The 72089-nt window shown below is 44.5% G+C and overlaps 3 protein-coding genes across 3 annotated transcripts; 2 read left to right on the top strand and 1 right to left on the bottom strand.

The window, feature by feature from the left end:
• Nucleotides 1-11905: 11905 nt before the first annotated feature.
• LOC309546794 (olfactory receptor 4D5-like) lies at nucleotides 11906-12838 on the bottom strand (the record flags this gene model as incomplete). Its single annotated transcript, XM_082246483.1, has 1 exon — nucleotides 11906-12838. One exon carries the CDS (start codon nucleotides 12836-12838, stop codon nucleotides 11906-11908), a length of 933 nt encoding a protein of 310 aa, XP_082102609.1.
• Nucleotides 12839-24106: 11268 nt separating this feature from the next.
• Nucleotides 24107-24955, top strand: LOC309546795 (olfactory receptor 6E1-like; the record flags this gene model as incomplete). Its single annotated transcript, XM_082246484.1, has 1 exon — nucleotides 24107-24955. One exon carries the CDS (start codon nucleotides 24107-24109, stop codon nucleotides 24953-24955), a length of 849 nt encoding a protein of 282 aa, XP_082102610.1.
• Nucleotides 24956-53336: 28381 nt separating this feature from the next.
• LOC309546796 (olfactory receptor 52N1-like) lies at nucleotides 53337-54185 on the top strand (the record flags this gene model as incomplete). The annotated part of the gene is made up of 1 exon (XM_082246485.1): nucleotides 53337-54185. One exon carries the CDS (start codon nucleotides 53337-53339, stop codon nucleotides 54183-54185), a length of 849 nt encoding a protein of 282 aa, XP_082102611.1.
• Between the last annotated feature and the right edge of the window lie 17904 nt (nucleotides 54186-72089).

The following is a 72089-nucleotide window of genomic DNA, read 5'->3' on the forward strand; positions in this document are numbered from 1 at the left end:
AGCTGATGCAGCATATCAAAATGAAAATCTTTACCACATGGTGAGGGCATGGTGGGGTTCTTCCACAATGACCGGTATGATCTCAGGGGTTTGTAAATATCAGAAATACTTGGCTTGCTGAGTTCCATAAATGTATCAAGTAGAAATGGGGAGAAGTGTTTGTTCTTGTCCCGACAAAGGTGTGATGCGAAATTTATCGCTTGTTGTAGATGGAGGAAGTGACTAGGTGGAATTTGGAAATTCAAGCTGATGTCCTGCATCGTAAAAGGGTGGCCGGTTGTAGGGATGAATAATTGCAAAAAGTGCCTTAAGTCCTTGGCTGGCCATGATGTGAAAGCAACATATTGACGAGTATGGGGGAAGGTAGGGTGACCTTTTATCGGCAGATGTCTGGTTATCAAGGGGGATAAGTTCAGTAACTTGCACGTCTCTCGCCACACTATAATGGTGTCTCTCAATAGGTGGTTCAGCTTGAGAGGGGAAGGAACGGATGATAGGCGGCAGTGAAGAAGAGCACCCAAGGAAAGGGGAACTACCAGTTGAAATTCTATATCAAAATTAGAGAAACGTGATAGTCCAGCCACCCAGTCCAAACCAATTCGCAGAAGGCATGCTGGGTTGTAGTGTCTGATGCTGGGTATGTTGGCCCCTCCTTCAGTTTTGGGTAGAAATAATTTTTTGAGCGCTATACGGGGACATTTTTTTCTCCAAAGGAAAGCTTGAAGTGCTTTGTATAACAGCTGAAAATCTTTGTGTTTTAGTAGTAAAGGGGTGGTTTGCAGGGGATACAGAAGTTTGGGGAAACTCATCATTTTAAATAGATGACATCTACCAAGAAATGACAAAGGGAGTTCCGACCACGCATCCAGTTGTTTCACTATTGTTTTGATGACCGGGGAAAATAAATGCGAGTTTTTAAGAACCTGTATGCTTTTATTACATTTTTAACAGTCTGCACTTAGAGGTGCCTCTGTGTTTCTTATTTCTTTGCATATTTTGGGAAAATTGCTTCATTCATTTCCCCCACCCGCTGATGGCTGCCTAGAAGATATGTGGACTCACCTTCTTATGGTGCCCCTTATACTTCAGGACACTGTAAGTTCAGAATAGACTTGATACAGCCCATGAACTAGTGTCGATTAATCCATAATTGTAGTACATACAGGCTGAATCCTGGGGATTTTTGTTTTATAGAACAGATAAATCCATAATACAATATAGGATATCCCTAGTGCCTCATCTTTTAATTGCAGCCAAAGGTTTGATCCCTAGATACTGGCGAACACAAAGAATATCAAGTGTAAAGGAGTGGATATCGAAAATAGATCAGATACATGCAATCGAAGAGACAATATATTCAGGAGAGGACTTTACTGAGAGATATAAGGTCATCTGGGGGAAATGGTTAGAGTTTAAGAAATCTGGGAGGTACATGGAAATGTTGGATATAGATGAATGAGAATGGAAATCAGTGCTAAGATTACAAATATTTAGAGGATTGGCTACCTATGGGAAGGGTTAAGGAGGGAAAGATGGGGTACTAGAGAAGAAGATGGGAGGGAATGTTTTTTTTTTTTTTTAGGGTGTAGGGGGGAGAGAGGGAAGAGATATATGGGAGGATTATAGATTTGGGAATATTACGTAATTGTAATGAATTATGTTGAATCAACTGCGGGTATAGGATTGTGTACATGGAATTGTATGGTTGTTTTTTTTTTTTTTTTTATTGGTTGAACTAGATGGACTTATGTCTTTTTTTGTAACCTGACTAACTATGTAACTTTATATAATTTAATAATGGCATGATTATTATCTTTAACCACTTTAAGACCGGAAGGATTTGCCCCCTTAATGACCAGGCCCCATTTTGCGATTCGGCACTGCGTTACTTTAACAGACAATTGCGTGGTCGTGCGACGCTGTACCCAAACAAATTGACGTCCCTTTTTTCCCACAAACAGAGCTTTCTTTTGGTGGTATTTGATCACCTGTGCGATTTTTATTTTTTGCGCTATAAACAAAAAACGAGCGACAATTTTGAAAAAAAAAAAAAAAAAAAAAACAATATTTTTCACATTCTGCTATATTCTGCGCTAAAAAAAATATAAAAATCAAAATTTTTTAACATTTTAGGCCAATTTGTTTCCTGCTACATATTTTTTGGTAAAAAAAAATCGCAATAAGAGTATTTTGATTGGTTTGCGCAAAAGTTATCGCGTCTACTAACGACGGGAAAGATTTATGTTATTTTTATTTTTTTATATTTTTTTACTAGTAATGGTGATTTGTGATCTGTGATTTTTTGCGGGACTGCGACATTGCGGCGGACAGATCTGACCCCTAACTGACATTTTTGACACTTTTGGGGGTACCAGTGACATTACTAAAGTAATCAGTGCTAAAAATATGCACTGTTACTGTAATAATGACACTGGCAGGGAAGGGGTTAACCCTGTGGGTGATCAAGGGGTTAAATGTGAGCCTAGGGGAGTGATTCTAACTGTGGGGGGTGTGGCTTATGAAATGACCATAGAGACATGTGATCCTATGTAGAAGGATCACATGGGCTCTATGACCATTCCATGGAGAAGACCAGTCGGCTGTGTTTACAACAGCCGACCGTCCTTCTCCCTCAGCGGGGGTCAGGCAGTAATCGGAGCCGCCTGACCCATGCATCGGCTTCAGCGCTGATGATCGGGGGTGGGAGGGCACCCCCTAGCTGCCACCAAGGGACCGATGTACCCATACGTCGGTTTGCCTGGGCGAGCCACCCTCCCAGGTTAATGGGACTTCAGGGCTTTTTTTTAGACATTTGACATCTCATCTGCCCTCCATTAAATGCTCCTTATCTTTAACCCCTTTACGCTGACCAAAGCTTATATACAGATTGCACTTAATTAGATTCTTCTCTGGCCAAAGCAGCCAGGGAAAGTTACACCTGAAACTGGAAGTGACATTATACACATCGCTTCCAGGATCTTAGCAGCTAGGGGGCATCAGCGAACAGACATTCACTGGTCTCTGTCCCTGGCAACACCTGCCATGTGGGTCTCGGGCCCGCATGGTGGGGAGGTTCCACAGGAGGACAACCTTCTCAGGGAAAGCAATTGCCAACTGTACAACTACCCAATTGCTTTCCCCAGAAAGCTGACAGTCAACTTGTGCAATATACCCTCCGCTATCAGAGGTTAAACCTGTGATGGACCCCATACTCAACAAGAATATGTCCACCGTATAAGCTTCCCTTGCCTGGTACCAGCACGATCCAAGAACCCTTAGCCCACCCAGTCACTTGTTGAGACATCAGTGTAGGAATGTTTATTCAAACACAGGCACAAAGAGATATACACTCTGGGAAAATCCCCCTCTCCTTTAGCAGCTAACCCACATACACATATACATCCCATAATATGTTGATCCAAAGGCAGACAGAAACAACAGAACAATGGGATACAGGCACTTAACAATAACAAACCCCAGCGGTGGGGACGTATTTCTATACTATTTGGCAATGTCCGCTCATCCAAGATTTTTGTAAAGCAGTTGTGAGGGACATTAGTGAGGTCACAGATCTTTCTGTGCCATTGGATCCCAAAGTGCTCCTTTTGGGTATCATTGACTCAGTGACACGGGCTATGCATACAAGGCTACTACTATTGTATCTATGTTTCTTTGCCAGGAAAGTTCTTTTACAAAATTGGAAGCTGGCTGCTCCTCCTATGGTTACACAATGGTGCCTATTAGTTGACTCAGTTCTTCCTTTATATAAGCTAACATATATGGGACGTGGATGCTCCCAGAAATTTGGGAAAATCTGGAATGCGTGGGTAACGGCTAGATCTCTGCACCTCTAACTTCGTATCCTAAACGTAGGACTCAGAGAACTAAGGGTCGTGGCTGTCACTGGAATAAAAATAAAATGAACTGTGGAAATATTGCATATTTTGTGTTTAGCAATGCATATATCCTACCACTGATACCTGTGATGGGGCATAATTCCTGCCACTGATACCAAAGATGGGGCACTATTGCTTCCACTGACACCAATGATGGGGCACTATTTCTCCCATTGACACCAATGATGGTACTATTCCTCCCACTAATACCACCAATAGGGGCACTATTCCTCCCACTGACACCAATGATGGGGCACTATTTCTCCCACTGTTACCCTCTATGGGGCACTATTCTTCCCACTGACACCAATGATGGGGCACTATTCCTACCAATGATGGGGCACTATTCCTTCCACTGACTGCAATGATGGAGCACTATTTCTTCCACTGACACCAATGATGGGGCACTATTCCTCCCACTGAAACCAATAATGGGGCACTCTATCCCCTACTGACACCATAATTTTAGCACTATTCCTCCCACTAATACCACCAATAGGGGCACTATTCCTCCCACTGACACCAATGATGGGGCACTATTCCTCCCACTGTTACCAACTATGGGGCACTATTCTTCCCACTGACACCAATGATGGGGCACTATTCCTACCAATGATGGGGCACTATTCCTTCCACTGACTCCAATGATGGGGCACTATTTCTTCACCTGACACCAATAATGGGGCACTATTCCTCCCACTGACACCAATAATGGGGCACTCTATCCCCTACTGACACCATAAATTTGGCACTATTCCTCCCACTAACACCACCAATAGGGGCACTATTCCTCCCACTGACACCAATGATGGGGCACTATTCCTCCCACTGACACCAATGATTGGGCACTATTCCTTTCACTGACTCAAATGATAGCGCACTATTCCCCCCACTGACACAAATTATGGGGCACTATTTCTCCCGATAACACCACCAATATCATTCCCACTGACAACAATGATAGGGCACTATTCCTCCCACTGATACCAATAATGGGGCACTATTCCTCCCACTGACTCAAATGATGGGGCACAATTGTTCTCACTGACATCAATGATGGGGTATTATTTCTTCCTCTAACCCCAGTGATGGGGTGTTATTCCTTCTACTAAAGATGTTGCATTGTCTTCTCCCACTGACACTGGGACATTTATTTTCTACTTCCACTGACCCCAGTCTGGCCCCCCTAAAGTCTGAAGGACAGTAAACTGGCCCCTTGTTTAGAAAGTTTGGAGACCCCCCTATACTAAAAGAATATTAAGTGCTATGAAACATTGTTTACACTGTTTGGCAATTTTTACAAAGTTTAGGGATTTAGCCTTATTTTATATCAAAGTGTAAACCTTTCAATACATTTTAGATAAAAGTCAGCAGCAAAAAATACCTAAAAATATAAGTTACAATTATTCATATAGGGCTCTGCTGCTTGTTATAAGCCAAAGAATAACACAGTGTACAGTGTTATTGAGGCTGTCCCGGAGAATTGTACTGTTCTGCAACTTCACAGATAGCCTAAAGGCATCTCTTAGGCATTTAGGTTGGTAATCAGTGTTTTTCACATGCTGTTCTTAGAGTTGCATTAAAATGGAGGTCCCTCTCTCTAATGAATTGTATTTATCAAAATGTTTTTCTTTTTGCACACACCCCCTGGCAGTGACTGGTCCTCCATGCCTTTTGTTTGTCAATATCTTGATTATTATTCACAAAAATAGGCAGAACATATTTTCAAGCTTTGCCTCACATTGACGTTAATGGGGCTCCCAATACAACTTGTAAAATTTCCCAAACAATTCCACAAATCGAACTTAAACAGCTTTACTCCTCACTAGTCGTCATGATCACATTTGGTTATTAACGTCACCCAGCTTTACCAGATCTTTTTTGTAATTCAGCAGAAAGCCAGGGAGCTGTCATTTAATAATGGTGATACCCGTGAAGAGAATTGCCATATCGGCGAGTCATGATTCACCATGATTGATGTTGGGTTTACACTGCTGGACTATGTGATTGACATTGGATTTACAATGTTGGATTGGATTTCTAATGGGGACAATGAATATTCCAGATTCCAATAAGTAAATCCCCCTGATCCTCAGGACCAGGGCTGTGGAAGTGAGACCCATGCCCCCATCAACATAGGATGAAGGTACCTTGCTAGGATTAGAAGAACTGGCTCACAACTGGCATTCCAAGTCATGCCGAAAGGTAGTAGAGTTGAGATCAGAACATGAGCAAGTCACATGAGTTCTTTTACAGGAGATTCATCAAACCATTACCTTTTTGTACCTAAATTCAATATTTTGGGGGGATAGACACATACAGGGCTGACCCAAGACATTGTGCTGCCTGGTCTCAAGAATGAAATGCTGCCCCCCCCCCCCCTAAAAAAAAAAAAAAAAAAACACACGCCCACCAAAAGGCCCCCACATACATTAATTTATATCATGATAATTAAAACTAAAATTTAATTTATCAGGAAGTCAGATTTACATGCAACATCACCTTGTCTATATGCAAAATTATATGACATACCATTATGTTCCATTCCAAACCACAAACTCCATAACACAGACTCCATTCATCCCAGATCATTCCACCACAGACTCCCCTCATCACAGACTATTCCATCACAGACCCCCCTCATCACAGACCATCCCATCACAGACCCCCCTCATCACAGACCATCCCATCACAGACCCCCCTCATCACAGACCATCCCATCACAGACCCCCCTCATCACAGACCATCCCATCACAGACCCCCCTCATCACAGACCATCCCATCACAGACCCCCCTCATCACAGACCATCCCATCACAGACCCCCCTCATCACAGACCATCCCATCACAGACCCCCCTCATCACAGACCATCCCATCACAGACTCCCCTCATCACAGACTATTCCATCACAGACCCCCCTCATCACAGACCATCCCATCCCATCACAGACCCCCCTCATCACAGACCATCCAATCAAATACTCCCCTTGTCACAGACCATCCCATCACAGATCCGCACATCACAGACTCCTCTCATCACAGACTATTCCATCACAGACCCCCCTCATCACAGACCATCCAATCACATACTCCCCTTGCCACAGACCATCCCATCACAGATCCGCACATCACAGACCATCCAATCACAAACTCCCCTCATCACAGACCATCCCATCACAATCTCTTCTAATCACAGACTATTCGATCACAGACTCCCCTCATCACAGATCATTCCATCACAGATCCCCCCCCCATCACAGACTCCCCTCATCACAGATCATTCCATCACAGATCCCCCCCCCCATCACAGACTCCCCTCATCAAAGACCATCCCATTACAATCCTCCATCGATATCACAGACTGCCCCTTCCATAAGATCACAGCACTCCCCCCTCCTGTACCTTATTTACACAAGATGTGAAGCATGGCAGTTTTGGACAAAGGATGGACATTTTATGTGAAAGGCAGGTGATTGAGTGCTGGGACCGTCCCGCTCTGTAGTAACCAATCACCCGCTTCTTAACTTGAAAAGTCCCACCCTTTGCTTGGACCTACCATGCATCCCATCTTGTGTAAATAAGGTAGGGGAGGGGGACTGCTACGATCTTATGGAAGGGACAAACCTGCCGCGCCTGCTAGGCCAAGTGGAGGAAAGTTGTACATCTGATCTGGTGCCAATGGTGCGCACCAAAATGCTGGGAAAAAAAATCTTCTTGAGCGTCAATTTCCCGCCCTTCTCAAAGTTCCGCCTGGGTCCGATAAACCCAGCAGGACCCATGGTAGGGCCAGCCCTGGACACATACCTTTGGCCATATATTGTATATGTAACATTCAAATCACATATGCTTGCGAAAGAGTGAAACAAGAAAATAACCAACATTAGCAACACAACCTTTACTACCCATCAGTTTACAGTTAGACTAAAACAATGACCATGAATTTATTCTTCTGTCTCTAAAAAACATGTAGAGATGCTCAAAACTTTTAGCATTAGAGAATTTTGTGCACATACTCTAACTTTATTTATGCTTTGTTTTTTTGTACATAGCTGTATGCTTTTGTATAACTTTTCATATTATTTTATTAACCTTTTAAATTACAATTTTTATTTATGAAAAGAAGCTGGATTACAAACATTTAAGGCATTGAGAAATATACAATACAACTTTTTGTTTACAGAAGGGAAGAGGAGTGTAAAGGAAATTTGTACATCCTGTATATTATTGTATTATATTTTACATGTATTGCACACTGCACTCACTGTGCACACGGCACTAATAGTGTTTTCATTACATGTTTGCATTCTTTTGAGTCCTGATTAGAATTAGCCTGCCTATGTTACGCCCCTTTTTACCATAAAAGTACAATTATAATAATAATGTGATACCTACGTAATCATGTGTATAAAAACTTTCAATTGCAACAAATAAAGCAGAACAGTTATTTTGGAAAGATGCGGAGTGTATCTTTTTGTGTCTGTTCCCTACTGCAGTAGTTATTAACCACTTAAGCCCAGGAAGATTTTACCCCCTTCCTGACTAGGCCCTATTTTGCGATCCGGCACTGCGTGACTTTAACGGACAAGTGTGCGGTCGTGCGACGCTGTACCTAAACGAATTTGACGCCCTTTTTCTCCCAGAAATAGAGCTTTCTTTTGGGGGTATTTGATCACCTGTGCGATTTTTTTGATCATGCGATATAAACAAAAAAAGAGCGACAATTTTGCAAAAATAACAATATTTTTCAAATTTTTTATATGCAATTCCCCTAAAAAAATGTAAAAATCAATTTTTTTTAACATTTTAGGCCAATTTGTTTTCTACTACATATGTTTGGTAAAAAAAAATTGCAATAAGCGTATTTTGATTGGTTTGCGCAAAAGTTATTGCGTTTACTAACTAAGGGAAAGATTTCTGTCATTTTTGGTGTTTTTTTTTTAACGAGTAATGGCGGCGATCTGCGATTTTTTTTTGCGGGACTGCGACGTTGCGGCGGACAGATCGGACCCTTAACTGACATTTTTGACACTTTTGGGGGGAACCAGTGACATTACTACAGTAATCAGTGCTATACATATGCACTGTTACTGTAAAAATGACACTGGCAGGGAAGGGGTTAACTTTATTGGAGAAGGAGGGGTTAAGTGTGTCCCTAGGGGCGTGCTTCTAACTGTGAATGGATGTGGCTTGTTGTGTAACTACAGAGATATACGATCCTGCATAGCAGGACCGTATGATCTCTGCACTTACACAGGGGAGAATGACAGGTGGCTTTGTTTACATAAGCCGCCTGCCTTTCTCCCTCTGCAGCTGACGATCGCGGGTGGCTGGAGGACATCGTGTCCGCCGGTCACAAGCGCCGGGATCACAGTGAGAGGAGGTGGGAGCGCGCCTCCGGCGGCACGTGCTTGCCCTCTATTGGCTCGCAGGCAAGTGATGTACCCATACGTCACTTTGCCTGCACGGGGCTGACCGCCGCAGTATATGTACTTGCAGCAGTCGGCAAGTGGTTAATTTGGAACCACTAATCAATATGAGGATAGGAGTTGCCTATCTATAACATGTCCAGAACAAGGAGAAATTACCGCAAAATTGAAATTGTGGTTAAATTGTGATCCCACAATCACATAATCACAGTTAATAGCTCAGATATTGTGCAATACAACAAGCAACAAGGTGACCATGTTCAAGGATTTCCACCTTAAAGTGTAGAAAACAGGAGTCTTACTGCAACAAATTATCGCATTTCCAAAATATCTGAATAAAAATATTTAGTTTAACTTGAACTTTTCTATCCCTTTAACATACAGACATGGTGTTGCCCTCATCATCTGCTCCAACAGGTGTTTAAAATGTATTCCTTCCCCCAAAATGTACTGCCCAAGCCGACTAACAGTGCTGTTACTGGTATGTAAATGTTGACTTTTTGATAAAAGTCAATAAAAAAGCCCTCAAATCTCCCCATTCCCTCTGGCCACAGATAAAATATATTACCAAAAGTATTGGGACGCCTGCCTTTACACACACATGAAGTTTAATGGCATCCCAGTCTTACTCCGTAGGGTTCAATATTGTGTTGGCCCACCCTTTGCAGCTATAACAGCTTCAACTCTTCTGGGATGGCTGTCTGCAAGAATTTAGCAAAGTGTCTATGGGAATGTTTGACCATTCTTCTAGAAGTGCATTTGTGAGGTCAGGCACTGATATGGATGACAAGAAAACAACAAGAGAAGGGCACACCGACCTTGTGCATTACCATTTAAAAGTTTATCAAAATCAAAGAAGGGTAGCGTACAATATACTCACAAATGTAGCATATGAACAAGCATATAGGAAATGGGCACCGCTCGCTTCCAGGACACTTCTCTACTGCTGGATAACGTGATGGCGTCCTCAAAACCTAAAGTGGCTTACGCGTTTCGAGGGAGGACCCTCTTCCTCAGAGCCTAAATCACCACTCAATCGAGCAGATGAGCGGTGCCCATTTCCTATATGCTTGTTCATATGCTACGTTTGTGAGTATATTGTAAGCTACCCTTCTTTGATTTTAATAAACTTTTAAGTGGTAATGCACAAGGTCGATGCGCCCTTCTCTTGTTGTTTTCTTGTAGTGCCTTTTGGATACCCTTGGTCCTGAGGGGGGCAGCAAGACCACTTCTTTTGTGTCATAAAACCGCCTAGAAGATTCACCTTCCCGCATACCACTCGAGCACAGGAGAGATATTGTTGTTTTTTGGAACTGATATGGATGAGAAGGCCTGGCTCACAGTCTCTGCACTAATTTATCCTAAAGGTGTTCTATCGGGTTGAGGCCAGGACTCTGTGCAGGCCAGTCAAGTTCCTCCACCCCAAACTCACTCATCCATGTCTTTATGGACCTTGCTTTGTGCACTGGTGTGCAGTCATGTTGGAACAGGTAAGGATCATCCCCAGACTGTCAGTTGGGAGCATGAAATTGTACAAAATGTCTTGGTATGCTGACGCTTTAAGAGTTCTCTTCACTGGAACTAAGGGGCCAAGCCCAACCTCTAAAAAAGAACCCCATACTCTAATCCCTCCTCAACCAAATCATTTGGACCAGTGCGCAAAGCAAGGTCCATAAAGACATGGATGAGAGAATTTGAGGTGGAAGAACTTGACTGGCCTACACAGAGACCTCAACCCAATAGAATACCTTTGGGATTAATTAGAACGGAAACTGCGAGCCAGGCCTTCTCGTCTACATCAGTGCCTGACCTCACAAATGCATTTCTAGAAGAATTGTCAAACATTCCCTTAGACACACTTCTAAACCTTGTGGACAGCCTTCTCAGAAGAGTTGAAGCTGTTATAGCTGCAAAGGGTGGGCCAACCTAATTTTGATCCCCATGGACTAAGACTGGGAAGCTGCTTGCTTTGGGAGCAGACGTGTGGCCGCACTAAAGAAAGCAGCTTGCTATAGTGGCATACCCAAGAAAAGAGGAGGACCTGAGAGAGCCAACTGGGGACCCCTGAAGAGAAGTTCTGGGGCCACAAAGTGCAATTCCAGTGCACAAAGCAGATCGCCCCCAGTTCCGTCTCCATTTCCCCAAATAGGGTGGCTTCTCAGGGTTCATGACCCTAGTGAGGATCTATAAACCTGGGAGATACCATGTCTGGGTGCCCTCTGTAGAGGAAGAAGCTTTTCAAATGAAATTAAAATAACATTTTTGCCAGATTTTGCCAGATGACCCTTGGTGGTCAGGGATTGGAGGTGAGAGGCAGTAATTCCTATTGGTGGAAGGATTCACAGAATTGGTGTCCTATTTACTGCTTTCCTCACTTTATGGGCATCTTCACTTCAACATCTTTACCTTTGGACTACTGCGGACTTTTATATGTTGTTGGAATGAGGGCAGCTCACCAGTTCAATAAAGTTATCCAATGAGTGATATATTAGTGTGCGGCCTTTCTCTTTTTTTTAGATTTTGCACATAATGTGTAATGGTTACAGTTAAACATTTATTCCAAGTCTTCTTACTAGATGGGCTTTCACAAATCCTGGTGGATCATCTTCTGAAACTTACGTACAATTTTGATTTTCAGGGCTTCTGTCCTTATTCCATAAATGACAGGGTTCACAGTGATTGGAGTCATCAGTCCAATGACAGTGATCAAAACATGAGCAGCCAGGGAAACAGATCCACTGTTTAGCCGGTATCGTAATAAAATAAAGAAACTTGCAATCATAAAAGTTGAGAATGCAGCGAGGTGGGTAACCAGAGTGCTGATGGCTTTCTGACAGGCTTCTTTGGAAATCTTCAAACAGATGATAAATGTTCTTATGTAGCAATAAACGATCATCAGCAGACAGCTGATGTCAATCAAAAATGCCTCAACAGCTCCAAAGATATTATTGACCGAAGCATCTCCGCAAGCTAATTTTATAAGTGACATATTTTCACAGAACACATTATTGAGATGTCTTCCACATAATGGGAGATATGCCGTCATTGTCACAGGGATGAAGACTACTAAGAAGGCAGAAGCCCAGTTTATGATTATAAACTTCATTGCCCTGGTGTTAGGCATCAAAGCTGAGTATCTCAGTGGCTCACCAACAGCTAAATACCGGTCATGGGCCATTATGGTAAAGGTAAATACTTCAACCGCAGCAAAACTATGAAGAAAAAAGGATTGGGCAAGGCAACCGGAAAAGGAGATGGTGAACGACCCAGAAAGCAAGTCAATAATTAGCTTGGGGAGGAAAGTTGAGCTTCCAAACATACCATTGAAGACCAAATTACATATAAAGATGTACATGGGTTCGTGGAGGCTTTCTTCAGTCCAGACAACAAATATGATTGAACAACATATGAACATGGTTGTGATATACACAAACAAAGCTATGGCAGAATATAGGAACTTAAACTTCTCCATCTCCACTACACCAAGGAGAACAAAGCTTGTGCTGGCTTCCGACATGTTTCTTAACATCATTTTAGTGTAGTTATTTAAATGATCTAAGGTATATCCTAAAGGAATATCTTACGCTACAAACACATGAGCATATAAAAAAAAAATATTCTAACTACACAGAATATAAATATATAAAAACACTGTGGTAGATGTGGTAGACACCACCCCTCTACATTGTACTGCATCTAAAAAGTTGGATTTATTTATATGATAAGCGATGTCCATAGAGACTTTGCAATAGAGCACTTATGGGAAACCCATCGAACACCTCCATTAATGAAACACATTTTTCTTTGTTACTAATTGGTCCCTGGGTACCTAAAGCATTGAAATCCTATCAAACAGTACAAGACGTGATCTGAACTCTTTTGGGGGGGTTGTGAGGTAGTTGGCGCTGCCTATATTATGTCAATCCAGATGTAACGAATGATATGTGTACCTCGTAAATACATGATAATAAAAATCACATAAAATAGATAATAACACATGAACCATAAATACAAAAAGCATAAATGAAAGGTGCAAGTAGGTGCAATAAAGTGACAAGTGATTATGCCTAAAAAAAATTATATATGCTGGTATAAAAATATATATATATCAAATAATAAATATCAAGGTGGTTCAAGTGATTATAGGAAGTAGTGCAAAAATTCCTCAAAATGGTATAACCTAAATAAATATTCTGGTTGTGAAATGGGTGAGCTAGATAGAAAATAGAAAAAATAAAAAAGGTAGTGAGTGAATATATATATATTTAAAAGGTAATAAAATGATGAATAAGGTGCAACAGTATCAAATAGGGTATTAAAGTGACTACAGACCCACTGTATCCACTATCTAGTGGGTTAGCCAAAGAGCAAACAAAAGGTAATGGTAAATAATGGTGAATCAATAGTGGCTGAAATAATGATTAAAAGTCCATAAATAATATTCAGTGCAAAGTCCAAAAAATTAAAAAAATTGAATTAGGTGATATCTTGAGGTGATCCGGAGTGCGGGTGAAGAATCTGGTGCTCCCTTCTCAGTTCAGCCCGCACTTACCAGGGCTATGTACCCTACAGGGGTGACCAGCGTGAAATTAATACTGGGGTTCACTCCTGTACGGTAGGGATCCTGGACCCTGATATCACTAGCTGTGGTTCTCCAATCAGATCGTCTCTCAAGGGTAGTATTAGAATCAATGGAATCGGTGGGCATCAGTATCCAAAGTATAATAGAGGGTAGGTCCAGATCACATACAAGGAAAAAATGCCTCATATAGTGATGTATTGTAACTAAATACAGTGCATTGCGAAAGTATTCGGCTCCCTTTAACTTTTCGACCTTTTGATACATTTCAGGCTTCAAACATAAAGATATAAAACTGTAATTTTTTTTTTTGAAGAATCAACAACAAGTGGGACACAATCATGAAGTGGAACAAAATTTATTGGATGTTTCAAACTTTTTTAACAAATAAAAAACTGACAAATTGGGCGTGCAAAATTATTCAGCCCCCTTAATTTCAGTGCAGCAAACTCTCTCCAGAAGTTCAGTGAGGATCTCTGAATGATCCAATGTTGACCTAAATGACTAATGATGATAAATAAATAGAATCCACCTGTGTGTAATCAAGTCTCCGTATAAATGCACCTGCACTGTGATAGTCTCAGAGGTCCGTTTAAAGCGCAGAGAGCATCATGAAGAACAAGGAACACACCAGGCAGGTCCGAGATACTGTTGTGGAGAAGTTTAAAGCCGGATTTGGATACAAAAAGATTTCCCAAGCTTTAAACATCCCAAGGAGCACTGTGCAAGCGATAATATTGAAATGGAAGGAGTATCAGACCAATGCAAATCTACGAAGACCTGGCCGTCCCTCTAAACTTTCAGCTCATACAAGGAGAAGACTGATCAGAGATGCAGCCAAGAGGCCCATGATCACTCTGGATGAACTGCAGAGATCTACAGCTGAGGTGGGAGACTCTGTCCATAGGACAACAATCAGTCGTATACTGCACAAATCTGGCCTTTATGGAAGAGTGGCAAGAAGAAAGCCATTTCTTAAAGATATCCATAAAAAGTGTAGTTTAAAGTTTGCCACAAGCCACCTGGGAGACACCAAACATGTGGAAGAAGGTGCTCTGCTCAGATGAAACCAAAATCAAACTTTTTGCCAAATACAGGACCATTCTGGAAGAAAACCTGATGGAGTCTGCAAAAGACCTGAGACTGGGACGGAGATTTGTCTTCCAACAAGACAATGATCCAAAACATAAAGCAAAATCTACAATGGAATGATTCACAAAAAAAACATATCCAGGTGTTAGAATGGCTAAGTCAAAGTCCAGACCTGAATCCAATCGAGAATCTGTGAAAAGAACTGAAAACTGCTGTTCACAAACGCTCTTCATCCAACCTCACTGAGCTCGAGCTGTTTTGCAAGGAGGAATGGGCAAAAATGTCAGTATCTCGATGTGCAAAACTGATAGAGACATACCCCAAGCGACTTACAGCTGTAATCGCAGCAAAAGGTGGCGCTACAAAGTATTAACTTAAGAGGGCTGAATAATTTTGCACGCCAGATTTTTCAGTTTTTTATTTGTTAAAAAAGTTTGAAATATCCAATAAATTTTGTTCCACTTCATGATTGTGTCCCACTTGTTGTTGATTCTTCAAAAAAAAATACAGGTTTATATCTTTATGTTTGAAGCCTGAAATGTGGCAAAAGGTCAAAAAGTTCAAGGGGGCCGAATACTTTCGCAATGCACTGTATACTGTTTATTATGGTTTAAAAATAGGTACTCACATAACATTAAGGAATACACAGGCATGCATGTCTTAGGAGTCGCAACCTCCTCGTATAGCGCTAGACTTCTGGAACGCCAAATGATCTGAACTCTTTATCGTTAACTTTTTTTTTTTAAATCAGATCATTTTTTATTAGAAAAACTTTTACATTACACACAACAGAAAAAACAAAAAGAAGAAAAAGGAGTCACATCCAGTACCGTGCTCCCCTGCTGGGTATTAATAACACATAACAGTAAACAGTAATAATTGACACTGGTTCAATTTACAGACAAATTGTCCCAACCCCAGAGAAAACACAAATGCACCCCTGAATCGGGATTCCCCCTAGGTTCAAGGAGAACATACCAGTGCACGCATCAGTGCCCTCAATCGGGTCTATGACCAGCAGAGCATCGTTAAAACTGGCCCCATCACATATGGAATACGCAACTGGACAAAAAGGAAGAAAAAAGAGAAAAGAGAAGAAAGAAGAGAAACACAGAGGAAAGAAAATAAGAAAATAGTGATCGATGGTGCAAACTCCGATCAACAGGGGGGGGGGGGGGCAGCAGAGGTATCCCCCCCCCAGCTGACAACCTCCCCGCCCCACCAGGTAGAGAGTAGTATGTAGGCCATTCCTCCCCCACCTGTAACATATCCATCCAGACCCAGCCTAAAATGAAAAAACATAAGATCTACTACAAACTCAAGGGGCCGAAGAAACAACCCCCCCCCCCCCCCAGGAATCTATTCGTGACCAGGTGTGGAGGCGCCAGGCCTGGCACATCCAACCAAGGCCCCCAAATGCGCTCAAACTTCATGGGACTCCCCCTATGCAGATAAGTCAGGTGCTCCCTGGCCAATAGAGATTTGACCTCCTCCGTCCATTCCGCATGAGTAGGAGCAGACGGGGAAATCCACTTCCTCGCTATCAATTTGCAAGCAAGAAATAGTGTCCTAAGAATTGCCTCAAACACCCCCGGGGTATACAATTCTTCGTCTAGCCAGCCCAGTATGCAAAGCTTGGGGTCCTGAGGGAGCTTCAGCCCCCAGATGGTATTAATGGAGCGAAGTACTTCAGTCCAGTAGCGGTGTAGTTTTGGGCATCGCCACAGCATGTAAAGCAATGTGCCCTCATGTATCTTGCAGCGGGGACAGAACGGAGAATCCCTCCTGCCCCAGCTATGCAGACGCTGCGGGGTCCGATAAGTACGATGCAGTATGAATAGTTGCGTGAGGCGTTGTGAGGCTTTATCGTTAACTTTAACTACTTGCCACCCGCCTGCAAATGTACTACTATAATTTTCACGCAAACCAATCAATATACATGTATTTGGATTTTTTTTTTCTTCAAAAGACACCTAGCAAAATACATATTGGCCCCAATTTGGCAACTATGTGGCAAATTAGGTTTAATGTTGATAAATGTAAAATTATGCAATTGGGGGCCAAGAATATGCATGTATCACACAAACTAGGGGGAGAACAACTGGGGGAATCCATGGTGGAGAAGGATCTGGGGGTTTTGGTAGATCATAAGCTTAATAATAGCATGCAATGCCAAGCTGAGATTTCCAAACCTAAGGCTGAGGTTTTGACGCCAAAATTCGGTACTTAAAAATCTCTAAAGGCTACACTTTAAAAATGTTTACAGGTTACTAGTTTAGAGTTACAGTGGAGGTCTTGGGCTAGAATTGTTGCTCTCACTCTAACATTCACGGCTATACCTGTACATGTATGGATTGAACGCTGTTTACATATGAGGTCGAGACGTACGCATGCGTTCGCTTGATAGTCCTGATGAAGGGAACCTTTTGGAACCCCAAAATGCATTCGTCCTATACACCAGCAGTGGCGGCTGGTGCTCAAAATTTTTTGGGGGGCGCAAACAGAAAAATGTAATAGGCATTGCTTTGCGGCAAAAAACACTGTAAAAAATTGCGTGACTTTGAGGTCACAAAAGTGTGAAAGTAATCAAGGTATAGTTTGCCCCTTTCAATGCAGAGAGACCAGCATGCCCCCTTTCAATGCAGAGAGACCAGCGTGCCCCCTTTCAATGCAGAATGACCAGCGTGCCCCCTTTCAATGCAGAGAGATCAGTGTGCCCCTTTCAATGCAGAGAGATCAGCGTGCCCCCTTTCAATGCAGAGTGACCAGCGTGCCCCCTTTCGAAGCAGAATGACCAGCATGCCCCCTTTCAATGCAGAATGACCAGCATCCCCCCTTTCAATGCAGAATGACCAGTGTGCCCCCTTTTGATGCAGAGAGATCATTGTGCCCCCATTCAATGCAGAATGACCAGCGTACCCCCTTTCAATGCAGAATGATCAGCGTGCCCCCTTTCAATGCAGAGAGATCAGTATGCTCCCTTTCAATGCAGAATGGCCAGCATGCCCCCTTTCAATGCAGAGAGATCATTGTGCCCCCATTCAATGCAGAGAGATCAGTGTACCCCCTTCAATGCAGAGAGATCAATGTGCCCCCATTCAATGCAGAGAGATCAATGTGCCCCCTTTCAATGCAGAGAGATCAGCGTGCCCCCATTCAATGCAGAGTGACCAGCGTAGCGTGCCCCCACCCGAGACCAGTGCACTTACCTGCAGTGGCGGCATCTCCTCGAGTCCTCCCGCCTCCTTCTCGGCCAATGGCATGGTGTTGCCTTTCAGCCAATCAGGAAGCGGGTCTCGGACCCGCTTCCTGATTGGCCAGGAGGAGGATCCATGTAACAATAGCAAATTTTCATTCACTATTGTCACACAATGGGTGGGCTCGGGGCGTACTGCTCTGCGCCCCGGGTCCACCCTTTTCTGAAGCCTATTAGAGCCTCTGGCTCTAATCAGGTGACTCAGAAAAAAAAAACTCCATTGAACTCCATGCGTCTGGCGCCTCGCATGTAGATTAGGGGGCCGGACGCATGGATAGGTTGGGGCGGCGCCCTTGCGCCCTCAACGCACCGGCCGCCACTGTACACCAGGTGCATTGATAAATACACTTGGACTACAGTTTTCAAGCTGGTGTTCTCTTCTCTGTCATTCAGTTAGTTGTATATATACTTTAACTAAAGGAAAGGGCAGGCTGGCCATTTCTTGTGCAATGTGCCAGTTCGTTGCACTTTAAACATGGGAACACTTTAAGGCACCTCAACAAAGGCAAGTGCAAATATTAACGCTCCACTCCAAGTTGTCTGTAAGTTCCCTTTCATCTTTTCTCTCTTTATCTCAGCCTTCCTTTTCCCCCCTCTCTTCACCCTCCAACATGCTCTTACTAATCTTTCCTCAAACCCACATTTCTTTACCACTCCTCTTCACCCCACCACCTGTACATATCACTCTCACTTCTGCCCAGGGCTCATAGAAACCACGGGACCCCGTACAGGCTACCTAAAAGGGCCCCTCTCCTCTGAAAATATCAAATTATAGCTATGATAAAATGCAATGGCAGCGATGCTATACTTTGCAGACATGGAAGAAATGATACCCCCATTGAACAAGGCCCATTCAAGTGAATAGTGGAATGGAGGCAATATCTGCATCCAAACAGTGAGCGATCGGTAATGATCTCTCACTGTGTTCATTCAGGATGGTGTGTTCTTTCAGGATGGTGAGCCCCCCATCCAGAAATATCCTTCCTGTGTGCCCTCAGCAGTTACCGGCTGGAGAGGAGTAAAATCTGCATCACTGCAGGGAATGGGGCGCACAGGGGTCCCAGACAACAGGGAGTGCAGATACTAAAACCGATCCCCCTGCAGCGCAGATGGAAAGAAAAGTAGAAGCCGGCAGCACTGCACACGTGTCAGCATTAGGACAATACTGCCAGCCCTTCCGCCCTGCAGCTGCCTGGGCACCCCTTTTGAACTGTTGAGGCCTGGGCCCAGTACAGGACTGGCTATATTGCTTTATTAGTGTCCATGCTTCTGCCCTCTCAATATTGCTGCGCTTATCCTCTCTTGGTCTTTCTGAGCCGATATAGTGTCACCACTTCCAATTCACTGCGGCATTTTCCCTCGTATAAATCTCCTTCCCACCTCACTGCCCTCACCCTCCTGCTACTCCTAACTTCCGGGGATATTGCCCTAAACCCTGGCCCTCACTATTAAACTCTCACCCCAGAACTGGCAGTCTTCCTTCTCTGACAGCAGCCACAACCCTCCCTCTCTTATTTCAATTCCCCTGCTTTTACAAGCCAGTCCCCACACATACATACCCCAGGGCCAGATCCAGCCTGTCCAATGTGGAGGTGCAATAAAATTGTAAGGGGGGAAGAGGATGGGAGAGCAGCAGTGCAGTGTACAGGGGGACATCAGGGCAGAGGATAGGGTCAACAGTCTGTAGAACAGTGTAGAGAGGCCATTAGTTTGCAGTGCAGTGTACAGGGGTCAACAGGGTGAAGGACAGGGGTCAACAGGGTGGAGGACAGGAGTCACTGCGGGCAGGGCACTAAGCAGGGCTCCTTCTCCCATCCCTGCACTGTATACAGCCTGGGCAGAGGCAGCAGAGATCCTCTTCCCCACAAAAAGCATAGCTGAGATCAGTATAGTGTCAGACAAGGACAGTATAGTGTCCGATTGAGGCAGTATAGTGTCTGACTAGGACAGCAAAGTATCAAATTAGGACAGTAAAATAGTGTCATATTAGAGTAGTATAGTGGCAGGTTATCACAGTATAGTGGCAGGTTAGAGCAGTATAGTGGTAGGTTAGGACAGTATAGTGGCAGGTTAGGGTAATATAGTGGCAGGTTAGAGTAGTATAGTGGCAGGTTAGGGCAGTATAGTGGCAGGTTAGGGCAGTATAGTGGCAGGTTAGGGTAATATAGTGACAGGTTAGGGTAATATAGTGGCAGGTTAGGGCAGTATAGTGGCAGGTTAGGGTAATATAGGGACAGATTAGGGTATAGTGGCATATTAGGGTAGTATAGTGGCAGGTAGAGTAGTATAGTGGCAGGTTAGGGCAGTATAGTGGCAGGTTAGGGCAGTATATTGGCAGGTTAGGGTAATATAGTGGCAGGTTAGGGTAGTATAGTGGCAGGTTAGGGCAGTATAGAGGCATGTTAGGGTAATATATGGACAGATTAGGGTATAGTGGCAGATTAGGGTACTATAGTGGCAGGTTAGGAAAGTGTAGTGGCAGATTAGGGTAGTATAGTGTCAGATTGGGGTATTATAGTGGCAGGTTAGGGCAGTACAGTGGCAGGTTAGGGCAGTATAGTGGCAGGGTGGCAGGTTATTGCAGTATAATAGCAGGTTAGGGCAGTATAGTGGCAGGTTAGAGTAGTATAGTGGCAAGTTAGGGCAGTAGAGTGGCAGGTTTTGGGTAGTATAGTGTCAGAATAGGGTAGTATAGTGGCAATATAGTGGCAGGTTAGGGTAGTATAGTGGCAGATTAGGGCAGTATAGTGGCAGGTTAGGGCTGACAGTGACAGTGTGATAGTGACAGTGTCCTCAGTCACTTACCCCATGGCTGCAGATGAAGACTTCACCTGCTGCTGTGTCCACTTCTTCCCTTTGCCCTGAGTACAGAAGGCAGTCACACCCCACACTACGCCCACCAACTCTGGCAATCTCGGGAGATATTTAATATCCTGAGGGACAATTTAAGTTATATAGACAACAGGGGAGTGGTACAGGCAGCCTCCATTGCCTCACTGGGCCCTTTGCTGATCTGATCAATGATGCAGATATGCAGTACATTTACTAGTACATTTACAAAGCTACAAGGAGAGGGAAAATGCAGCTGTATGCAGAGCGTTCATGGTTGTGGGGGGCGTTTGACTTTGTGGGAGCACAACTAAAATCTGCACGCCCCCTAGATCCAGCCATGATGTGACCTCTGAAATGCCCACTCAGTTTCTAACAAACTTGCCTATTAATGAACTTTACCTCTCTAATTCCCCCAATCTACTTGCTATTATTGAATCCTGGCTCAAGGGATCTGACTCCCCAGGTGCCCTCTATCATGGTGGCCTCTACTGGACAAACACACAGCCAAATCCAGCGGACAAAGAGGAGATGAAATTGGACTTCTTTCCCCACAAAACACGTTCCAAGTTTTTCCTGCACCTTCCTCTCTGTTCCTCTGCTCTTTTGAAGTGCACTGTATTTGTCTTTTTTTCTCCAGTTTGTTTGGGGGTTACAGTTATCTACCGGCCTCCTGGGCCAGTGTCACACTTTCTTGATAACTTTTCTGCATGGCTACCTTGCTTTCTCTCTTCTGAAATACCAGCTATCATCCTCAGTGACTTTACCTTCCAGTCAATGTTAAAACAACATACCAGGTCCAACACCACACTCAATACTTTCCTTCTTCGATCCTGTCACCACTGAGGATGTTGACAAACTCCTTTCTGAGGCCCACCTTACCACCTGTTGCCTGGACCTCATCCCCTCACAATTACTAAAAGCCCCTTCCTGCTCTATCCTAAACTGTCTAACCCACATCTTTAACCTCTCCCTTTCCACCACCACCTTTCCCTCCCCGCTCAAACATGCACTGGTTACCCCCATACTTAAAAAACCCTCACTGGACCCCACCTGTTTAAATCACTTAAGATCCATCTCCCTGCTCCTATTTGCCTCCAAGCTTCTTGAACGCCTTGTCCACAACCATATGAGTTGCTACCTGTTAACAACCTTCTCGATCCCCTACAGTCTGACTTTCACTCACAACATTCCACTAAAACTGCCCTACTAAAACTCACTAATGTCCTACTAACTGCTAAAACCAACAGCCATTACCCCCTACTCATACTCTTAGACCTTTCCACTGTCTTTGACACAAATGACCATCCGCTTCGCTCCTCCTCAATATACTCCACTCCCTTGGACTCTGTGATTCTGCTCTTTCCTAGTTCTCCACTTACCCATCTCAGAGTACTTTTAGTGTCACATCCATCACCATCTCCTACTCTCCTCTTTCTGTTAAGAACTTCCTCCTCACTGGTCTACCTTTACACAGACTATCCCATCTTCAGTCTTTTATGAATGCTGCTAGACTTATACACCTTACTAACTGATATGTGACTGCTTCCCCTCTCTGCTAATCCCTACACTGGCTTCCACTAGCCCAACATATAAAATTCAAGATACTAACCACAATATACAAGGCCATCCACAACATCGCCCCCAGCTACCTCACCAACCTCATCTGCAGATATCACCCAAATTGTTCTCTCTGCTCCTCCTAAGACATTTTGCTCTCTAACTTCCTTGTTATCGCCTCCAGGACTTTTCCAGAACCTCACGCATTCACTAGAACTCCCTGCCCCAGTATGTTTGGTTAGCTCCTACCCTGTCTGCATTTAGGCCATGGGTGTCCAACCCTTTTGCTTTTCTGGGCCACATTAAGTGTAGAGAAATTTTCTCGGGCCGCATATAAAATATATACTATAGTTAAGGTATATAAGTAATGAAATGCCGCCGCACCCTTCCCACCCCGCTGCCCCCCCCGTACTAATTTAGCACAACTAGAGGATAATCAAATGAAATGGAATCAGTATAAAGAGGTTTACTTCTTCTGAGAGATATTAAAGGAACACTCTAACCCCCATGACCACTTCAATGATTTGAAGTGGTAATGGTGGTAGGAGTCAGAAACACTGCACATGCTCGCCTCCCCCCCCCTCCCCTCCGAGGCAGCCTCTGCCTACCATTAGTTGGAAGCCACTGTGGCCATGCCCCCAACCCAACTTCCTTCCTCCCTAGCAAAAAAATAATTGTCGGGGGGCAGTGGGCCGCATTGCCTGGGGTTTCCGGGCCGCAGGTTGGACATGCCTGCTTTAGGCGATCCTTGAAAACAAATTTATTCATGTAAGTTTACCCCACCTTCACCCAAAAAAACTGTACTTGAGTCAACTTTATCAGATCATCTTCTCCATCTATTATCTTTTGTACCACCTCTCCCTTCCCTTTAGAGTGTAAGCTTCATAAGCAGGGCCCTCCTATTCCTTTTGTATTGAACTGTATTTTAATTGTACCGTCCCCCTTTATATTGTAATATTATATTATACTGTGTAAAATGTTGACACCATATGAATCCTGTATAATAATAATAATAATAATAATAATAATGTTTTGATTTGTTATTAATACTTCTATTAGTTAGATTTTAATATTCTGTTTAATGTTAATAGAAAAAGTACAATTAATATGATTGTTATCCAGCCAGCTAAACCTAATGTTGAAGATCTTTGGAGATCAAATCCCCTTGGGTTACTTCTTGAAAAACTGCTTATATAAACATCAGGAAGTCGACTCACGGCTATGCGTATCCTGCAATCACAGATGTTCTATAGATTTACTCCAACAGCATGTACTGTATTTCTACCTTCAATAACATGGTACACAATCATTTGTAGAGAAACAGACTTGACTTTGCTGGAACTCACATCAGATTTATGATGGAAAATGTAACTGAACTTACCCCATATTTTGTGTTTCTAGGACTCTTAGAGATGGAGAGATTCCGATTTCTATATGCAATTGTAGCTTTTATCTTTTATTTGATTACTATGTTTTTATGTTGTCTGATTGTGTATGTAATATGGATAGAGGCCAGTCTTCATGAACCCATGTATATCTTCATATTTAACTTGATCATTAATGGTGTATTTGGAAATACAGTCATTTTCCCTCAGTTTATAATTGGCTTGTTGACTGGATCCTCAACCATATCCTTTTATGAATGCCTAGTACAAGTATTCTGTGTGCAAAGTTTTTCTACTGTGGAAATTTTTACTTTTACTGCCATGGCCTATGACCGATACCTGGCTGTAGGCTACCCACTGAGATATGCCACCCTAATGACGAATGGAAAAGCTATGCAATACATAGCATTTATCTGGATCTTAGTCTTCATACTTGTTGTTGTTCCATTGATTATGACAGCCAACCTGAAATTCTGTGGGGTCAATATTAATAATATTTTCTGTGAGAACATGTCCCTTGTTAGGTTGGCTTGTGGGAACTCAGCCATGGTTAATAATATTTTTGGACTTGTCGAAACACTCCTCGTCATTTTTGGAACAATTTTAATTATCGTATATTGCTACATAAGAACATTGTGGATCTGTTTAAAGATCTCCAAAGCAGCTTGCCAAAAAGCCATGCATACTTTGTCCACACACATAATCACTTTTTCCATTTTCTTGATGGCCGCATTGTTTGTTTTTTTAAGATACCGCTTTAATGGTGGGACAATTTCCATCCCTGTTCATGTTTTCCTTTCTATCACTGGACTCCTCACGTCAGTTATTGTAAACCCCATCGTCTATGGTATAAGGACTGAGACTCTGAAAATAAAAATAATCAGAAATGTACATAAACTGAAATTCTGGCAAGGTGTTTCTGATACAAAATAGTGTCATCAACATAATTAAAGTTATATTTTAGGGATGTTTTAAATTACTTTTTATTACTCATGGGTTTTTATTACTCATGGTCTAATGTTTTCACACCACTTGGCAAGACTCTGATTGGATTAACATATTAAGTGTATCTAAAGTAAAAAAATATACACAATATTACCAAAAGTATTGGGACACCTACCTTTTTACATGCACATGAACTAATCCCCCCCCCCCCAATGTAAAGATTAAATGCTTGGACGCATGTTGGTTTTTGAATGGGAGCGCGTCCTCTGTTAACCTCGACTGTGGTGTCATTATGAATGGTAGACAGCATGTATACATTCCTGCTATCCTTCCACCTCAAGGCCAGCACTTTGTTGCTTCTCAGAGTTGCTTTTTCCTCCTCCCCACATTTGTTCACTAAAGATTGTGGAGAAGCCCTTCCTGTTCTTTCTGGAGGTTCCGCAGGCCAGGGTTTTGGCACAGCATAGGTGTTTGAAAAGGGGCAAGCTAGTATAATAATACATTTTTTTCTTCCATAAAGTTTTTATTGATAAGTAATTGTGCAAACAGCAGAAACAATAAACATCCAACAAGTGTTTAGCATTAATGGTAATATATCCAAAGGATAATAATCTCTGCATTACAATCAACAGTATAATTGTACACACTTAGCAATAATAGTGCATATTCAAATATTAGAGGGAGGGGAAACAAAGAAGAAGAAAGGGGGAAAGTTTTGGGATGGAGACGTAATTCCTTAATCTGGTCTATCATAAGTATGCCAAGTTTCAATGTAAAGGTACTCTAGCAGATCCTCATTCTTGGTTGTATACCTTTTAATGAAGGTTATGTGAAAATACTCCTTATATTTGGGCAAGGAATACCTGAGAGCATGAAAATATAGATATAAACATCACTGAAATTATCCCATGTTGTAAACCTAATCTCAAGAATTGCGTTCAGAGTAGGATTATCTGTAGTCTAAGCAACCCCTCACAACCCTGTGTTGGGGGGGGGGGTGCCTCTTGACTAAAACAAGAACTTACAGAGGAAAGAATTAAACAGCTAGTCTTCTACCTTAGAGAATATTCACAACCCTTATTTCATAAGATCGGAATATGTTTTTGTTGTTTGGAAATGAGACCAACACGCCCAAGTGTTTGAGAACTTCTTCTGGGTGTCCCTTGCTATATGAACGAGCTCCTCCATCTCTGAAATTTTGTTGACTCTAATGATCCATTCTTTTATGGATGGAGCCGCTGTGGAATTCCAGTGTACTGGTATACACAATTTGGGTGCATTAAGATGATGCATGGGTAACATTTTACGATAGGAGGTGACTGAGGTGTTAGAATGATGAAGGAGAAATTGGGCAGGGTTGAAGTCTAGAGTATATGTGGATACTTTCATTATTAGTTGGTGGATTTGTGACCAAAAGGGTTTTATTCATGGACAATCCCACCAGATGTGTATCAAGGAGCCTGTGTCTTGAGAGCAACGCCAGCATTTGTTGGGTAAGGTCGAGTTAAAGCGATGGAGGAGCTCTGGAGTTCTATACCATCTTGTAATTAATTTGAAGTTGTTCTCTTGGGTGACCACGTTTACAGAACCCTTGTGGGTCATCGTAAATATACGCTCCCAATCCCCTTCTGACAGATCCATGTGTAGATCACATTCCCATGAATTGCAAGCTTTTCCCGCTTTCGGGGAGAGATTCTCGTGTATCGCTGAAATCACATGTCTTTGGGGGGTGTTTTGCATGCATAGAGTTTCAAACAGTGAGCGGGAGATTTGTTTATCACGGTTGATATCTTTCAAGAAGTGTCTGATCTGTAGGTATAGCCAGAAGGGGAAAAAATTGTTTCTAGACATGGCAGAAACGTCGGCAAATGTGATGATATCATCATTTTGGAAGAAGTGTTGGGCTAGTAAATTGGAGTGAGGCCAAATATTACAGATATGGGGTATATGTGTGCCTGGGAGAAATTCCGGATTGTTGTTGATTGGCGTTAGAGGACCGGGAGAAGAGGAGAGTTTGAATTTTGAGCATGTGGCTTTAAAACATTTGAGTGTTGGGCCAATTAAAGGGTGACTCTTAAGTGAGGGGGGAGTGAGATTTTCTGGTATCCACGGCGTGGAGGCTAGGTTTAGTGAACTAAAGGAGGCTTCTATTGTTATCCAGTCTTTCAGATCCCCATGAATGTTCCAGTCCACTATTCTAGATAAGTGGCATGCCCAATAGTAGTGCTGAACGTCTGGAAGGCCGACACCACCCCTTTGCTTGGGTCTGGTCATTTGTTCATAGCTTATCCTAGGTCTCTTATGATTCCAAAGAAATTTAGTGCAAATTGTTTTAAGATTTTGAAAAAATTGGCGCGGGATAGGAATAGTTTTGGAGGAGAAATAAAATATGCGAAAGGACATTCATTTTGAGCAGAGCAGCTCTGCCAAACCAGGAAAATAACGATTTATCCCATCTACGCAGGTCTTCTGTGATGGATTTCAGTATGGGAGGGAAATTTGTGTTAAACAAATCCGATAGTTTGGAGGGAAGGAAAATACCTAGATATTTGACTGCCTTTAGAAAATTCTTTTTACATTGGGATAGAACCTGGGTTGGCAGGGATACATTCAAGGCCTGGGATTTGCTAAAATGTATTTTAAGATTGGAAATTATTTTGAATAGCTCAAAATCTTTTAATACATTGGGAATGGTAATGAGTGGGTCTTGGAGGAATAATGAAATGTCATCAGCAAAAGCTGCCAATTTGTAGGTGAGTTTTCCTATTGTTACTCCTTTGATATTTTGATTCGCTCTGATAGCATAACAAGGGTTCTAGGGTGAGTATAAATAAGATTGGTGAGAGCGGGCATCCCTGCCTCCTGCCATTTCGCAGGGAGAAGGCGTTCGACAGGTGGCCATTCACCCTCACTCTGGCTGAGGGCGAGTTATAGAGGGACATCACAAAGGTGATGAAGGACCGCAGACAGATAGTCCCAAGCCAACCTGTTGAACGCCTTCTGCGTGTCCAGTGACATAAAGAAGCCTTGTTTATGAGAAGACGTAAGCCAATGATGTAAATTTAATGCCTTAATAGTGTTATCCGTCGCCTTTCTGCCTGGAATGAATCCTACCTCGTCCTTGGCAAAGTGCGAGGTTAGTAGTGGTTGAACGCGGTTGGCTAAGATCTTGCAAAAAATCTTTATATCCACATTCAGTAGGGATATAGGTCTATAGGTAGTGACTGCTGTGTTATCCTTCCCTTCCTTGGGAATGATAGTTATGTGTGCTTCAAGAAGTCTATTCGGCTGTGTAGAAGGGGAGGATAGGGAGGTAAAGGCTTTCAGGAAAGGCCCGCATAATAGATCCAGAAAATTTCTATAATAGGTTGTTGAGAAGCCATCGGGGCCTGGACTTTTCCCTGTTTTCCCTGTTTTCATCTGATTATTATTATTATTATTATTATTATTATTATTATACAGGATTTATATAGCGCCAACAGTTTGCGCAGCGCTTTACAATGTGAAGGAAGACAATACAGTTACAATACAGTTCAAAACAGGAGGAACTAGAGGACCCTGCTCATTAGAGCTTACAATCTAGAAGGGAGGGTCAAGTGAAACAAAAAGGCAATAACCGTGGGGGATGGGTTGATGGAGAAAAAGGAGGTACATTTGTTAGGAGGTACATTTGTTTGTTATCTGTTGTACTGCCAATCTGAATTCTGCTTCTGATATTGGGCTTTCAAGAGACATGGCAGTTTCGTGCGAGATCGCCTTTGGGCAATGTTGCTCAAGAAAAGATTTCAGGATTTGAATCCTTTTGGAAGATAAACTGGGTGTCAGAGGTGTGGGATTTAGATTATATAAGTCTGTATAATATTTTTCGAACTGCGCTGCTATGTCTGGTGTAGCTGTGTATGGATTACCTGAAGAGTCTTTAATACAATGGATGGTGGAATTTGCCTTCTTTAATTGGACACATCTAGCTAAAAATTTTCCGCATTTGTTGCCTTGTTCATAGAATAATTTATGTGACAATGTTATTCTACGTCTGTATTTGGAGTCTAAGAGTTCTTTCAGCTTTGCTCTCTCTGTGGACAGTTCTTGAAAGGTTTGGGTAGCCCTAGATTGTTTGTGTAAAGTTTCTAACTTTTGAATTTGGTCTATTATTGCCGACATCTTGGCCTGTCTCTCCTTGTTTCTAGCTGTTTTCATAGCCATGAAAACACCCCTTATAGTGCATTTGTGTGCTTCCCATTGCGAAATGGCCGTAGCATCTGGAGTATCATTTGTGTTAAAGAAATCTGTGAGATGGGATTCGATATTAAGAATGTCATGTTGCTTAGCTAGTAAAGAAGAGTCTAACCGCCAATTTTTTGTGCTGGGAGATATTCCGGTGATGGCTAACGTCATGGTGATCGGATGGTGATCCGATATTTGCATTGGTTCTATGGTCGATTTGGTCAGGAACGGTAGATCTTTTTGCGATAAAAAAAGGTAATCTATTCTGGTATATTTATTGTGCGCGGGTGAGAAGAAGGTGTAGTCTCGTTCGGAAGGGTGTTGGATCTGCCAGACATCATGTAACATAATAGATTGTAGGGACTTTTTAATTTTGGTAAGCGTACTGTATGTAATGGAAGTGGTGTCTGAGGATGTGTCTATTAGGGGATTAAGAGCCACATTAAAGTAACCTCCTAGAATGGTTGTACCCTTTTGGAAAGTAGCTAGAGCTTGAGTCACTTCGCTAAAGAAGCTTACTTGGTGTTTGTTAGGACTATAAATAGTAGCTAAAGTCACCATGTGTCCTTTTAATCTTCCTTTTGGAAAGATGAAACGTCCTTCCTTATCTAATATAGAATTTAGGGCTTCCCATTGAGCGTTTTTTGAGATTAAGATTGAAACTCATTTGGTCTTGGCCAAAGGGTTAGTGGTGTGATAATTGAAGGTAATAGTGTCTGTCACTTAATTTGAGTACATTGCCTGAACGAAAGTGTGTTTCTTGGATTAGAATTACATCGGCTTTTAATTTGTGGGCCATAGATAACACTTGGGAACGCTTCTCAGGTATATTGAGACCCTTGGCATTCAGGGAAACAATTTTAAGGTTGACCTTGTCTGAGGGTGTGGACCGAGGACGCATGGTGGGAATAGAGAGAGAGAAAAAAAGGGGGGGGGGACACCACACTCCCTCCTCACTCAATACAAAGGGGGAGGTGAGTGGAAGGAGAGCAGTATGAGCTTGTGTTTAAAGGAAGAGGATATGCAATAAGGTGAGCTATACTTGTAGGATGTTACGTGTAAAAACAAAGACCGAGGTGTTACCTTTTCCATAGGGGAAAAAAGGAAATTAACCCTGAAAAAAAAAATCCGGAGGTATCGGTTATTGTGAATAACCGTCCCTTAAAATTACAAACCGGAATATGTCGACAGGGCTCACAAGGATTCCTGTCGTGTGGAGGTGTAACAGGAAAGAACTACAAACTAAGTTGAGACGCCATTATCCAAGGAGCCATATGTAGTTAATTTGTAGGAGGTATGTGTAAATTCAAAGAGCTCACTAACAACTGGGGATCAACTATCACCTGTATCCAGCTTTTAGAGGATGAAGAATGTGTCAGCGGACCTCTAGTCAAGCTGTTCGGAGTGTAGACCGCTGAGTGGGGAGGAGAGCAACTTCATGGCAATACCTAGATGAGCATCTGCCTCAATCATACCTATATCTAAGTTGCATAGTCTCTCTCTTAGCTTACAGAGGGATTTGAGCTGATTGAGTTAAATTAACGTGTTAATCCCACCTAAGGAAGTATTTTGTACTTCAACCAACATTGATAAACCCTCATAAAAATCACCAAAATTCTAATTAAATTTTCACCCCGGCCAGAGACAGGAGGAGGATGGAGCTTATGCGGCTTGAATAAACCAGTCTGCTAGATGTCTTAGATATCAATTGCCACCACGGGGGGAACATCAGCAAGTGCTATTGTGAATGCATGTCGCATGCCTTTCATAGACATATGTTTGTAGAACCTATGTATATGTAAAAATTTATCAGGGAAATGTTTGTAGTGGATAGTAAAGTTCTTTTGCATAAGCTGTCTAAGATATGCTCTATCATTCTATAGATGAAAGACCAATGGTAATGTATGGTAACTTTATGATCTATATCCATCCTCCTCTATCATCTGTCCTGCTTTAGCACCATTGTGCGAGAGTAGCAAACTTAAAAAATGTAATACAAAACTACCACATATTTCTATTCAGAATTGAAATTGGAGGAAAAAATGGGGAAGCCTTAGGACTAGTAAGGGTGTAAGCTGGAGGGTTGGTAGTCCAAAGTAGAAACAATGATCACCTCAAGTTATAGCCTTGGGAGCTGGAGCTTCCTTGTCTCTGCTTTGAAGAATGTTCTCAGGTTGTTGACGAAGTTCACATCAGGAACCTGCACAAAATGGGTGAAGTAAAATCTCATATAGTTAGATGGTGAATCTGAGTTTTGGAGAATGCCCGTATCCATAGCTCATAAAGATATCAACGCAAACACTGGAAAGTTGCTATGCAAACCGGGTATCTAGTGATGGGCTGGATCAAAATAATAACTAGATTGCGTGTAATAGGTAACAGGAATAACACACTATGTTATATAGGGTGAAAAAGAAAAAGGCTGGTATGAGAAGTAACTTCGCCAAGACTGACTATCTGGAGTCATCCTGCCACGGCCTGCGGTGTACAGGGAATGCAGTTGGGCTGTTTCCTCTGCCCGAGTGTTGTGATGGAGCTGTGTTTCTCCTTGGTGAATAGGATCTGCTGCGATGGATACTGAATTCATCCCTTTCAGGAATGGTATCCATGGAAGCAACTCTGCGCAATGAAGAGGTAGAGTATGGGTTCGACCAGTCCGGAAGCTCGATTACAGGTAAATTAAGAATCTCACAAAATGCTCTCATATCATCCGGGGATTTCAGCAAGGCAGTCCGTCCCTGAGAGGAGGCAGAGAGACAGAATGGAAATTTCCATTTATATACAATTGCTCTGGAGTGTAATGCCTCCAAGAGGGGGCGCAGGTCTCTCCTCTTTTGAAGGGTGATGGGGGAGAGGTCTTGGAAAATTTTAACCTCTGACCCCTGATACAGAATCTCCCTCCTGTCTCTTGCCCGTCTAAGGATGTCCTTTTCAGTTTAAAGCTCGCCAGGCAGCAAACAACATCCCTGGGAGGATCTGAATCCCTGCCTCTCGGTCTTAATGCTCTATGGATCCTCTCAAAGTTAATGGCAGTGTCAGAGGGCCTGCCAAGTAGATCGTTCAATAAGGCACCCGTAGCCTGTTGCAATTGAGAGGGTTCGATCATTAGAGGGAGACCTCTAACTCTCAAATTGTGTCTGCGACCGCGGTTATCTAGATCTTCTAGATGCCTTTGCATTTCTCTTAGCTGGGCAGAGTGAGCTGAAGTGGTTCTCATAGTATGTTGAATATCAACCTCATGGCGTGCAGTGGCTCCCTCCATATGCTCCATTCTCAGACCCATAGATTGGAGGTTCTGTTTAAGATCAGCAATTGCTGCAGCAAATGTGTTCTTTATATCAGAAGCTATCAGTCTGAGTGCCCCCATGTTTACTGGCATGTCATTTGGAATGTCAATGTATGCCGGTGGTGTCTGTTCTGAGATTGCGGGGCTGCTGCAAGGAGAGCGTGCAGCTTGTTGTAGGGCTTGTGGCGCTTGTGAGGTGGCCTGTGATTCACACCCCTGCGCACCTCTGAAGAGCTCTGGGATTCTGTGTGACTGAGACGATCCCTGATCCCTCGGGGAGCAGGACCATGATTGGGAATTGTTTCCTGAGTTTTTCCCCATGTTTGTGTAAAAGGGTACCTCCTTTAGGTTGGTTGCACGGCTCCAGTGGAAAATAGCTAGGGATTCAAGCGTCCATTGCCATCTGGCTCTTGGCCACTCCCCTTATATCCTCATATACAGGGCCCAAGAGAGAATAAAAGAAAGCCAGAAAACTAATATGGCCCAGTTCTGCAGAGTGGCAGCGGGGAAGAGGTAGTCTCTGTGGGGTTGGCAGGGGGTTATATGCCAGTGACTGTGAGTCTCCGGGGGGCCCCCGGATATATATGCAGCAATTGCGGCCTAGTCAAGATGGCGGCCCGGGCTGGAGGAGCTGAAATGTGCTGTGAATCTGCTGTGCCAGATGTAGTAAGATGCTGTGGGTGTTCCGGAGGCTAGGTTCAGGATGGCTTACCCTTCCACCGATCGCGAGCCCGGGGATGCAGCGGCGGCAGTTCACGGGTAGGCCGCAGGTCCCGGCTCTCATCCGTCCGGTCAACTAGGCTCAAGATATGGGTTCCTCCAGGTGCCCCGCGGACTACACAGTCTCCTGGTGCTGGATGCGGGAGTTGGGCTGGCTCCGAAAGCCTGGGTGACCCTGGATTGTGCTCCGGTGCTCTGGAGCTCAGGGAGAGAGCATCCAGCGTGGCTGACTTCCGGTTACGCCCCCTATAATAGTTATCCAAGTATATGCAGGCCTTTTATTCAGCGGGGGAAACGCAGGGAAACGTGGGGAAACGCAGTCCTGGCAGTCCTGATTGTTTGTTTGTTTGCAAGGGGTGCTGGGGTGTGCTGCAGGATCTATTGATTGGGGATCCAATCAAGCTGGAGGGGATCTATTTTTGCAGGGGGATCTATTGTTTCTGAGGAGGTCTATTATTGCTGGTGGGGGACCAACTCTTGCTGAGGGTAGGTCTTATATTGCAGATCAGTTGTTGCTGGGAGAGATCTACTTTTGAGAGAGGGGTCTATTGTTGCTGGCTAACAGAGAGTCTGTTGATGCTAGGGGGAAAATATTGTTGTGGGTGGTCCGTTGTTGTTAGGGGATCTATTGTTGCTGGCAGGGGGAGAGGGCCCTATTGTTACTGGCTGCAGGGGATCTATTTTACTGCTTTTCTTGTTATCATTACTTAATTATTTACAAATTACTTAGTACCACAAAATGATACGTAGTTCTGTATTCTCTAAAAGGGCAGTAATGGGATTGGACCCAAGGAATGGTGCTCGGAGGAGGGTGGGGGCAGAGAAAAGGGGTGACTCGGAAAGGGGGAGTTCCTGGACCCATTCTCTGAGAAAAAAAGCCCTGAGTATATGTAATAACCTTGTTTCAGCAGTGGGTATGCCAGGTCCCATACAATTTTTCTGGGAAGCTGGGAATCTCTTCCATTATATATGTGGAATACATACAGATATCCCAAGGCTCTTGTAAAGAATGACTCCATAATTAGGCCCTTTTTGTTAAGAATACACAGCATTGTTTAATTACTAGCCAGCCTGTAAAGTGTATCAGGGACTCATTCACACAAATATTTTAATCAGGGACATAAAGTTCAGCAAATCTTTGTGAAAATTGTTTTAGAAGTGGGCGAATTTTATATAATTTGTCATAGTTTGTGTAGCCTGGTCGCAAGGCTAGTGTTGTTCAGACTTTTGTTCTGTTATTAAGGTTTTAAAGAAGTATTGACTTGTGAATTATGGGAGATATAGTTCTGGGAGGAGCAAGGACCATGGATGGCTAGTGTGGTTGGACTCTTCTCCCAGGGAGCTGTGTGACACTCAGAGCCTGCTGGGAGTGGCTTTATAAAGGGGGAAGGGTCCAACGTTCGCTCTCTTGCCTAGAGGACAGAGCGCTGTGAGATGGGATAGAGCTGCTGCGGATCGCAGAAGGGTAAGCCGGAGGCCTAGCGGAGGACACCGGAGTCAGAGTGAGGGGTGTGCATGAAAGGATCTCGGTAGTGTGACCGAGCGGAAGGACGCCCTGAGAGGCCGTGAGTATTGCCAAGGAGAGCGGGACACCGTCGGAGTGGACTGTGAAACAGAGTTCATCACATTGGGTGAGAGACGTCCAACTTAAAGTATCTACTGTACTTCTAGACTGAGCCAGGGCGGGACTGCATCGCTGTATTAGCAGAAGGCCATATTAATTCTAACGGTCGCCACAGGACACTGTAGCTCCACATAGTGCGTGGTGGATCAGAATAGAGATGACCTTGCGGTTCGCCCAGCAGTCGGTTCGCGGCAAACTTTGCTTGTTCGCTACCCGCCATATTTTGTGACACATGGCGTCGTTCGCGGCGGCCATATTTGTTTACATTGGGGAGAACTTTGACCCATGACACAGCCGTCAGGTGGAACGGGACAGCCGATTGAAACATTCCAGCACATGGACAGTCCCCCTACCCTATAAATAGACCTGACCTGGCGGCCATTTCACATTTCGCTTTCTGCCAGTGTAGAGAGAGGTCTGCTGTGCTCATGAGGGAGAGTTTGCTAGACACAAATAGCGCTGTGAAGATCCACAAAAGTCCTTTCCAGGGCTGGTATTTCGGTATAGGCCTTCTACAGTCTCTTTTCAGGTTAGGAACAGGTATCCTGTGGTTGCTGTAGGGGCAGTTAGAGATCGGCTGCAGTCTCACAGAAATCGCTTTGTCAATGTCTACAAAAGTCATTTAAAATGCTGCAATGTCGTTTTAGGGTCTATTACAGTTTCTTTAATATAGGGCCAGGTATCCTGTGGTTGCTTTAGGGACAGTTAGAGATCGGCTGCAGTCACACAGAAATCGCTTTGTCAATGTCCACAAAAGTAATTTAAAATGCTGCAATGTCATTTTAGGGTCTATTACAGTCTCTTTAACATTAGGGCCAGGTATCTTGTGGTTGCTTTAGGGACAGTTAGATATCGGCTGCAGTCGCACAGAAATCGCTTTGTCAATGTCCACAAAAGTCATGTAAAGGGCTGCAAATTTTTTGGTATTGCTGTGCAGTGCACTAAAAAGGGGGGGGGGAGGGGAATCCACAGTATAATATACTCTGAATACTGTAGAAAGCATATTATAGTGGATTAGTAGTATTATTGTGCACTGTGCAGCATTGTGACAGGTGTGGTGGTGAGACTGAGCGTTTCTGCAGCAACACTACACACAGTGACAAAAGCACTTATAATGTATTATAACTGGTGTGATAGACCAATTGCCCCTCCCCCCAATGCCACATATTGAAGTGGGGTGTTATCTGAGTAAACTTTTCTAAGTGTATTTGTGTCATGCAAAAATATTGCCTAGTTTGCTGAGTGAAGTCTGGTACACACAGCGCCAAATTCACTGGCCAATTTTAACTGGTGTGCTACACCAATGCCACATATTGAAGTGGGGTGTTATTTAGCCACTTCCCGCCCGCCCTATAACAGATTGACGGCGGGAATGTGGTTGTATTATCCTGACCGGACGTCATATGACGGTGGCAGGATAATGCAGCTCTGGGCGCCCCCCGGGGGCGCGCAGAGCGGCGATCGGTGATGCGAGGAGTCAGCCTGACACCCTGCATCTCCGATCTCGGTAAAGAGACTACTGACGTAGCTCTTTACCATGTGATCAGCCATGTCCAATCACGGCTGGTCACATAGTAAACAGGAACAGCCGTTGATCGGCTTTCCTTAGTTCGTGCCTGACATCCACGAGTAAAGGAGCGCCGATCGGCGGCTCCCCTGACGGGGGGGGGGGGGGGGTCAGCACTGGTAATCAGATCATTGATTACCAGTGCAGACCCTCGGGGGGGATGCCACTAGAACTACCAGGGATGCCCACTATGACCCCAGGGATGCCCATTATGGCCACCAGGGATGGCAATCAGGGCTCAGGGAGCCCCCCATTGCCCTCCCCATCAGTGCTGCCCGCCAGTGCCCTCCCTATCAGTGCTGCCCACAAGTGCCCATCATTGCCATCTTTCAGTGTCGCCCACCAGTGCCCATTATTGCCCACCAGTGCCGCCTATCAGCACCCATTAGTGCCCATCAGTGCTGCCCGTCAGTGCCGTTCAGTGCTGCCCATCAGTGCCCATCAGTGCCCACCAGTGCTGCCTATCAGTGCCCATTAGTGCTCATCAGTGCCACCTATCAGTGCCCGCCAGTGCCACCTATCAGTGCCAAATCAATGCCGCCTATCAGTGCCTAGCAGTGCCGCCTATCAGTGCCCACCAATGCTGCATATCTGTGCTACCTATCAGTGCCACATATCAGTGCCTATCAGTGCCGAATATCAGTGCCGCCTATCAGTGCCGCCTATCAGTGCCACCCCATCAGTGTCACCCCATCAGTGCCTCCTCATCAGTGCCTGTCAGTGCAGTCTCATCAGTGCTCATCAGTGCAGGAAAAAACTTATTTATTTACAAAATTGTATAACATAAACAAAAAAACGTTTTTTTTTTTCAAACTTTTCGGTCTTTTTTTATTTGTTTAGCAAAAACGAAAAAACCCAGAGGTGATCAAATACCACCAAAAGAAAGCTCTATTTGTGGGGGGGAAATGACATAAATTTGGTGTAGGTACAGTGTTGCATGACAGCGCAATTGTCATTTAAAATGCAACAGCGCTAAAAGGGGAAAATTGGCCTGGGCCTGAAGGGAGGAAAGTGCCCTGTATTAAAGTGGTTAACAGTATAATTTTCTAAGAGTGTGATTTAGTCCTGCAAAAATTTTGCCTCTCTTGCTGTGTAAACAGTGCTACACACAGTGACAACAGTTACTGGCCAATTATTTGTGGAACTGGTGTAATAAACCTATGGGCCCCCCCAATGCCACATATTGAAGTGGGATGTTATTTAACAGTATAATTTTCTAAGAGTGTATTTTAGTCCTGCAAAAATGTGGCCTCTTGCCTCTTGCTGTGTAAACAGTGCTACACACAGTGACAACAGTTACTGGCCAATTATTTGTAGAACTGGTGTAATAAACCTGTGCCCCCCCCCCCCCCATGCCACATATTGAATTGAGGTGTTATTTAAAGAGTATACTTTTCTAAGATTGTATTTTAGTCCTGCAAACATTTGGCCTCTTTTACTGTGTTAACTCTGCTACACACAGTGACAACAGTTACTGGCCAATTATTTGTAGAAATGGCGGACTGACGGACTGTCAGAAAGGGAGGAGAGGCAGGCAGAACTTGCATTGCAGAAGAGGTAGAAAGCAGACTGCAAATGTATCAGAAGCGAGCCATCAACCATGTACAGTCACATCTGGCGCTCCCAGGACGCTGGCACATGGCTCCGCAGTGTGGGCTTTTCTTAATGTGTCCGTTGCTGACACCAGTGTTGCCATCTGCAGCCTTTGCAGTCAACGCATAAGTCGCGGTAAGCCCAACACTCACCTAGGGACAACTGCCTTAAGAAGGCACCTGAAATCCCATAACCAAGCCCAGTGGGAGCAAAACTGTCAGAACCCACAAAGCCACACTCCATGCTCTCACCGTCCAGCCTCTTCTCTTTCTCCTCCCCCTTCTCCTTCTCCTGTCTCCTCACAGTTGTCTAACACTCCACCTTCCATGATGCCGTCATCACATTTTTCTTGAAAAAGGCAGGCTTCTGTGGCTCAAATGTTGGAGCGTAAAAAAAGGTGTCAGTTCAACCCATGTGAGCTCATGTTTGCGGCCTAAACAGACCGCCACCAACTTGTGTATACTGTGAACGCCTACTGTACCTCTAGCCATCATATACTACGTTCTTGCTGTCAGTTCAACCCATGTGAGCTCATGTTTGCGGCCTAAACAGCCCGCCACCAACTTGTGTATACTGTGAACGCCTACTGTACCTCTAGCCATCATACACTACGTTCTTGCTGTCAGTTCAACCCATGTGAGCTCATGTTTGCGGCCTAAACAGCCCGCCACCAACTTGTGTATACTGTGAACGCCTACTGTACCTCTAGCCATCATATACTACATTCTTTGCTGTCAGTTCAACCCATGTGAGCTCATTTTTGCGGCCTATACAGCCCGCCACCAACTTGGGTATACTGTGAACGCCTACTGTACCTCTAGCAATCATATACTACGTTCTTTGCTGTCAGTTCAACCCATGTGAGCTCATGTTTGTGGCCTAAACAGACCGCCACCAACTTGTGTATACTGTGAACGTCTAGTGTACCTCTAGCCATCATATACTACGTTCTTTGCTGTCAGTTCAACCCATGTGAGCTCATGTTTGCGGCCTAAACAGCCCACCACCAACTTGTGTATACTGTGAACGCCTGCTGTACCTCTAGCAATCATATACTACGTTCTTTGCTGTCAGTTCAAACCATGTGAGCTAATTTTTGGAGCCTATCTGAGTATACTTTTACAAGTGTATTTGTGTCCTGCAACAATATTGACTCTTTTGCTGAGTGAAGTCTGATACACACAGTTCCAAACTCACTGGCCAATTTTTTGAACAACTGGTGTGATAAACCACTGGCCCCCCAATACCACATATTGAAGTGGGGTGTTATCAATCTGAGTATACTTTCATAAGTGTATTTGTGTCCTGAAACAATATTGCCTCCTGTGCTGAGTTAAGTCTGGTACACACAGTGCCAAACTCACTGGTAGGGTTGAGCGGACACCTTGATGTCCGTGTTCGACGGGTTCGGCCGAACTTTAAAAAAAAGTCTGAGTCCGTGTCCCGGACTTTTACCGAACTTTTCCCGGACACCGAACCCCATTGAAGTCAATGGGGACCCGAACTTTAAGGCACTAAAATGGCTCTAAAACACCAAAGGAAAGGGCTAGAGTGCTGCAAATGGCAGCAAAACGTAATTAAGAGCATGGCAAGTGCTCTGCAAACAAATGTGGATAGGGAAATAACTTAAAACAACAAAAAAAAACAGAAAAATAAAACAATGTTCTTCTTCATCTCTGAAGGACGAGGCCCATATGGAGTAGGAGGGAGGTTAAGGTAGTGGTGGATGTGGCGGTGACATAGGCATGCGCACAGGGTGTGCCGGGTGTGCCTGGGCACACCCTAATCACCTAGGGCACATAGCATTGCCAGTGAGGAGATGGGAAAGATCTCCCTCGGACCTGCTCTGCTCTATTTCTCTTTGCCTACAGGTACATGGCCCGATACATTACTCTCCCTGCTGGCAAACACATGCATGTGTATTTCAACTTTGGGGTGCACACCTTAATGCAATAGGCTGCGCACACCTATGGGCGGTGTAGGTGGAAGCGGCGGTGGAGGAGGACCAGGGCCGGATTAACAGCATCATGGGCTTGGTGCTGAGGATTTTGAAGGGCCTTAAGGGCCGTGCCTTGCCATGCACCCAGAGGAGGAAGGGTGCAGCCATGCATGCCTAATTCAACATGGGATGCTGTCTCTGAAGCCCATAAACACATCCATGCATCGGCAACTGTCCCTCCTTGTCCGGCCTTCGCGCTGTGTGGGGAGGTTCTGAGGGTGCTGCCTGGGGAAGCGAGCATAGAAGCCAGACTTCTGTGTTTACAAGTGACAGAAGAGCGGTAACAGTGAATATGGCCAACCCGGGGCCTATATAAAAGGTAGGGGCCTGGAGCTGCAGCTCCAATAGCCCCTACGTTAATCTGGCCCTGAGGAGGAGGATGAGGTAGCCAACACTGCTTCTTTTCACAAATTTTAAATGAGGGTACACCCCAAAAGAGTGAGAAAGAGCAAAAATGGAACAATGGGTGGGTAAGGTCGGTATCCATCGCTATTCTGCATAAGGTACGGAAAAGTCCCGTGGGATCCATGCCTGGTTCATTTTAATGAACGTGAGCTTGTCCACATTGTCTCTGGACAGGCGGCTGCGCTTGTCTGTTATAACGCCCCCAGCCGTGCTAAATACCCGTTCAGATAATACACTGGCTGATGGGCACGCCAGCACCTCCAAGGCGTAAAGGGCAAGCTCAGGCCATGTGCCCAATTTGGAGACCCAGAAGTTGAAGGGGGCAGACCCCTCATTCACTACATGTAGGCGTGTGCACACATACTGCTCCACCATGTTGGTAAAATGCTGCCTCCTGCTAAGACGTTCCATCTGAGCTGCTGGTGCTGCTGTTTGTTGTGGCGTGCTGACAAAGCTTTTCCACATTTCGGCCATGCTAACCCTGCCTTCTGAGGTGCTGGCGGTGCCCTGGTTGCGTTGGCGACCTCCTCCTCCTCCTCCTCTGCCTTGTGCTTCCACTGCGGCCCCGCTGTCAGATGGGAATGCCAGCAGCATGGCGTCTACCAGCGTGCGCTTGTACTCGCGCATCTTGCGATCGCGCTCCAGTGAGTGAATTAAGGACGGTACGTTGTCCTTGTAACGGGGATCCAGCAGCGTGGCCACCCAGTAATCAGCACAAGTTAGAATGTGGGCATCTCGGCGGTCGTTGTGGAGACACTGCAGCATGTAATCGCTCATGTGTGCCAGGCTGCCCAGAGGCAACGAAAGGCTGTCCTCTGTGGGAGGTGTATCGTCCGTGTCCTCTGTATCCCCCCAGCCACGCACCAGTGATGGCCATGAGCTGGCCTGGGTGCCACCCTGCTGTGAACATGGTTCCATCTCCTCCTCCAGCTCCTCCTCCTCCTCATCCTCCTCATCCTCCAGAACTGTGCCCCTGCTGGACAATTGTGTCCCTGGCGTTTGTGTGTGCAGGAACCCACCCTCGGAGCCCCTTGCGAATGACTGCCCTGAAAGCCTTGGAAATGTTACCTCTTCATCCTCCTCCTCCTCCTCATCCTGTGCCACATCCTCTTCCATCATCGCCCAAATTGTTTTTTCAAGGAGGCATAGAAGTGGGATAGTTAAGCTGAGAACGGCGTCATTGCCACTGGCCATGTTGGTGGAGTACTCAAAACAGCGCAACAAGGCACACAGGTCTCGCATGGAGGCCCAGTTATTGGTGGTGAAGTGGTGCTGTTCCGCAGAGCAACTCACGCGTGCGTGCTGCAGCTGAAACTCCACTATGGCCTGCTGCTGCTCGCACAGTCTTTCCAGCATGTGCAAGGTGGAGTTCCACCTTGTGGGCACGTCACATATGAGGCGGTGAGCGGGAAGGCCGAAGTTACGCTGCAGTGCTGCCAGGCGAGCAGCAGCAGGGTGAGAACGCCGAAAGTGCGCACAAACGGCCCGCACTTTCTGCAGCAGCTCTGACATATCGGGGTAGTTTTTAAGGAACCTCTGCACCACCAAATTCAGCACATGCGCCAGGCAAGGGATGTGCGTCAAACCGGCTAGGCCCAGAGCTGCTATGAGATTTCGCCCGTTATCGCACACCACCAGGCCGGGCTTGAGGCTCGCTGGCAGCAACCACTCATTTGTCTGCTGTTCCATGCTCCTCCACAACTCCTGCGCGGTGTGTGGTTTGTCCCCCAAACAGGCAAGTTGTAAAACTGCCTGCTGTCGTTTACCCCTGGCCGTGCTGAAGTTGGTGGTGAAGGTGTTATGCTGTCCGGATGAGGAGGCGGTAGAGGATGAGGAAGCGGAGTAGGAGGAGTTAGGAACAGGAGGCAAACTGAAGTGCCCTGCAATCCTCGGTGGTGGAAGGACATGCGCCAAATTGCTATCCGCCTTAGGCCCATCCGCCACTGCATTTACCCAGTGTGCCGTTAGGGAGATATAACGCCCCTGACCGTGCTTACTGGTCCACGTATCGGTAGTTAGGTGGACCTTGGCACAGATGGCGTTGCGCAGTGCACACCTGATTTTTTCCCCCACTTGGTTGTGCAGGGAAGGGATGGCTTGCCTGGAAAAGTAGTGGCGGCTGGGCACGACGTACTGTGGGACAGCCACCGACATAAGGTTTTTAAAACTGTGCGTCTCCACCAGATGGAATGACAGCATTTCAAAGGCCAATAATTTTGAAATGCTGGCATTCAGGGCCAGGGATCGCGGGTGGGTAGGGGGGTACTTCCTCTTCCTCTCACGTGTTTGGGAGATGGAAAGCTGAAAGCTTCCACGGGACATTGTGGAGATGGTTGTTGGTGACCCAGGTGGTGGTGTTGCTGACAGATCGTCTGTTTGCGGGGTGGCAGGTGCCGGTATCACTACAGATGTGGCTGGAGCGGCCGAGACTGCAGCAGAAGAGGAAGCAGGATGAGCCAGAGACGTTTCTTGGTTTTGAAAGTGTGTACTCCACTGCAGCTCGTGCTTTGCACTTAGATGCCTGATCATGCAGGTTGTGCTCAGGTTGAGAAGGTTTATGCCTCGCTTCAAGCTCTGATTGCACAGGGTGCAAACCACTCGTGTCCTGTCATCAGCACATTTTCTAAAGAACTTCCACGCTAGAGAACTCCTTTGAGCTGACTTTGGTGCGCTCGTTCCCTTGCTGCGTTGGGCAGTAGCGGGCGTAGTGTCTAGGGCACGGCCGCTCCGCTTCTGCACCCTGCTCCCTCTTCTGCTGTGCTGGTGGCTCTGTGCGACCACCGCCTCTTCCTCCAAACTACTCAGGTCACCTGCATGACGTTCATTCCATGTGGGGTCGAGGACCTCATCGTCCTCCACATCATCTTCCACCCAGTCTTCACCCCTGCCCTCCTTGTCGGTCTCCACAATGCTGAACGCCGCAGCAGTTGGCACCTGCGTTTCGTCATCATCGGAGACGTGCTGCGATGATCCTTGCATGTACTCATCTTGAGAAATAGGTGGTTGGGCATCGCTGCACTCAATCTCTTCCACTTCTGGGGCAGGGCTAGGTGGATGGCCCTGGGAAAGCCTGCTGACAGAGTCATCAAAAAGAAGAAGAGACTGCTGTATGGCTTGGGGCTCAGACTGCTTGCCTGATTTGCAAGGGGGTGAGGTGAAAGACGGTTGGACATCGGCTGCAGGTGCCAACTCTGACCTTTCTGCAGTAGACTGGGTGGGAGACAATGTGAAGGAACTGGAGGCACTGTCAGCAGCAAACCAATCTACTATCGCCTCCACTTGTTCTGGCCTCATCACTTCTAGGGGCGTATGATGCCCTACCAAATACTGATGCAGGTTCTGTCGCCTACTCACACTTGAGGAAGGTGTTTCACTTGTGTGTGTAGCTGGCACAGATCGACCACGTCCTCTCCTTGCAACAGGAGCTCTACCAGCAGCACCACGACCCAGGCCACGGCCCTCATTTGACGGTCTCCTCATATTTCTGTAATTTAAGATCTTGCCCTAGAAAGGTTTTTATTGAATAGCGGAATAGGAAATATGATCCAAAAAAGTGTATGTATCTCGCACGTACAAAACCACACTAGGCCCCAATTACTATTGTTTCTACCCCTAAAAGGATGGATGAGGAGTAGGAGGAGTATGGAACAGACAGCACCCTCAAATCTTCAGAAGTATGAGATGAACCTCAAAAACTTGGAAAGGTGGATCTCACACGTACCGACACAGACTATCCCGCAGTTCAATTGATCCTCAAAGGTTTTAATTGAATAGCGGAATAGAAAATATGATCAAAAAGAAAGTGTATGTATCTCACACGTACACCACCACACTAGGCCCCAATTACTATTGTTTGTACCCCTAAAAGGATGGTTGAGCAGTAGGAGGAGGAGTATGGAACAGGCAGCACCCTCAAATCTTCAGAAGTATGAGATGAACCCCAAAAACTTGGAAAGGTGGATCTCACACGTACCGACACAGACTATCACGCAATTTAATTGATCCCCAAAGGTTTTAATTGAATAGCGGAATAGAAAATATGATCAAAAAGAAAGTGTATGTATCTCACACGTACACCACCACACTAGGCCCCAATTACTATTGTTTGTACCCCTAAAAGGATGGTTGAGCAGTAGGAGGAGGAGTATGGAACAGGCAGCACCCTCAAATCTTCAGAAGTATGAGATGAACCCCAAAAACTTGGAAAGGTGGATCTCACACGTACCGACACAGACTATCACGCAATTTAATTGATCCCCAAAGGTTTTAATTGAATAGCGGAATAGAAAATATGATCAAAAAGAAAGTGTATGTATCTCACACGTACACCACCACACTAGGCCCCAATTACTATTGTTTGTACCCCTAAAAGGATGGTTGAGCAGTAGGAGGAGGAGTATGGAACAGGCAGCACCCTCAAATCTTCAGAAGTATGAGATGAACCCCAAAAATTTGGAAAGGTGGATCTCACACGTACCGACACAGACTATCACGCAATTTAATTGATCCCCAAAGGTTTTAATTGAAAAGCGGAATAGAAAATATGATCAAAAAGAAAGTGTATGTATCTCACACGTACACCACCACACTAGGCCCCAATTACTATTGTTTGTACCCCTAAAAGGATGGTTGAGCAGTAGGAGGAGGAGTATGGAACAGGCAGCACCCTCAAATCTTCAGAAGTATGAGATGAACCCCAAAAACTTGGAAAGGTGGATCTCACACGTACCGACACAGACTATCACGCAATTTAATTGATCCCCAAAGGATTTAATTGAATAGCGGAATAGAAAATATGATCAAAAAGAAAGTGTATGTATCTCACACGTACACCACCACACTAGGCCCCAATTACTATTGTTTGTACCCCTAAAAGGATGGTTGAGCAGTAGGAGGAGGAGTATGGAACAGGCAGCACCCTCAAATCTTCAGAAGTATGAGATGAACCCCAAAAACTTGGAAAGGTGGATCTCACACGTACCGACACAGACTATCACGCAATTTAATTGATCCCCAAAGGTTTTAATTGAATAGCGGAATAGAAAATATGATCAAAAAGAAAGTGTATGTATCTCACACGTACACCACCACACAAGGCCCCAATTACTATTGTTTGTACCCCTAAAAGGATGGTTGAGCAGTAGGAGAAGGAGTATGGGACAGGCAGCACCCTCAAATCTTCAGAAGTATGAGATGAACCCCAAAAACTTGGAAAGTTGGATCTCACACGTACCGACACAGACTATCACGCAATTTAATTGATCCCCAAAGGTTTTAATTGAATAGCGGAATAGAAAATATGATCAAAAAGAAAGTGTATGTATCTCACACGTACACCACCACACTAGGCCCCAATTACTATTGTTTGTACCCCTAAAAGGATGGTTGAGGAGTAGGAGGAGGAGTATGGAACAGGCAGCACCCTCAAATCTTCAGAAGTATGAGATGAACCCCAAAAACTTGGAAAGGTGGATCTCACACGTACCGACACAGACTATCACGCAATTTAATTGATCCCCAAAGGTTTTAATTGAATAGCGGAATAGAAAATATGATCAAAAAGAAAGTGTATGTATCTCACACGTACACCACCACACTAGGCCCCAATTACTATTGTTTGTACCCCTAAAAGGATGGTTGAGCAGTAGGAGGAGGAGTATGGAACAGGCAGCACCCTCAAATGTTCAGAAGTATGAGATTGTGTTCACTGTACCCCACAAAGATTGTGTTCACTGCACCCCACAAAGATTGTGTTCACTGCACCTCAAAAAGGATTTTGTTCACTGCACCCCACAAAGATTGTGTTCACTGCACCCTAAAAGGATTTTGTTCACTGCACCCCAAAAAGATTGTGTTCACTGTACCCCCCAAAGATTGTGTTCACTGCACCCCACAAAGATTCTGTTCCCTGTACCCCACAAAGATTGTGTTCACTGCACCCCACAAAGGATTTTGTTCACTGCACCCCAAAAAGATTGTGTTCACTGCACCCCAAAAAGGATGTTGTTCACTGCACCCCAAAAAGGATTTTGTTCACTGTACCCCAAAAAGATTGTGTTCACTGCACCCCACAAAGATTGTGTTCACTGCACCCCACAAAGGATTTTGTTCACTGCACCCCAAAAAGATTGTGTTCACTGTACCCCCCAAAGATTGTGTTCACTGCACCCCACAAAGGATTTTGTTCACTGCACCCCAAAAAGATTGTGTTCACTGTACCCCCCAAAGATTGTGTTCACTGCACCCCACAAAGATTCTGTTCACTGTACCCCACAAAGATTCTGTTCACTGCACCCCACAAAGGATTTTGTTCACTGCACCCCAAAAAGATTGTGTTCACTGCACTCCAAAAAGGATGTTGTTCACTGCACCCCAAAAAGGATTTTGTTCACTGCACCCCAAAAAGATTGTGTTCACTGCACCCCACAAAGATTGTGTTCACTGCACCCCACAAACGATTTTGTTCACTGCACCCCAAAAATATTGTGTTCACTGTACCCCCCAAAGATTGTGTTCACTGCACCCCACAAAGGATTTTGTTCACTGCACCCCAAAAAGATTGTGTTCACTGTACCCCCCAAAGATTGTGTTCACTGCACCCCACAAAGATTCTGTTCACTGTACCCCACAAAGATTGTGTTCACTGCACCCCACAAAGGATTTTGTTCACTGCACCCCAAAAAGATTGTGTTCACTGCACCCCAAAAAGGATTTTGTTCACTGCACCCCAAAAAGGATGTTGTTCACTGCACCCCAAAAAGGATTTTGTTCACTGCACCCCAAAAAGATTGTGTTCACTGCACCCCACAAAGATTGTGTTCACTGCACCCCACAAAGGATTTTGTTCACTGCACCCCAAAAAGATTGTGTTCACTGCACCCCAAAAAGGATTTTGTTCACTGCACCCCAAAAAGGATGTTGTTCACTGCACCCCAAAAAGGATTTTGTTCACTCCACCCCAACAAGATTGTGTTCACTGCACCCCACAAAGATTGTGTTCACTGCACCCCAAAAAGATTGTGTTCACTGCACCCCCCAAAGATTGTGTTCACTGCACCCCACAAAGATTCTGTTCACTGTACCCCACAAAGATTGTGTTCACTGCACCCTAAAAGGATTTTGTTCACTGCACCCCAAAAAGGATGTTGTTCACCCGACCCCAAAAAGGATTTTGTTCACTGCACCCCAAAAAGATTGTGTTCACTGCACCCCACAAAGGATTTTGTTCACTGCACCCCAAAAGATTGTGTTCACTGCACCCCAAAAAGGATTTTGTTCACTGCACCCCAAAAAGGATGTTGTTCACTGCACCCCAAAAAGATTGCGTTCACTGCACCCCACAAAGATTGTGTTCACTGCACCCCACAAAGGATTTTGTTCACTGCACCCCAAAAAGATTGTGTTCACTGCACCCCAAAAAGGATGTTGTTCACTGCACCCCAAAAAGGATTTTGTTCACTGCACCCCAAAAAGATTTTGTTCACTGCACCCCAAAAAGGACGTTGTTCACTGCACCCCAAAAAGATTGTGTTCACTGCAGCCCAAAAAGATTGTGTTCACTGCAGCTCACACACAGAAAAATGGATGTGGATCACTGACACCTGCCTATCTCCTATCCCACACCACACAGCAATATCGATTGTAGTTTGTAGAACACAGTTTCCCTAAAATTCAGCAGCAGCAGCCTCTCCCTAACAGGATTGAGAAGAGATCGTAGATCAGGATTGAGTGCAGAGTCACCCCACCCCCCACACAGCAATATCGATTGTACTTTGTAGAAGACACTGACCCTATAATTCAGCAGACTCTATCCCTAAAATGCCTACAACTCGCCCTGCCTAAACACTCCGACCTGTCCCTCAATTCTATCCGGACACAAATGGTTTTTTCCTGCCTGTCTTTCCCTAATCAGCAGCCAGCACGTTGATGTGTGCTCTGTCCCTGATCTAAGCAGCAGAATGAAGACGCTGCGGCTGCCTGGAACTTATAAAGACTTGGTCACATGCTTCAGACGGCCAATCACAGCTACTGAGACATTTGCAGGCATGGCTGGGATGGCTTAAGGCACACCAGTTAAACGATTGTTGATTGGCTGTTGAAAGCCCGCCATGAAAAGAGCACCAAAGCATGCAAAACCCGGAAATAAAATGACCGAACACGGATTTTTACCCGAACATACAGTAAAGTGTCCGTGTCCGTGTTCGGGTACAAAAAATCCAATTATTCGGTACGAACACGAATAATACAGTCCGTGTTCGCTCAACACTACTCACTGGCCAATTTTTTTGAACAACTGGTGTGATAAACCAGTGGCCCCCCAATACCACATATTGAATTGGGGTGTTATCAATCTGAGTATACTTTCATAAGTGTATTTGTGTCCTGCAAAAATATTGCCTCCTCTGCTGAGTTAAGTCTGGTACACACAGTGCCAAACTCACTGGCCAATTTTTTGAACAACTGGTGTGATAAACCAGTGGCCCCCCAATACCACATATTGACGTGGGGTGTTATCAGTCTGAGTATACTTTCATAAGTGTATTTGTGTCCTGCAACAATATTGCCTCCTCTGCTGTGTTAACTCTGATACAAATAGTGCCAAACTCACTAGTCATTTTTTTGAACAACTGGTGTGATAGACCAGTGGCCCCCCAATAGCACATATTGAAGCGGGGTGTTATTTAACAGTATACTTTTCTAAGATTGTATTTTAGTCCTGCAAATATTTGGCCTCTTTTGCTGTGTTAACTGTGCTACACACATTGACAACAGATACTGGCCAATTATTTGTAGAATTGGTGTGATAAACCTGTGGACCCCCAATACCACAGATTGAAGCGGGTTGTTATCTACACAGACACATGGTCTAGCAAACAAGGGCAGGGAAGGTATATCACTTCTACTGCCCACTGGGTGAACCTTCTGACGACCGTTAAGCATGCAACCCGTGGCACCCGTGTAGATTTAGTTGTACTGCCGTGGATTGCAAGCAGGCCTACCTCTTCTTCTCCTCCTCCTCCATCCTCCCTCCCTCTCCTCCTCGGCTGACTCCTCCTCTTCCGCTGCTACCGTCTCTTCTCCTGCGCCGCCCAAGATCCCCAGAACCTATTCCACATGCCAGGTGAGACGTTGCCATGCTGTACTGTGTCTGTTGTGCCTGGAAGCCAAGAGCCACACTGGTCCTGCACTCCTTTCAGCTTTGTGTTCACAGGCAGATCAGTGGCTGACACCGCTGAATTTGTCAGTTGGTAAAGTGGTGGGCGACAACGGTGCCAATCTGCTGAGCGCGCTGAAGCAGGGCACAATAATACACGTGCCATGCATGGCACACGTCCTGAACTTGGTGATGCAGCGATTCGTTGCCAAATACCCTGGGGTCCAGGACGTCTTGCGGCAGGCCAGGAAAATCTCAGGCCATTTCCGAAGATCTTACACAGCCATGGCTCGCATTGCTGAGATTCAGCGGCGACACAACCTGCCCCTCAGGCGTCTTATTTGTGACTGCCCGACGCGATGGAACTCAACGTTGCATATGCTTGATAGACTGCTCCAGCAGAAACGTGCAGTTAATGACTACCTATTCGAACTCGGCGGCAGGGCAGGTTCTGGGGAGCTTGGGTTTTTTTCACCTCGCCAGTGGCTGCTCATGCAGGATGCATGCAGACTTCTGCGGCCATTCGATGAGATCACCAAACTGGTCAGTCACGGCCAGGGCGCCATAAGTGATATCATACCTTACGCCTTCTTTCTGGAGCATGCATTTCGTTGTGTCATTGATCAAGCCGTCGAGGAGCAGAAAGATGAGGAAGTCGCAATGTTGGATGAATTCCCAGGGGATGCTACTCCATCTGAGACAAATCAACAGCAGGAGTCTGAAGAGGAGTCAGAGGAGGAGGATGGTGCTGGGGGGGATGAGGGGGAGCAAGAAGAGCATGCTTTAAACCTTTCTGGGATCCCTGGTGTTATCCGTGGATGGGGGGAGAAGAACGAGGACTACATTATCCTGGATGATGAGCTGGAAGCAGGCCACTATACCGCTTCCAGTTTAGTGGGAATGGGGGCCTACATTCTGCAGTGCTTTAAGGGGGACCCCCGTATAAAACGCATAAAGACCAAGGACCAGTACTGGGTGGCAACGTACTTAGACCCCTGGTACAAACACAAAATGGCGGAAATGTTACCACAATCACAGAGGGCGGTCAGAATGCAGCACTTCCAGGCCTTGCTGTGGGAAATGCTGCATTCTACTTTTCCGTGCGCTGGCAGAGGAATTTCTAGTCACAGAGAGACAGTTGCGGGTAGCAATCCAATCCAATGCAAGAAAAGGGCGGTTAGAAGATGTCTTGGTCACTTCAGATATGAGATCCTTCTTTCAGCCGAACCATCGACGGCTGTACTCCCGATCCAGCATGAGGGAACGCCTAGACCGACAGGTGTCTGACTACATTGGGTTAACGGCCGATGTGGACGCTCTGAGGAGTGATGAACCCCTGGACTACTGGGTGGGCAGGCTTGACCTCTGGGCAGAGCTTGCGCAATTTTCTCATGACAGTGTAGACTACCTCACATTTATAAAAATGACTTAGGCATGGATCTCTAAGGAATTCAACACATGTGACCAGTAGACCAGGTTTCATCGAAATTCCTCCACCCACAACAATTCCTGGTCCTTGGCTTCGCTACATGCAGCGGCATAAAAGGCATTTCATGTCCATTGAATGGAAAATTTTTGGGGCCTTTCAGGGCCAACAAATATTTTTTCTGTGAATGCCTAATGTACCTACAGCCACCAAATAATAAGTTTTTTGCTGTCAGTTCAAACCATGTGAGCTAATTTTTGGAGCCTATACAGGCCGACACTCACGGTTCTGTGTACTGTGAACGCCTACCGTACCTCTAGCCATCAAAAACGAAGTTTTTTGCTGTCAGTTCAAACCATGTGAGCTATTTTTTGCAGCCTATACAGGCAGACACTTACTTCTGTATACTGTGTGAATGCCTAATGTACCTTCAGCCACAGAATACTACGTACATAGCTGTCAGGTAAACCCATGTGGGCTAATTTTTGGGGCCTATACTGGCCGACACTTACTCCTTTATCCTGTGAATGCCTAATGTACCTTCAGCCACAGAATACAACGTTCTTAGCTGTCAGGTAAACGCATGTGGGCTAATTTTTGGGGCCTGGAATGGCCGACACTTACTTCTTTATCCTGTGAATGCCAAATTTTTCAGACTGGAAATGAAAAACAATGGGTCTGTAAAGGTTCCACCAAATTGTGGAATGGATGTGGACCCATTTTACAGATGTGTGAATGGACCCTATATGTATTAGACAATGTATTTACCGGCTGCTGTCAGTTCTGGCTGATTTATGAAAAAAATATATATATTTTTTGCTGTTAAAAAAAAAATGTAGGGCAATTTTTTCAATTGCAATACTTCTGCAATACTTCTGTTATGACATTGTCCATGTGCTGGGACTATTTGTGCACAGCTAGTACGTCTTTTGTGGCTGCAATATAAGGGGCGGTTCGCGGACTTTTGAGAAAATTTGCGGCTGGCGTTCGCGAACCGCCCCTTCCGATGTTCATCCATCACTATTTGACACAACTGACCATCCGCTTCGCTCCTCCTCCGCTGAAACTGCCCTACTGCCATTACCCCCTATTAATACTCTTAGACCTTTCCACTGTCTTTGACACAACTGACCATCCGCTTCGCTCCTCCTCAATAAACTCCACTCCCTTAGACTCCGTGATTCTGCTCTTTCCTATTGTTCTCCACTTACCCATCTCAGCGTAATTTTAGTGTCACATCCATCTCCATCTCCTACTCTCCTCTTCCTCTTTCTCTTAGGAATTTCCTCCTCACTGGTCTACCTTTACACAGACTACCTTCAGTCTATTATGAATGCTGCTAGACTTATACACCTTACTAACCGATATGTGACTGCTTCCCCTCTCTGATAATCCCTTCACTGGCTTCCACTAGCCCAACATATAAAATTCAAGATACTAACCACAACATACAAGGCCATCCACAACATCGCCCCCGGCTACATCACCAACCTCATCTGCAGATATCGCCCAAATTGTTCTCCCCGCTCCTCCAAAGACATTTTTCTCTCTAACTTCCTAGTTATTGCCTCCAGGACTTTTCCATGACCTCTCCCATTCTCTAGAACTCCCTTCTCCAGTATGTTTGGTCAGTTCCTACTGTGTCCGCCATTAGGCGATCCTTGAAAACGAATTTATTCAGGTAAGTTTACCCCACCTCCACCCAAAAAACTGTACTTGAGTCAACTCTATCAGATCATATCCTGCATCTATTATCTTTTGTAGCTCCTCCCCTTTCCCTTTAGAGTGTAAGTTCCATGAGCAGGGCCCTTCTATTACTTTTGTTTTGAACTGTGTTTATTAGCACTGTCCCCCTTTATATTGTAATATTATATTGTACTGCACGAATTGTTGACACCGTATAAATCCTGTATAATAATAATGTTTTGATTTGTTATTAATACTACTATTAGTTAGATTTTAATATTCTGTTTAATACTAATAGAAAAAGAAGAATTAATATGATTGTTTTCCAGCCAGCTAAACCTAATGTGGAAAATCTTAGGAGATCAAATCCCCTTGGGTTACTTCTTGAAAAACTGCTTATATAAACAGCAGGAAGTCTACTCACTCCTATACGTATCCTGCAATCACAGATGTTCTACAGATCTACACCAACAGCATGTACTGTATGTCTACCTTCAATAAGATGGTACACAATCATTCGTAAAGAAATAGACTCATTAATCTTGACTTTGCTGGAACTCACATCAGATTTATAATGGAAAATGTAACTGAACTTAGCCCAAATTTTGTGTTTCTTGGACTCTTAGAGATGGAGAGATTCCGATTTCTATATGCAATTGTAGCTTTTATCTTCTACTTGATTACTATGTTTTTATGTTGTCTGATTGTGTATGTAATATGGATAGAGGCTAGTCTTCATGAGCCCATGTATATCTTCATATTTAACTTGATCATTAATGGTGTATTTGGAAATACGGTAATTTTCCCACAGTTTATAATTGGCTTGTTGACTGGATCCTCAACCATATCCTTTTATGAATGTCTAGTACAAGTATTCTGTATGCAAAGTTTTTCTGGTGTGGAAATTTTTACTTTTACTGCCATGGCCTATGACCGATACCTGGCTGTAGGCTACCCACTGAGATATGATACCCTAATGACGAATGGAAAAGCTCTGCAATACATAGCAATTATCTGGATTTTAGTCTTCATACTTGTTGCTGTTCCATTGATTATGACAGCCAACCTGAAATTCTGTGGGGTCAATATTAATAATATTTTCTGTGAGAACATGTCCCTTGTTAGGTTGGCTTGTGGGAACTCAGCCATGGTTAATAATATTTTTGGACTTGTCGAAACACTCCTCCTCATTTCTGGAACAATTTTAATTATCGTATATTGCTACATAAGAACATTGTGGATCTGTTTAAAGATCTCCAAAGCAGCTTGCCAAAAAGCCATGTATACTTTGTCCACACACATAATCACTTTTTCCATTTTCTTGATGGCCGCATTGTTTGTTTTTTTAAGATATCGCTTCAATGGTGGGACAATTTCCATCCCTGTTCATGTTTTCCTTTCTATCACTGGACTCCTCACGTCAGTTATTGTAAACCCCATCGTCTATGGTATAAGAACTGAGACTCTAAAATTAAAAATAATCAGAAATGTACATAAACTGAAATTCTGGCAAGGTGTTTCTGATACAAAATAACTGAAGTGTCATCAACATAATTAAAGTTATATTTCAGTGATGTTTTAAATGACTTCTGCTGTGCAGGGTTTTTATTACTCATGGTCTAATGTTTTCACACCACTTGGCAAGACTCAGGTCAATGTGGATTAACATATTAAGTGTATCTAAAGTAAAAAAATATACTCAATATTACCAAAAGTATTGGGACACCTACCTTTTTACATGCACATGAACTAATCCACTCTCCCCCATGTAAAGATTATATGCTTGGACGCATGTTGGTTTTTGAATGGGACCCCGTCCTCTGTGAACCTCGACTGTGGTGTCATTATGCATGGTAGACAGCATGTATACATTCCTGCTATCCTTCCACCTCAAGGCCAGCACTTCGTTGCTTCTCAGAGTTGCTTTTTCCTCCCCTTCACATTTGTTCAATTGAAGCACTTCCTGTTCTTTCTGGAGGTTCCGCAGGCCAGGGTTTTGGCACGGCGTAGGTGTTTGAAAAGGGGCAGGCTAGTATAATAGTTATCCAAGTATATGCAGGCCTTTTATTCAGCGGGAACGTGGGGTAACGCAGTTCTGGCACCTCCAGCACTAATTGTTTGTTTGTTCGCAAGGAGTGCTGGTGTGTGCTGCAGGATCTATTGATTGGGGGATCCAATCTAGCTGATGGCGATCTATTTATGCCGGGGGATCTATTGTTTCTGAGGAGGTCTATTATTGCTGGTGGGGGACTAACTCTTGCTGAGGGTAGGTCTTATATTGCGGATCAATTGTTGCTGGGAGAGATCTAATTTTGAGAGAGGGGTCTATTGTTGCTGGCTAACAGAGAGTCTGTTGATGCTAGGGGGAAAATATTGTTGCGGGTGGTCCGTTGTTGTTAGGGGCTCTAAAACAAACATGGAAAGGGCTAGAGGGCTGCAAATGGCAGCAAAATCATCTTAAGAGCATGGCAAGTGCTCTGCAAACAAATGTGGATAGGGAAATAACTTAAAATAACATAAAAAACATAAAAATAAAAAATAATCATCTTGAATGATGTAGGAGGAGGACGAGGCCCATATGGAGTAGTAGGTTGAGGTGGCGGTGGATATGGTGGTGGATATGGCGGTGTAGGTGGCGGCGGCGGCGGCAGTAGAGAAGGAAGACAAGGTTTTTTGTTTTTAATTACATTTTTTTTTAAATTAGGGTACACCCCAAAAGAGTAAGAAATATCAAATCCAGCAATGGCTGGGTAAGGCCGGTATACATGTCTATTCTGCACAAGGTATGGACAAGTCCTGTAGGATCCAAGCCTGGTTCATTTTAATGAACGTGAGCTTGTCCACATTGGCTCTGGACAGGCGGCTGCGCTTTTCTGTGATAACGCCCCCAGCCATGCTAAATACCCGTTCAGATAATACACTGGCTGCAGGGCAGGCCAGCACCTCCAAGGCGTAAAGGGCAAGCTCAGGCCATGTGCCCAACTTGGAGACCCAGAAGTTGAAGGGGGCAGATCCGTCATTCAGTACTTCTAGGTGTGTGCACACATACTGCTCCACCATGTTAGTGAAATGCTGCCTCCTGCTAAGACGTTCCATATCAGTTGGTGGTGCTGCTGCTTGTTGTGGCGTGCTGACAAAGCTTTTCCACATTTCAGCCATGCTAACCCTGCCTTCTGAGGTGCTGGCGGTGCCCTGGCTGCATTGGGGACCTCTTCCTCCTCCTCCCCTGCCTTGGCCTTGTGCTTCCACTGTGCCCCCGCTGTCAGGTGGGAATGCCACCAGCAACGCATCTACCAGCGTGCGCTTGTACTCACGCATCATCTGATCATGCTCCAGTGAGGGAATTAAGGATGGTACATTGTCCTTGTAGCGGGGGTCCAGCAGGGTGTCCACCCAGTAATCAGCACAAGTTACTATGTGGGAAACTCTGCGGTCGTTGCGGAGACACTGCAGCATGTAATCGCTCATGTGTGCCAGGCTGCCCAGAGGCAACGAAAAGCTGTCCTCTGTGGGAGGTGTGTCCTCTGTGTCCTCCGTATCCCCCCAGCCACGCACCAGTTATGGCCATGAGCTGGCCTGGGTGCCACCCTGCTGTGAACATGGTTCCATATCCTCCTCCATCTCCTCCCCCTCATCCTCGTCAACCTCCAGAACTGTGCCCCTGCTGGACAATTGTGTCCCTGGCGTTTGAGGGTGCAGGAACCTCAGGAACTTGCTGCGTTGGGCAGTAGCAGGCGTAGTGTCTAGGGCACGGCTGCTCTGCTTTTGCACCCTGCTCCCTCTTCTGCTGTGCTGGTGGCTCTGTGCAACCACCGCCTCTTCCTCCAAACTACTCAAGTCACCTGCATGACGTTCATTCCATGTGGGGTCGAGGACCTCATCGTCCTCCACATCGTCTTCCACCCAGTCTTCACCCTTGCCCTCCTTGTCGGTCTCCACAATTTGGAATTCCGCAGCAGTTGGCACCTGTGTTTCATCATCATCCGAGACGTGCTGTGATGGTCCTCCCATATACTCATCTGGAGACATAAGTGGTTGGGCATCAGTGCACTCAATCTCTTCAACTTCTGAGGCAGGGCTAGGTGGATGGCCCTGGGAAACCATGCTAACAGAGTCATCAAAAAGAAGAAGAGACTGCTGCATGACTCGGGGCTCAGACTGCTTAGCTGATTTGCAAGGATGTGAGGTGGAAGATTGATGGACATCGGCTGCAGGTGCCAAATCTGATCTTTCCGCAGAAGACTGGGTGGGAGACAATGTGAAGGAACTGGAGGCACTGTCAGCAACCTAATCAACTATCGCCTGTACTTGTTCTGGCCTCAACATTTGTAAAGGCGCAGTAGGCCCTGCCAAATACTGCTGCAGGCTCTGTCGCCTACTCGCAGCTGAGAAAGGTGTTTCACTTGTGCGTGTAGCTGGCACAGATCGACCATGTCCTCTCCTTGCAACAGGAGCTCCACCAGCAACACCACGACCCAGGGCACGTCCCTTATTTGACCTTCTCCTCATATTTATCGAATTTAAGATCTTCCTCTAAATGATTTTTTATTGATAAACGGAATACAACAGTATGCAAAGGGTGTATGTCACTGTATGTAACGCTCCTGCGTTTTTATATGGTGTGGATTTTCAGCTGCAGAAATAGTTCCACGTCAGCAGTCATGTAAGAGATATGCTGAGATACCATTCCCAACCTCAATGACTCATCATGTGTGGAAGGTCTTATTTCAGCCAGTAAATACACACAATTAGCATGCTGGTTCTTAGAGTGACTTTATGCATGTGGTAACACAATGATGAAGGTTGAGGGATAGGTTGAGTGGAGGTGGTAGGTGATAGACACTTGAAGGTGAGACAGTAGCAGATGGATGCAGGAAGGTTTAGCAATGTTGTATGATAGCAGATGATAGAATAGCAGGTGGACATACAAAAGAGATCAACCCAGTGCAGAAAAGTAGCAGTAGTCTCAAGAGCTAGCAATCTAGTTTATGCAGATGTGATAAACAGTCTCTACTATGCAGAGCTAGATAGTGTAAGCTTAGTATAAGTTTATAGAGAATTCCCCTGCGGGGTACTTAGCACTATTAGCGATACAGCCGAAGGGTGGTTCAGGAGAGGCGGATGATCCAGTAGCGGGATACAGGGATCAGCGCAGCGAGGTTCCGTCAGCGAAGTAAGCTTGCAAGCATGGAAGCTTCAAGCCTTAAATAGCCATCTAGTCCGGCGCTGAGTGATGACAGCTCCAGTCTTAAAGGTGTATGCGCACCTTTCCAAAAGTAAATGGTAGGGCGCATACATTTGTGGAAAGTGTAATTTAGGGTACCAAAGGTACCGGAACATTACAATACCCCCCCCCTTAAGGCCTGCTCCTGAAGGCCTCTGGAGCTGGTTTGTCTGGGTATCTCGCATGAAAATTGCGGATTAATCTAGGGGCATGTATGTCAGAGGTGTTTAGCCAGGTGTCGTCTTGGGGCCCATAGTTCTTCCATCTAACCAAGTACTGAAGTCTTCTTCTGTAGATACGAGAATCCAGAATCTCTTTTATCTCGTATTCTTCTCCACCTTCAACTTGTACAGGAGGGGGAGGTGGAATATTAGGCCTTATTCCTTGGTCCGGAACATGGGGTTTTAGTAGCGACACATGGAAAATGGGATGGATTTTTAGGTCCATTGGCAATGTAAGCTGCACTGCAGCTTTTCCAATAAGTTTCTTGATTGGGAAAGGTCCCAAGAACAGAGGTCCAAGCTTTTTGCTAGGGATCTTCAGTCTCAAGTTTTTTGTTGAGAGCCAAACGAGGTCCCCGATAGTATACTGTGGAGAAGGTCTTCTACGAAGATCATAGTACTTCTTTTGTTGACTGTGAGCGTGTGCAATGGTAGTATTTAGTAAACCCAGAGAATCCTTTATTTGGGAAAGATAGTCTGAGGCTACTGGGTTATTTGAAGGAAGGATGCGTGGAGGGAGAATAGAGGGATGGAACCCATAGTTCAAGTAGAACGGACTCTGCTTGGTTGTACTGTGAGTTGCGTTGTTGTAGGCAAATTCTGCCAGGGGGAGAAGATCCAACCAATCATCCTGTTGGTAAGAAGTGTAACAACGTAAATACTGCTCGATGCATTGGTTGACTCTTTCAGTCTGTCCGTTGGTCTGCGGATGGTAAGGAGAAGTGAGCTTCCGCTCAATCCGTAGTATGTGACATAGTTCTTGCCAGAATTTAGAAATAAATTGGGATCCACGGTCAGACAAAAGAGTTTTTGGGATACCATGTAATCTGAAGACATGTTTCATCAGGAGTTCTGCCGTTTGTTTGGACGAAGGTAGTCTGCGAATAGCAATGAAATGTGCCATCTTTGTCAGATGGTCCACTGACACCAAGATGGTATTAAATCCTTTGGAAGGAGGCAATTCTACGATGAAGTCCAATGACAGAACCTCCCATGGAGTTTGGGGTATTGGTAGACTGCATAGTAGACCGGATGGTCTCGTAGTGTCAATTTTGGACCTGGCACAGACATTGCATGAAGAGACGAATTTTTGTATAGATGTTTTCATGTCAGGCCACCAGAATTGCCGAGAAATCAAATTGAAAGTCTTTGTCATACCCATATGTCCTGCCATAGGCACATCATGCGATAATTCCAAGATCTTGGTGCGTAGGGTAGGTGGTATGTAAAGTTTGTCGTTGTAGTAGAGGAAGCCTTCTGCATCGGTAGTTAGTTGTGGTGGGGGTGAATCCAACCTTATACCATGCAGAACCTCTTCCTTCAAGGAACGGACAACTCCAATAATGCGTTTGTGAGGTATTATAGGAACGGAAGGAATTTCAAAGTAGTTTTCTTCAGTTAGTCGTGATAGTGCATCCGCCTTTTTGTTCTTATCTGCAGGTGTGTAGGTCACTAGGAAGTTAAACCTTAGAAAGAATAGTGACCATCGTACCTGTCGATGCGAGAGAGTTTTGCTAGTCTGAAGATATTGGAGGTTTTTATGGTCCGTGTATATAATTATTGGTAATTGGGTGCCTTCGAGTAAATGTCGCCAATTCTCCAGAGCCAATTTTATAGCAAGCAGTTCCTTCTCACCCACGGGGTAATTTATCTCGGGACTGCTCAGGGATTTAGAAAAAAAGGCGACTGGATGAAGTGGTGAAGTGGGGGTAGGTCGTTGGGAGAGTATTGCTCCTACTGCCAGGTTTGACGCATCTACCTCCAGAATGTATTGGAGGGATGGGTCTGGATGGCGTAATATGGGAGCGGAAGTAAACCTTGTCTTTAACAAGTGGAAAGCCTTATTTGCTTCTTCTGACCATTTAAATGGTATTTTTATGCTAGTGAGCTGTGTGAGGGGTCTCACAATAGCAGAAAAGTTTTTTATGAACTTCCTGTAGAAATTTGAAAATCCCAGGAATCGCTGTAGCGCCTTGCGTGTAGTTGGTGTAGGCCAATCCTGAATGCAGGATATTTTACTCATGTCCATCTCGATTCCTGTTTTGGATATGATGTAGCCTAGAAAGAGTACCTCATCTTTATGGAACAAGCATTTCTTCAGCTTCACATAAAGATTATGTGCAAGCAATCTCGATAATACAAGTCTTACATGTCTTATGTGTTCAGACAGGGTCCGTGAATATATAAGTATATCGTCCAGATATACCACAACACAGACATCTAGTAAGTCTTTAAAAATATTGTTTATAAATCGTTGGAAAACTGCAGGGGCATTGCATAGGCCGAATGGCATCACAAGATATTCGAACAATCCGTATCTAGTTCTGAACGCAGTCTTCCACTCGTGTCCATCACGGATTCGATTGAGATTGTATGCTCCTTTCAGGTCTAATTTTGAAAAATAGGTAGCTCCACGCACCTGCTCAATGAGCTCAGGGATAAGCGGTAGAGGATAGCGATCTTTTATTGTGATAGCATTCAATTTCCTGTAGTCGATGATAGGTCTGAGACTTGAATCTTTATTGCGAACAAAAAAGAGTCCTGCTGCTGTGGAAGAAGTGGAAGGTCTAATAAAACCTTTTTCCAAGTTCTCATCCAAATAGGTTTTGAGATGGGCAAGTTCATCCTGTGAAAGAGGATAAACATGACCGAACGGCAATTTGCTATTTGGGAGTAGATCAATGCTACAATCATAGTCTCGATGAGGAGGTAATGCTTGAGCATTTTTCTCAAGAAAAACCTCAGAAAGATCCTGATAACATAGTGGTGCAATCTCATCTGTCACCACAGACAGAATCTTCCCGGAAAACGGGAGGTTACACGTTTCCTCGCAATAACAAGAAGGGAAGGTCAAGGACCGTTTCTTCCAATCTATGGTTGGTTGGTGTGTGTGCAACCAGGGAAGTCCCAACACAATGGGAAAGTGGGGTGATGGTATTAAATCGAAGGAAGAAGTCTCCCTATGAGACTCGTTAATAGTGACTAGAAGTGCTTGTGTCTGATCGGTGATTGGACCAGAGGATAACGGAACACCGGTAATAAGACTTACTGAGACAGGTTTGAGTTTAGAAATAATAGGAATTTTATTTAAAGCAGCAAAACATATATCCATATAATTTCCACAAGATCCTGTGTCAATCATGGCCTTAGTAGTAATCCTGTTCTGGTCCCACTGTAATGTCAAAAAAACAGAAATGTAGGGGTTAGTGAATGAAGTTGTCAATCCTCCTAGAGAGACATGTGAACACTCACCCTTCTTTTTGTTGACTAGGGGACAGACGTTTATCTTGTGATCCGGGGATGCACAGTACAAGCAGAGATTTTCATTTCGTCTTTTGGCTTTTTCCATAGTTGATAGCGGTGGGCGTATGGTTCCTACCTCCATAGGAACGGCCAGACTCCGAGAGGAAACGGATAATGGCATTCCCAACTTTTCAGCCTTTCTTTCTTGTAGTCTTCTATCTATGGTAATACTGAGTTGTATTAATGCATCCAGGGTTTTTGGCAGATCCGCTCGGGCGAGCTCGTCCTTAACGGCTTCTGATAGGCCAAGCCTAAATTGGGTTTTCAGAGATGCATCATTCCATTCTGAATCAAGGGTCCATCTCTTGAACTCTGCGACAAAGTCTTCCACAGGCCTCCTTCCTTGTTTCAAGGATCTTAACTGAAGATCAGCAGTACTCTGCCTATTGGGGTCATCATATAGGCTAGTGAGCTCTGCCAGGAACAAGGCATAGGAGTTGAGAAGCTGGTCGTTTTTCTCAAAAAGAGAATCTGCCCAGGCTCGAGGATCGCTTGATAGGTAAGAAATAATAGTACAAACCTTAATGTGATCAGTAAGGTAGGTACGAGGTTTTAGCAAAAAAAGTAACTCACATGCGTTTTTAAATTCGCGAAATTTTTTGCGATCGCCTGTAAATACCAAAGGGGGATTTATCTTGGGTTCAGGGGACTGAGCAGAGGTAAGTTGTGTCAGTCTAATTACCTGCTGCGACAGAGCCTGATTGTCTTCTTTTAATTCAGCAAGTGCGTGTATTAACGCAGATACTTGCTGTTTTAATTGTGTCACCTGAGTGGTTATTTCTGGAACTATTTCTGCTGAATCCATTTTTAGGTTCGTTCAATCTGTAACGCTCCTGCGTTTTTATATGGTGTGGATTTTCAGCTGCAGAAATAGTTCCACGTCAGCAGTCATGTAAGAGATATGCTGAGATACCATTCCCAACCTCAATGACTCATCATGTGTGGAAGGTCTTATTTCAGCCAGTAAATACACACAATTAGCATGCTGGTTCTTAGAGTGACTTTATGCATGTGGTAACACAACGATGAAGGTTGAGGGATAGGTTGAGTGGAGGTGGTAGGTGATAGACACTTGAAGGTGAGACAGTAGCAGATGGATGCAGGAAGGTTTAGCAATGTTGTATGATAGCAGATGATAGAATAGCAGGTGGACATACAAAAGAGATCAACCCAGTGCAGAAAAGTAGCAGTAGTCTCAAGAGCTAGCAATCCAGTTTATGCAGATGTGATAAACAGTCTCTACTATGCAGAGCTAGATAGTGTAAGCTTAGTATAAGTTTATAGAGAATTCCCCTGCGGGGTACTTAGCACTATTAGCGATACAGCCGAAGGGTGGTTCAGGAGAGGCGGATGATCCAGTAGCGGGATACAGGGATCAACGCAGCGAGGTTCCGTCAGCGAAGTAAGCTTGCAAGCATGGAAGCTTCAAGCAAGGTTAGCATCCAGATAAGGGTGTTTGAACGAACACATGTGAGTGAGAACCGACGCCTTAAATAGCCATCTAGTCCGGCGCTGAGTGATGACAGCTCCAGTCTTAAAGGTGTATGCGCACCTTTCCAAAAGTAAATGGTAGGGCGCATACACTTGTGGAAAGTGTAATTTAGGGTACCAAAGGTACCGGAACATTACACTGTACCATATGCAGACTAGGCCGCAATCAACTTTTCTCCCCATAAATGGGTTTGTATTGCAATGCACAATACAACAGTATGAAATGGGTGTATCTCACTGTAACATATGCAGACTAGGCCGCAATTAACTTTTTATCCCCTAAATGGGTTTTTATTGCAAAGCGGAATACAACAGTATGCAATGGGTGTTTCTCACTGTAACATATGCAGACTAGGCTGCAATTAACTTTTTTCCCCCTAAATGGGTTTTTATTGTAATGCGCAATATAACAGTATGCAATGGGTGTATCGCACTGTAACATATGCAGACTAGGCCGCAATTAACTGAATAGGTTTTTATTGCAATGCGCAATATAACAGTATGCAATTGGTGTATCTCACTGTAACATATGCAGACTAGTCAGCAATTAACTTTTTTTTCCCCTAAATGGGTTTTTATTGCAATGCGCAATACAACAGTATGCAATGGGTGTATCTCACTGTAACATATGCAGACTAGGCTGCAATTAACTTTTTTTTCCCCTAAATGGGTTTTTATTGCAATGCGCAATATAACAGTATGCAATGGGAGTATCTCACTGTAACATATGCAGACTAGGGCGCAATTAACTTTTTTTCCCCCCTAAATGGCTTTTTATTGCAATGCGCAATATAACAGTATGCAATGGGTGTATCTCACTGTAACATATGCAGACTAGGCTGCAATTAACTTTTTTTTCCCCCTAAATGGGTTTTTATTGCAAAGCGGAATACAACAGTATGCAATGGGTGTATCTCACTGTAACGTATGAATGAAAATCTGAAAAATAATTGTCCCCTTAATTGGTGCTTGTTGAATAGCAGATTTGAAATGCAGTGTCTAAACGCTGTAAGTCAAAGTAAAATATGAAGGAAAAAAGTTTTTTTCTTTTTTAAATGCATATTAAGCAGACACATATGCGCTCAGCTTGCATGAAATGGCCGCTACACACCGCATGCCTAACAGGTTGGATACTGTTGTTGTTCTATTCCGCTATTGAATAAAAAAAAAACCCATTTGAATGAAAAACTGAAAAATTGTTTTTTTCCCTAAATACTGAAAAATTATTATTTTCCCCTTACATTGGTGCTTTTTGAAGAGCAGGTTAGAAAAGCAGTGTCTGTCTAAACAATGTATGTCAAAGTAAAATATGAAGGAAAAAAGTTTTTTCTTTTTTAAATGCACGCCTAACAGGTTGGATAATGTTGTTGTTCTATTCCGCCTTTGAATAAAAAAAAAACATTTGAATGAAAAACTGAAAAATAATTATTTTCCCCTAAGTACTGAAAAATAATTATTTTCCCCTTACATTGGTGCTTTTTGAAGAGCAGGTTAGAAAAGCAGTGTCTGTCTAAACACTGTATGTCAAAGTAAAATATGAAGGAAAAAAGTTTTTTTCTTTTTTAAATGCAGATTAAGCAGACACATATGCACTGAGCTTGCATTAAATGTGCAGAACCGCATGCCACTCACCTAACAGACTGATAAAAGTTCTTTTTTTTTCCTTTCTCCTCCTCACTGGGCTCTGGTCAGGGCATAAAGATCGTGCACTGCACCCCCACACAATACAATCAATGTAGATCGCTGTCTGATTAAAGAAGATTCTTCCTATGCTTTCCCTCAAAGCAATCTCCAGCCTGACCCTACAGTAATCTCCTCTATCTCCCTCCGGGCAAAAAGATTGTGCACTGCACCCCCACACAATCAAATCAATGTAGATAGCTGTCTGATTAAAGAACATTCTTCCTATGCTTTCCCTCAAAACAATCTCCAGCGTGACCCTACAATAATCTCCCTATCTCTCCCTCAGCAGCATCAGGAACCTCTCCCTAGTATAGTTTGAGCAGAGTGACGCGCGGCGCTATGTGACTCCAGCTTATATAGACTGTGGGTCACATGCTGCACAGGCCAGTCACAGCCATGTCATTAGTAGGCATGGCTGTGATGGCTTCTAAGGGCACACTAGTTAAACACTTGCTGATTGGCTGCCTTGCACCTGTTGAAACCGCGCCATTAAAACCGTGTCAAAACATCAAATAACATTACCGAACAACGGACAGTACCCAAACATACAGTGAAATGTTCGGGTCCGTGTCCGGGTACCGAATACCCAAAAGTCCGGTACGAACCCGAACAATACAGTCCGGGTTCGCTCAACCCTACTTAGCACCACAAAATGATGCGTAGTTCTGTATTCTCTAAAAGGGCAGTAATGGGAGGTGGGTAGGGGGATTGGACCCAAGGAATGGTGCTCGGAGGTGAGTGGGGGCAGAGAAAAGGGGTGACTCGGAAAGGGGGAGTTCCTGGACCTATTCTGGACCTGAGAAAAAAAGCCCAGAGTATATGTAATAACCTTGTTGCAGCAGTGGGTATGCCAGGTCCCATACAATTTTTCTGGGAAGCTGGGAATCTCTTCCATTATATATGTGGAATGCATACAGATATCCCAAGGCTCTTTTACATAGCTTGTAAAGAATGACTCCATAATTAGGCCCTTTTTGCTAAGAATACACAGCATTGTTTAATTCCTAGCCAGCCTGTAAAAGTGTATCAGGGACTCATCCACACAAATATTTTAATCAGGGACAAAGTTCAGCAAATCTTTGTGAAATTTTTTTTAAAAGTGGGCGAATTTTATATAATTTGTCATAGTTTGTGTAGCCTGGTCGCAATTAAGGCTAGTGTTGTTCAGACTTTTGTTCTGTTATTAAAGTTTTACAGAAGTATTGACTTGTGAATTATGGGAGATGTAGTTCTGGGAGGAGCAAGGACCATGGCCAGTGTGGTTGGACTCTTCTCCCAGGGAGCTGTTTGACTCGCGGAGCCTGCTGGGAGTGGCTTTATAAAGGGGAAAGGGTCCAATGTTCGCTCTCTTGCCTCGAAGACAGAGCGTTGTGAGGAGCTGCTGCGGATCGCAGAAGGGTAGGCCGGAGGCCTAGCGGAGGACACCGGAGTCAGAGTGAGCTTTGTGCGTGGAAGGATCTCGGTAGTGTGACCGAGCGGAAGGACGCCCTGAGAGGCCGTGAGTGTTGCCAAGAAGAGTGGGACACCGTCAGAGTGGACTGTGAAACAGACTTCATCACATTGGGTGAGAGACATCCAACTTAAAGTATCTACTGTACTTCTAGACTGAGCCAGGGCGGGACTACATCGCTGTAATAGCAGAAGGCCATATTAATTCTAACGGTCGCCACAGGACACTGTAGCTCCACATAGTGCGTGGTGGATCAGAAGGCCTTGTCCCTTTTCCAAATGTTAGATTGACTACTACTGTGGAGTACAGAAACCTATTTTCTCCTTTCCTATCTGGATTACAATTATTGACCATTACAGTGGGGATTATAGTTACTTAATCACCTTTACTGTGGATTACAAATACTTTCTTTGAATTGGTTGAGGACATCCTTGCCGGCGAAGACTAGTGAGGCCTCTCTCATCCAAGAGACTCTTGTAATCTAGTGTAAAGGGGGCCCCCGATAGTATATAGAGTGCACTCTGATTGTTAGGTTGATGCAGATATATTAATACTGCTAAGAAGTTATTAATGATATAGTTATTCCTTAAACACTGTCAGACATTAATCTGTGGTCACTCTTGCTTTACATTTAAAACTTATTGCATTCACAGAATTCTAGGATGTCAATCCTCTAGTAAACATATGCAAATGAATACATATGTATGTGAGGATTGTATCTTTGATCCTGAGTGCTGAACCCTACTCAATTACAGGTTGGGGATTCAGGATCCATTCTGTCATTAATGTTCTTATATTAAATGGTTCATTGAATTTGTTTGCGCATTTTACTAACCTCAAGTCAAATATTGGGAAAAAGAAAAATGGAATGGCGCTCTTGCTGGGGGATGAGTCCTGGATTCCAAACAGCCTTGATGGGTGAAGTATTAACCAGACTGGTGAATGTTCCAAAAGCACACTATCAGTGCTGTCACTGAGGGCAGCTCTTGCAGGGCCGAAGCGAAATCCCACACGTAAGCAGAGTAAAGAAAAAAGGCACCACTCAGTGAAGCAGTGATTACATATTTATTTAAAAACAGGGTATGCAGCGCTCAATACGGTGATCGCAGAAATCAATCGGTAATAGTAATAATGGTACTAAAACGAAAGTCCATAGGAGAAAAGGAGTCCCATAAGAGGTCCAAGATAAGGGTGATGAAACTTCAGAAAGAGTAGCCTCCACCAAACACCAGTATGAGTGGCCTCTTACCGGAAATGGGTGATCCCCATTACAGGGATCTCTGTATGCTTTAAACAGGAAATTGGCTCCTTTCTCACTAAATGGACAGTCAAATATACAACTCCCGCAGGAAATGCCTCTATGGATAGCAGTCAATCCTCTAATGAGCTCAGTGAATTCACCAGTAGCACATGAAAGAAAAAAAACTCCTCATGGTGCAATACGTATGAAACACAGGTATTGCTTTAATGAAGAAAGCCAATAAAACACTCACATTTAAGCTGATAAAAATACACCTCAAGGATTATTATCCTGGAGGGGACTTGCGAGTGGTCAGTGTGGTAGCTATAGCCAATTATTCTCCGGTCTTCTCAGCAGAGGAAGGAGAACGCTGCAAAGGTGTTCAGGAAGCGAGCGTTGCTGGTCCCCAACCGGTTTCATCAAAACCTGACATCATCAGGGGGCGTGGTCTGACATCGCCGAACACCTTCTTTAAATGGCCAGATAACAGCGGAAGGGGAGGAGCGGCATGAACCGCAATCAATCCTGCCCCAAACCGCCGACGCTACCCACATATTTATTTGGCTCATATTAAGATTTACATTAAAACAAAGGTGAAGCGTCATGACCCGGCATTCTTCCGAATTTACTGTGTGCCTGTTGTAGAAGCTGCCAGCAGCCTAACCAATCCAGGAACTGAATCAAAGTGAGGCTGCGGTGGACCGCGCACCTCACAGAAGGACCGTGCAGCCATAGACAGGGAAAGGGTGGTGGAATGGGCGGTTACTGGTTTCGGAGCATGGCCACAACAGCTCCTTCTTCTACATTGGTCTGAAGAAGGAGCTGTTGTGGGCATGCTCCGAAACCAGTAACCACCCATTCCACCGCCCTTTCCCCGTCTACGGCCGCACGGTCCTTCTGTTAGGTCCGCGGCCCGCCACAGCCTTGCTGATCCCGAGTTGGAAGGCAGTCATGTTGGGTTGACAAGACCATATGGGAGGTATGTAGTGGCCTTGACTCTTGCAGGATGTGACACTCCAGTGCTGGTACTTGGGGGATTTGAAATTCCTGTGCTGGTATTTGGGGGTGATACTGCAGCGCTGGTACTGGGCATTTCATACTGGGGTCTATAGCTGGTGGCTGCCTGTTTTCCAGAGTGCCATACCCTTTTTTGGAGGGACCCATTCTTCCTCCGATTCGGTCATCCATCCACTGCTTTCAATTGCTTTTAAGTTTTTTTTTAAATGTTGGCAGTTATGAATTTTAGGTGTCACACAAGCTTGTATAAACTTTTAAAAGATTGTTATTTTGGAACAGTCAACGCATTTCAGGGGCTCAGCACTCCCCCTTTATCAGGACTAAAAACAGGATGATGCACTTTGATTGGAAAGGCAAGGAAACGTAGTGACTGAAGGATGCGTATGAAACCCTACAGCAGCCTTTCACAACCTTTTCAACACAGAGAAAGGGGTTTGCTCATGGCAGGTAATCCAAAAACACGTGCCACATCCCTAAATGTAAATACAAGAGAAAATTCCCCTATGTATGGGATTTTTTGGGCACATAAATAGACTGATTCAAAGATCTATGCAAAAAATTATATTGTTTATTAAAGTGACAAACATATGAGCATAAATGATAAAAACATGACAGGCAATATGCATGCGTCAAGAATATAACCGTGACCGTGAGATGGTAAGAACTACAGCCCAATATATTTCGGAAAGTCAATTTCCTTCTTCAGGGACGGTTCAAACTGGAAATGTTCTAATAACAGAAACAACAATACAATTAAGCCTATTATATATATTGAAAGTGTTCATCATATAAAGTGTGACTATTGCATTCTAGGCCTAGTATCATACAAATACATATATTGTTATATGTTTTCTTCAAAGAGTTGGAAAGAAACAACACTTACATGGTTATTCTTGCCATACATGTAGAGCCTGTAGGGTAGCTAAAAACAAAGCTGATTCACCGCATATGTGGATCCACTGCCACTGATATCCATATGTCCCATAACTTAGGGGAGACCAATATATCCGATTATATTGTGGGATGATTTAAATGGAAGCCCCCCGTTTCCAAAATCCCTGTGGTCACCTGAAGTCCCAAAAGTTGGCTGCAGCACCAAGGAACTGACAATGAAGGCCAACTATGAGGAAAAATCATAAAAACATAGTGTCTTAATTAGTTTCTTGGACTTGATATAAGACTCCAAGGATACTGAATAGACACCTGGATCATTAGGGTATTTACCAGACTGTCATATATAAGGGTATAGAAAATCATGATTACCTGTATGTTATGAGACCCACAGATTCCACATATGGGGATCGACCAGCGCGGTTTCAAAAGTGTGGACATGGACAAAGGATGTAGGGGTTTAAATATTACCTTAATTGGCACAATTGCCAGCAGCTGGTGCCCAGCCTGCAGGGCTTCCTGGATCCCGAACGCCAGGACAGCCTCGCCATATGAATGCGCATGACAGAACGTCATGACGCTAGGCGGAACCGGAAGTGGCGCTCGCGTTCCACCGGCACGGGTCACGTAACCGGAAGCGGAAAACCGCATCCGGTTCACGATTGGCCAGACCCGCCCATGTCTGCAGAGGACTGCAATGGGCAGGGCCGGCCAGAGACAGCAAACGCCGAACTGCGATCTGTCTCCCCGTGCCGGGGTGGCCACAGAGGAAAAAGAAAACAAATGGGGGGCAGAGTAATTGATACCCTAATATCGGTCGCCCAAATTTATGGGTAAATTAAAAGTTTTGATGTATAAATTATATTCCCAGATCTACCCCCAAATAAATTGTGGAGATTATTGAAAAATGGGAATTAGTAGACAATTAGAAGTCATGACCCGGCGTTCTTCCGAATTTACTGTGTGCCTGTTGTAGAAGCTGCCAGCAGCCTAACCAATCCGGGAACTGAATCAAAGTGAGGCTGCGGCGGACCGCGCACCTCACAGAAGGACCGTGCAGCCATAGACAGGGAAAGGGTGGTGGAATGGGCGGTTACTGGTTTCGGAGCATGCCCACAACAGCTCCTTCTTCTACATTGGTCTGAAGAAGGAGCTGTTGTGGGCATGTTCCGAAACCAGTAACCACCCATTCCACCGCCCTTTCCCCGTCTACGGCCGCACGGTCCTTCTGTTAGGTCCGCGGCCCGCCACAGCCTTGCTGATCCCGAGTTGGAAGGCAGTCATGTTGGGTTGACAAGACCATATGGGAGGTATGTAGTGGCCTTGACTCTTGCAGGATGTGACACTCCAGTGCTGGTACTTGGGGGATTTGAAATTCCTGTGCTGGTATTTGGGGGTGATACTGCAGCGCTGGTACTGGGCATTTCATACTGGGGTCTATAGCTGGTGGCTGCCTGTTTTCCAGAGTGCCATACCCTTTTTTGGAGGGACCCATTCTTCCTCCGATTCGGTCATCCATCCACTGCTTTCAATTGCTTTTAAGTTTTTTTTTAAATGTTGGCAGTTATGAATTTTAGGTGTCACACAAGCTTGTATAAACTTTTAAAAGATTGTTATTTTGGAACAGTCAACGCATTTCAGGGGCTCAGAACTCCCCCTTTATCAGGACTAAAAACAGGATGATGCACTTTGATTGGAAAGGCAAGGAAACGTAGTGACTGAAGGATGCGTATGAAACCCTACAGCAGCCTTTCACAACCTTTTCAACACAGAGAAAGGGGTTTGCTCATGGCAGGTAATCCAAAAACACGTGCCACATCCCTAAATGTAAATACAAGAGAAAATTCCCCTATGTATGGGATTTTTTGGGCACATAAATAGACTGATTCAAAGATCTATGCAAAAAATTATATCGTTTATTAAAGTGACAAACATATGAGCATAAATGATAAAAACATGACAGGCAATATGCATGCGTCAAGAATATAACCGTGACCGTGAGATGGTAAGAACTACAGCCCAATATATTTCGGAAAGTCAATTTCCTTCTTCAGGGACGGTTCAAACTGGAAATGTTCTAATAACAGAAACAACAATACAATTAAGCCTATTATATATATTGAAAGTGTTCATCATATAAAGTGTGACTATTGCATTCTAGGCCTAGTATCATACAAATACATATATTGTTATATGTTTTCTTCAAAGAGTTGGAAAGAAACAACACTTACATGGTTATTCTTGCCATACATGTAGAGCCTGTAGGGTAGCTAAAAACAAAGCTGATTCACCGCATATGTGGATCCACTGCCACTGATATCCATATGTCCCATAACTTAGGGGAGACCAATATATCCGATTATATTGTGGGATGATTTAAATGGAAGCCCCCCGTTTCCAAAATCCCTGTGGTCACCTGAAGTCCCAAAAGTTGGCTGCAGCACCAAGGAACTGACAATGAAGGCCAACTATGAGGAAAAATCATAAAAACATAGTGTCTTAATTAGTTTCTTGGACTTGATATAAGACTCCAAGGATACTGAATAGACACCTGGATCATTAGGGTATTTACCAGACTGTCATATATAAGGGTATAGAAAATCATGATTACCTGTATGTTATGAGACCCACAGATTCCACATATGGGGATCGACCAGCGCGGTTTCAAAAGTGTGGACATGGACAAAGGATGTAGGGGTTTAAATATTACCTTAATTGGCACAATTGCCAGCAGCTGGTGCCCAGCCTGCAGGGCTTCCTGGATCCCGAACGCCAGGACAGCCTCGCCATATGAATGCGCATGACAGAACGTCATGACGCTAGGCGGAACCGGAAGTGGCGCTCGCGTTCCACCGGCACGGGTCACGTAACCGGAAGCGGAAAACCGCATCCGGTTCACGATTGGCCAGACCCGCCCA

This window comes from Pelophylax lessonae, assembly GCF_965119305.1.
Source record: "Pelophylax lessonae genome assembly, chromosome: 2".
In the NCBI taxonomy this organism is placed as follows: Eukaryota; Metazoa; Chordata; class Amphibia; order Anura; family Ranidae; genus Pelophylax; species Pelophylax lessonae.